Here is a 72,089-nt window from a genome sequence, read left to right on the forward strand (position 1 = left end):
GTGACATATTTTTGTGCAATTTGGGATTACTGTATTGTGTGTAATGATTGATTTGCTTGATATTAATTCCTTGTATGCTTGGTGATCCTTGTGAGATGAGTTCTATACCCGGACTCGAGTGCACTTAGGATAGGAGAATGGCATAGTCTTGTTGACTTGTGTGGAGTTATTCCTTAGCAAGTTGACTTGCAAGTCCATTCACTTGGTGGAGGTCATGTTGGGATCAATAATGTCACACAAGTAAGTTGTGGTTAGACATTACTCTTTCCAATATAGACCTTAGAAGCCAAGGACCTTAGTATACCAAGCCCATCTTGGCCTATTTTTAGGATGTAGTGCGAAAGTCGTTCAAGTGTAAGATTTGATACGATTGTTACGCGATGCTACACTCATAAGAGTCTCTCTTGAGAATATTTTTGGAATACGAGTATTCGTTTCTCCGATAATATCCGAAAGATGGGATGATGACTATGGGAACCTCTTGTAGAACCTGTTTGGCAGGTTTAAAACCCTAGTACACTCCCTTTGGGTGGTTCTTAACCAAAACCCCATGCTCGTGACTTGCAACAAACCCTTGATTCATGGTTGATCCGTTCATATATCCTTAATATCAATGGAACTTGGGTGTTGATAAGGTGTAAACCATAATCCACCAAAATGTTTGATTGATATTAAGGATAACATGATCCATCCCATGACCTTTGTTTGGTGTGCTTTGCTTGATCCTTGAGTGTGATTGTTGCATCCATGCATTCATGCACCCATTTGCATCCATATCATCAAACAATAAGAAAATTTTCAAGGAACTTAAGGAGTTTATTTGCAAAACTTTCAGATATGGAAAGACAAAGAAGGAATACAAAGAAGTACAGTTTCAGGCAACCAGATTTGAAAGAGTTAAGGAATCTGATATCCTATGTACTAGATCCCTTAGGTTTTAAAGCTCGTTTTGGAAAGCTTCTTCCTCTTCTGACTACTCAGGTGGATGAAGGATTGATGAGCGTGTTGGTGCAGTTTTATGATCCTTTGTATCGTTGCTTCACTTTTCCGGACTTTCAGCTTTTGCCTACCCATGAGGAGTATGCCTATCTTGAGGGGATACCTATCCTGGATCAGTTTCCGTTCAGTGGCTTGGAGAGTATTCCTACTTCTCAAGAGATAGCAGACGTGTTGCACATAGATGAATCTCTGATTGGTGCTCATATGACTACTAAAGGTGGAATTCAAGGTCTCCCTTCTGAGTTCCTCATTGCTCAAGCTACTACGTATGGGAAGGCCATGAGTAACGATGATTTTGAAGCCATATTTGTACTTCTCATCTATGGGTTGGTTTTATTCCCCAACATCGACAAGTTTGTGGATGTGAACGCTATTAGGATTTTCTCTGCTCTTAATCCCGTTCCGACTCTGTTGGGTGATGCTTATTTCTCTTTGCATATGAGGAATGCAAAGGGTGGTGGCGCTATTGTGTGCTGTTTGCCTCTGTTGTGTAAGTGGTTTATTTCTCACTTACCTTAGACGGTCGCTTTCAAGGAGAATAAGGGATGTCTACGGTGGTCCACGAGGCTTATATCTCTCACTAATGATGATATCTCTTGGTACAACCGCGTGTATGACGGTGTGCAGATTATTGACTCTTGTGGTGAATTCTCCAATGTGCCTCTTCTTGGTACATGTGGTGGGAATAACTACAACCCCGTTTTGGCACGTCCTCAGCTTGGGTTCCCCCTAAAGGATAAACCCAATAACGTTCTGTTAGAGGGTGTGTTCTTTCAGGAGGGTAAAGATCCCCAAAACCTGAAAGCTAGGATGGTCCGCACTTGGCGCAAGATCCATAGGAAAGGAAGGAAGGAGTTGGGTCCTAAGAATTGCATTGCTATGGAGCCTTACACTGCTTGGGTAAGGAAGAGAGCGTTTGAGTATCTCATGCCTTACGAGTATCCGAAACCCACACCTATGATTATGGCTGGGCCTTCAACCCTCTCTAATCAAGGAGTAGAGGAGTCGAGAGACGAAGACCGTTCACGTGCCTGGATCCGTGAACGTGAAGAGTTGCTCCAGCAGATTAAGGAGAAGGATGCTCTGATAGAGTTTCTTGAGCATCAGGTTATTGATGATCCTGATGATGCATGGACTTCTCTACTTCCTCAGTCTTCCCGGTTCTGGAAGAGGAAGTACGATCGACTCACCAAAGAGAAGGCAAATATGGAGGCAGCTTATGAAGAAGAGGTGAAGAGGCTTCGTGCATCTTATCTTCCTGTGTCCCGAGCATTAGATGATTGTTTCTAGGGATCCATAGGATGATTATTTTCCTCTTCTCTTGTACATGATTGACAGTGTTGTACTTCTTTTCCCTGATATTATTTGACGAGATATTTCCATATGTGATAAAATGCTTAATATTTCCAAAATTTGTAAATAAAACGCTAAAGTTCCTTCGAAATATAAAAACAAATCATATGCACAAGCATTGCATGCATCATGTGCATAAGCAGGTTTTGTTTACGGTCTCTTGTCCTGTGGACTAACTCTGTGCTCTTCATTTATTTTGAAGACAAGCTGACTCACCGGTACTGCACTAGAGCCAACTCTGCAAGACTAATGGATCAACTAGAGCAAGAGAACCGTGAACTCAAAGAGGAAGTCGCCAGATTAAGCGCTTTGATGGAATCGTTCCTGGCTGCCCAGAGCCAGTCTTCTCCAACGCCTTCAACTCCTTCTTAGAGGATCAGTTTTCGTTCAGTGGCTTGGAGAGTATTCCTACTTCTCAAGAGATAGCAGACGTATTGCACATAGATGAATCTCTTATTGGTGCTCATATGACTACTAAAGGTGGAATTCAAGGTCTCCCTTCTGAGTTCCTCATTGCTCAAGCTACTACGTATGGGAAGGCCATGAGTAAGGATGCTTTTGAAGCCATATTTGTACTTCTCATTTATGGGTTGGTTTTATTCCCCAACATCGACAAGTTTGTGGATGTGAACGCTATTAGGATTTTCTCTGCTCTTAATCCCGTTCCGACCCTGTTGGGTGATGCTTATTTCTCTTTACATATGAGGAATGTAAAGGGTGGTGGCGCTATTGTGTGTTGTTTGCCTCTGTTGTATAAGTGGTTTATTTCTCACTTACCTCAGACGGTCGCTTTCAAAAAGAATAAGGGATGTCTATGGTGGTCCACGAGGCTTATGTCTCTCACTAATGATGATATCTCTTGGTACAACCGCGTGTATGATGGTGTGCAGATTATCAACTCTTGTGGTGAATTCTCCAATGTGCCTCTTCTTGGTACATGTGGTGGGAATAACTACAACCCCGTTTTGGCACGTCGTCAGCTTGGGTTCCCCCTAAAGGATAAACCCAATAACGTTCTGTTAGAGGGTGTGTTCTTTCAGGAGGGTAAAGATCCCCAAAACCTGAAAGCTAGGATGGTCCGCACTTGGCGCAAGATCCATAGGAAAGGAAGGAAGGAGTTGGGTCCTAAGAATTGCATTGCTATGGAGCCTTACACTGCTTCGGTAAGGAAGAGAGTGTTTGAGTATCTCATGCCTTACGAGTATCCGAAACCCACACCTATGATTATGGCTGGGCCTTCAACCCTCCCTAATCAAGGAGTAGAGGAGTCGAGAGACGAAGACCGTTCACGTGCCTGGATCCGTGAACGTGAAGAGTTGCTCCAGCAGATTAAGGAGAAGGATGCTCTGATAGAGTTTCTTAAGCATCAGGTTATTGATGATCCTGATGATGCATGGACTTCTCTACTTCCTCAGTCTTCCCGGTTCTGGAAGAGGAAGTACGATCGACTCACCAAAGAGAAGGCAGATATGGAGGCAGCTTATGAAGAAGAGGTGAAGAGGCTTCGTGCATCTTATCTTCCTGTGTCCCGAGCATTAGATGATTGTTTCTAGGGATCCATAGGATGATTATTTTCCTCTTCTCTTGTACATGATTGAGAGTGCTGTACTTCTTTTCCCTGATATTATTTGACGAGATATTTCCACATGTGATAAAATGCTTAATATTCCCAAAATTTGTAAATAAAACCTTAAAGTTCCTTTGAAATATAAAAACAAATCATATGCACAAGCATTGCATGCATCATGTGCATAAGCAGGTTTTGTTTCCGGTCTCTTGTCCTGTGGTCTAACTCTGTGCTCTTCATTTATTTTGAAGACAAGCTGACTCACCGGTACTACACTAGAGCCAACTCTGCAAGACTAATGGATCAACTAGAGCAAGAGAACCGTGAACTCAAAGAGGATGTCGCCAGATTGAGCGCTTTGATGGAGTCGTTCCTGGCTGCCCAGAGCCAGTCTTCTCCAACGCCTTCAACTCCTCCTCAGAGGACAGTTATCTCAGAGATTGTCTCCTCAACTGTGCCTGCTGCCAGTGCACACTTTGATCCAACAACCACGCCAACCGGGTTTCCGTGGGGAATGCCTCCTAACTTCATGCCCGAGGGTCCTGCTCCCACTTTTGCTTCTATGTTGGCATCTAGCCCGGTTCTTGCTGTTCCTCCTCCTGTCGTGCATACCATGCCCAGGGTAGACGACACCATCTATCATTCTGAGCCGTCTGAAGGCCTAGATGTCTATGAGAAGATGGACGCTATGAATGATCAATTTCTTGAGTTGCGCAAGGAATTGAAAACTCTTAGAGGAAAGGATCTTTTTGGCAATTCTGCTGCTGATCTCTGCCTAGTTCCGAACATGAAGATTCCTGTGAAATTCAAGGTCCCTGACTTCGAAAAGCACAAAGGAAATACTTGTCCTCTCAGCCACCTGGTCATGTATGCAAGGAAGATGTCTACTCAGACTGATAATGACCAGTTGCTCATCCACTACTTTCAGGACAGTCTGTCCGGTGCCGCTCTGCATTGGTATATGGGTTTAGACAACGCGAACATCCGATCCTTCAACGACCTTGGCGAGGCCTTCGTTAAGCAATACAAGTACAATGTGGATATGGCTCCTGATAGGGATCAGTTAAGGGCCATGTCCCAGAAGGACAAAGAAACATTTAAAGAATATGCCCAGAGGTGGCGAGAGGTGGCAGCACAGATCGTGCCTCCGCTAGAAGAGAAGGAAATGACCAAGATCTTTCTAAAGACCTTGAGTTCATTCTATTATGAGCAGATGATTGCTAGCGCTCCTTCTGACTTCACCGAGATGGTGAATATGGGGATGCGTCTAGAAGAAGGAGTTAGAGAAGGACGTCTAACCAAGGAAGAAGGCTCTTCTGCCAAGCGCTATGGGGTGTTTGCGAAGAAGAAAGATGGAGAGGCACATGCTGTGACCTCCCATGTGAAACCAAGAAGACCCTCTATGAGGAGGAAGACTGTGCGTCTAGCCAGTAACCAGCACCAGGTGGCTCATATAGCACTTGTTTCAGAGACAATCAACAGTATCAGCATCATAGCAACAATCAACAACCACCTCAGCAATATCAGCAACAACAACATCGTTCGCAGACACAGGCCTACTAGCCTCGCAACAGTAATCAAACCAGCACGAGTTACGAGAGGAAAATGGTCACCTTTGATCCTATTCCGATGAGGTACGCAGAATTATATCCTTCTTTGATAGAGAGGAAGCTGATTACTCGGAGAGACCCACTGGCTATACCTGCTAACCCCCAATGGTGGTATAAGCCCGAATTGCATTGTGTTTACCATTCTAGTGCTCCCGGCCACGACGTGGAGAATTGCTACCCTTTGAAGACCAAGGTTCAAGACCTTGTGAGGTGTGGCATTCTGTGTTTTAAGGATGTAGGTCCTAATGTAAAGAAGAACCCATTGCCCGAGCATGGGAAATCTGTTAACATGGTCCAGGGTTGCCTTGGCAAATATAAGGTCAAATATGTCAGTCATATCCGACAGTCTCTGGTTGAGTTGCACCGTTTGCTGTGTGAGTACAGTCACTATGAGCACGATCATGATAGATGCCGAATCTGCCCTGTTAACCGATTGGGTTGTCGCCAGGTGCGTAAAGACCTTTAGGAAATGCTGGATGAAGGAGTTATTGAGATCCTCCAAAATAGGAATGTTGACGAAGATGAGCCTGAGGTAAACGTAATTTCCCCAGTATTTCGGATACCCGAACCTGTTATCATCAAGTACGATGGTAGCAAGCAGAAGGTTTCTCCTTCCCTGATCATTAAGCCTGCCGATCCAGTGCCGTACTCTTCCGACAAAGCAATTCCCTTCCGTTACAATGCTGTTGCTGTAGAAGATGGAAAAGAGGTGTCTTTACCATCCTCCTCTGTTGTTAACATCGCTGATGTAAGTGGTTTGACCTGCAGCGGTCGTGTGTTTTCAACACCACCAAAACCTCAAGCTAATGCTAATTTTGTTGAGCGCCCGATTGGGAATGCGGTGAATTCTCCGAATCCGGCACTTGCTGTTAAACCCTCCTCTACATTGATAACTCCTACTTCTGTTGGCCCTAGTGGCAATGTGAAAGAAGACTGTGATGAGATGCTGAAGCTCATCAAGAAGAGTGAGTACAATGTTGTAGACCAGCTTCTACAAACGCCATCCAAAATATCCGTGTTATCATTACTTCTGAATTCAGAACCACATAGAGAGGCTCTGCAGAAAGTTTTGGATGTGGCGTATGTAGATCATGATGTCACAATAGAACAATTCGATAGTATTGTTGCAAACATTACTGCTTGTAACAATTTGTGTTTCTGTGACTCTGATCTCCCTAAGGAGGGAAGAGACCACAACTTGGCTTTACACATTTCTATGAACTGTAAAGACAACGCCGTGTCCAATATGCTGATGGATACTGGGTCATCCCCGAACGTATTGCCAAAGTCCACTCTTTCTAAACTATCTTATCAAGGGCCTCCCATGAGGCAGAGTGGAGTAGTTGTGAAAGCTTTTGATGGGTCGCGTAAGACTGTGATTGGGGAAGTTGATCTCCCAATCAAGATTGGACCAAGTGATTTCCAAATTACCTTCCAGCTTATGGACATCCACCCATCCTATAGTTGTCTCTTAGGCAGACCATGGATTGACGAGGCTGGCGCCGTGATATCCACCCTACACCAGAAGCTGAAATTTGTGAAGAATAAGAAACTGGTAGTGGTAGGGGGAGAAAAGGCTCTCCTGGTTAGCCACTTGTCTTCCTTCTCCTACATAGATGCTGAGGATGAAGTTGGAACTCCTTTCCAAGACTTATCTATAGCTGAGCCTGTCGAGAAGAGAACTCCTTCATTTGCTTCCTATAAAGATGCAAAGTTGGCCATCGAATGTGGTGCAACTGCTGGTTTAGGAAAAATGATCGAGCTAGAAGACAACAAGTCTCGGGCTGGCATTGGCTTTTCTTCTGGGGTTTTCAACGAGAAAGGGTTGTTCAAGAGTGGAGGTTTTATCCATACTGGTCAGGATGAGGAAGCTGCTGCTGTCTTGGAAGAGGATGCAGAGGATTCGGTCAATTTCATTATCCCTGGAGGGATCTGCAACAATTGGGTCGTTGTGGATATTCCTACAATTATCCACAAGTCAACGTAATGATCACTTTATTTAAAAACCCTTCTCCCATGCCAAAAGGAGAAGTGATGACATTGTTGGCAACATAAATACAATGATATTTTCATTCAATAAATTCATGTTAAACGTTTGTTTTTTCAAATTAATTTCCCTTTTTGCTTTTTGCATGAAATTGGTGATCACATAAAACCCTAAAAATAGAATAAAATCAATCTTTTCATCTGCATAATGATTTTCCTTGTTTAAATTCTAAAGCTTTCATATCCAAAATCATTATGCAGGTTGATCTCTAGACCCATTGAACATAATGACCCAACGTCATCTCCCAATTTTGAATTCCCTGTATTTGAGGCAGAGGAAGATGATGTTGAAGAGGTTCCTGATGAGATCACCCGTCTACTTGAGCATGAAGTAAAGATCATTCAGCCGCACCTTGGGGTCTGAAGATTGTGTGTGAGAGGTCAAGATTGGGGCACTCCTGGAAGAATCTGTTAAGAAGGGGTTGATTGAGTTGCTACGAGAATATGTCAATGTCTTCGCCTGGTCGTATGAAGATATGCCTGGTCTAGATACTGATATTGTGCAACATTTCCTGCCACTAAAGCCTGAGTGCGAGCCAGTAAAGCAGAAGCTCAGAAGAACTCATCCTATTATGGCAGTAAAGATCAAAGAAGAAGTTCAGAAGCAAATTGATGCGGGGTTTCTAGTGACTTCTACGTATCCTCAATGGGTGGCCAATATTGTGCCCGTGGCTAAGAAAGATGGGAAAGTCCGGATGTGTGTGGACTATAAGGACTTGAATAAAGCTAGCCCAAAAGATGATTTTCCCCTACCACATATTGATATGTTGGTAGACAATACAACTAAATTCAATGTCTTCTCATTTATGGACGGATTTTCCGGATATAATCAGATCAAAATGGCACCCGAGGATATGAAGAAGACAACATTCATCACACCTTGGGGAACATTCTGTTATCGAGTGATGCCCTTCGGTTTGAAGAACACCGGAGCCAAATATCAACGAGCTATGACCATTTTGTTTCATGATATGATGCACAAGGAGATTGAGGTATATGTGGATGATATGATTGCTAAGTCAAGAACGGAAGTTGAACATGTAGAGCACTTGTTGAAGCTTTTTCAGCGTTTGAGGAAGTTCAAGCTTCGTCTGAATCCCAACAAGTGTACATTTGGAGTCCGTTCGGGCAAGTTATTGGGCTTTATCGTCAGTGAAAGTGTACATTTGCCTAGTGGGTTTTAGCTACTTTTCATATTTGGTGTATTGTATTGTATATTTGTCTTGTGACATATTTTTGTGCAATTTGGGATTACTGTATTGTGTGTAATGATTGATTTTCTTGATATTAATTCCTTATATGCTTGGTGATCCTTGTGAGATGAGTTCTATACCCGGACTCGAGTGCACTTAGGATAGGAGAATGGCATAGTCTTGTTGACTTGTGTGGAGTTATTCCTTAGCAAGTTGACTTGCAAGTCCATTCACTTGGTGGAGGTCATGTTGGGATCAATAATGTCACACAACTAAGTTGTGGTTAGACATTACTCTTTCCAATATAGACCTTAGAAGCCAAGGACCTTAGTATACCAATCCCATCTTGGCCTATTTTTAGGATGTAGTGCGAAAGTCGTTCAAGTGTAAGATTTGATACGATTGTTACGCGGTGCTACACTCATAAGAGTCTCTCTTGAGAATATTTTTGGAATACGAGTATTCGTTTCTCCGATAATATCTAAAAGATGGGATGATGACTATGGGAACCTCTTGTAGAACATGTTTGGCAGGTTTAAAACCCTAGTACACTCCCTTTGGGTGGTTCTTAACCAAAACCCCATGCTCGTGACTTGCAACAAACCCTTGATTCATGGTTGATCCGTTCATATATCCTTAATATCAATGGAACTTGGGTGTTGATAAGGTGTAAACCATAATCCACCAAAATGTTTGATTGATATTAAGGATAACATGATCCATCCCATGACCTTTGTTTGGTGTGCTTTGCTTGATCCTTGAGTGTGATTGTTGCATCCATGCATTCATGCACCCATTTGCATCCATATCATCAAACAATAAGAAAATTTTCAAGGAACTTAAGGAGTTTATTTGCAAAACTTTCAGATATGGAAAGACAAAGAAGGAATACAAAGAAGTACAGTTTCAGGCAACCAGATTTGAAGGATTGATGAGCGTGTTGGTGCAGTTTTATGATCCTTTGTATCGTTGCTTCACTTTTCCGGACTTTCAGCTTTTGCCTACCCATGAGGAGTATGCCTATCTTGAGGGGATACCTATCCTGGATCAGTTTCCGTTCAGTGGCTTGGAGAGTATTCCTACTTCTCAAGAGATAGCAGACGTGTTGCACATAGATGAATCTCTGATTGGTGCTCATATGACTACTAAAGGTGGAATTCAAGGTCTCCCTTCTGAGTTCCTCATTGCTTAAGCTACTACGTATGGGAAGGCCATGAGTGAGGATGCTTTTGAAGCCATATTTGTACTTCTCATCTATGGGTTGGTTTTATTCCCCAACATCGACAAGTTTGTGGATGTGAACGCTATTAGGATTTTCTCTGCTCTTAATCCCGTTCCAACTCTGTTGGGTGATGCTTATTTCTCTTTGCATATGAGGAATGTAAAGGGTGGTGGCGCTATTGTGTGCTGTTTGCCTCTGTTGTATAAGTGGTTTATTTCTCACTTACCTCAGACGGTCGCTTTCAAGGAGAATAAGGGATGTCTATGGTGGTCCACGAGGCTTATGTCTCTCACTAATGATGATATCTCTTGGTACAACCGCGTGTATGATGGTGTGCAGATTATCGACTCTTGTGGTGAATTCTCCAATGTGCCTCTTCTTGGTACATGTGGTGGGAATAACTACAACCCCGTTTTGGCACGTCGTCAGCTTGGGTTCCCCCTAAAGGATAAACCCAATAACGTTCTGTTAGAGGGTGTGTTCTTTCAGGAGGGTAAAGATCCCCAAAACCTGAAAGCTAGGATGGTCCGCACTTGGCGCAAGATGCATAGGAAAGGAAGGAAGGAGTTGGGTCCTAAGAATTGCATTTCTATGGAGCCTTACACTGCTTCGGTAAGGAAGTGAGCGTTTGAGTATCTCATGCCTTACGAGTATCCGAAACCCACACCTATGATTATGGTTGGGCCTTCAACCCTCCCTAATCAAGGAGTAGAGGAGTCGAGAGACGAAGACCGTTCACGTGCCTGGATCCGTGAACGTGAAGAGTTGCTCCAGCAGATTAAGGAGAAGGATGCTCTGATAGAGTTTCTTGAGCATCTGGTTATTGATGATCCTGATGATGCATGGACTTCTCTACTTCCTCAGTCTTCCCGGTTCTGGAAGAGGAAGTACGATCGACTCACCAAAGAGAAGGCAGATATGGAGGCAGCTTATGAAGAAGAGGTGAAGAGGCTTCGTGCATCTTATCTTCCTGTGTCCCGAGCATTAGATGATTGTTTCTAGGGATCCATAGGATGATTATTTTCCTCTTCTCTTGTACATGATTGACAGTGATGTACTTCTTTTCCCTGATATTATTTGACGAGATATTTCTATATGTGATAAAATGCTTAATATTCCCAAAATTTGTAAATAAAACCCTAAAGTTCCTTTGAAATATAAAAACAAATCATATGCACAAGCATTGCATGCATCATGTGCATAAGCAGGTTTTGTTTCCGGTCTCTTGTCCTGTGGTCTAACTCTGTGCTCTTCATTAAGTGTAAAGAGCTCATGCGTGGCAATTTGAATGGAATTTCACAAAATGCACTTAATCTTCATGCCTTCGAAAATGGTGCTTCCAAACTCCAAATGCTACCTCATGAGTAATGGTTAGAGAGCTTGTTGCATAAGGAGCAAATGATATGTTGATCAAAATTTCAATTGGGCCTTGGAAATGAGTGAATTTTGAGTTTAAAGTGTAGGGTGCAAAACATGCATGAGTGAAGTTTCCAAATTTGTCCAATGTTCAAGCCCTTCTGTCTCAATGATGCAAGCTCCAAATGATAAAACCTTCAACATAAAAGTCATAGATCTTTTCAAGACAATAAATTTTGACTTACATTTTGCATCATTTGGGTTGTTAATGAAGAAGTTATGGGCACTTGAGGTTGGCCTTTTTTCCATTTCAATGACTTTCATCCAAACTGACCTATAATGTCTTGCATTATCACATGTATTTGTTTTAAGATTTTGAAATTTTACTCAACATAAGATTTTAAGTAGACACAATAAGCTTTCCAATGCACTTGGTTCCACCTCAAAATCATAAACAATGAATGAGTTATGTTTTTGGGAAGTTGACCCAAAATTAGGGTTTCAATCAAAATGACCTGTAATGTCTTGGAATGAAAGATGACATTCCATGCTTCAAATCATATTTTGATGAACATGAAAGCTGTTCATATTTTCCTTTAGAACATATTTTATCTTGGGATCATCTCCATTTGACCAACGCATAAAAAGTTAGGTCTCAATGCATTTCAAAATAGTCAAATGAATTGACTGACCAACTCCTCAAGTCCATGCCTCAAATCTTGACGAATTGATGATTGAGGGCACTCACATAAGTTCAAATATGCATGAAATAATGAATTTAAGAACTTCCCTTGATTGTATTTGACCATGGGTTGAGGTTGCTTCCTGAGCAAGGCATTGTTGATGATCAGATGAGTTAGGGTTTCCTTGGGAGACAAACCTCAAACCCCTTGACTTGCTTTGATCAAAATGATGAATTGAGATACTAGGGAGGCATATTTGATGGATGAGAGCTTTGGGAACCATTTCCATGCTTGCTTTCATCTTCTCTTGACTTTATCATTGCACAAAGGATCTCCTAGAAGCTTCTAGACCTTGTGATTGCTCAAGCTACAAACAAAAGATGTTAGTGACATTTTTTGTGTTTTTGGTTAATAAATAAAATGAGAAAAGCAATGATATACAATTCAAGCATGCTTGGTGATCTCAAACCACTCACAAGAGGTCCCACCCAAAGGCAAAAAAGGGAACCAAGATGCTCATGATCCTTGAGGCTTTGCAAATGCAATGTTATGATGCCATGAGGGATCTTAGGGCCAAAATTGGGGTCTTACACGGTGTACTTAAGTAGAATACGAAATATGGTAAGGTATCACGCGCTTAAGTGATTTTGGCATATTATAAGATATGGGCCATATACACTTGAGTGGGCTTTTTAGCTTGCAGCCCACACAAGTGGTTCTATAAATAGAACCCTTGTGTAGAAGCATTGTTACACTTGCAATTTCGTTTCTCTCTCTCTCTCTCTCTCTCTCTCTCTCTCTCACTCACTCAAAGCCTTCATTCGTAGCAGCTAGCACTTAGATTGAAGGAATCCGTTCGTGTGGACTGAGTAGAGGCGTTGTCATCGTTCAACGTTCGTGATCGCCACAAGAGGTAACGATTCTATCACTGATCATGTCATTCGTAAGGATCATTAATGGAGAAATTTTAAATTCTTCTGCGTTTTGGGTCGCCCTTCTCCTTCACTACTTGCATAGTATGTTACATGAAGTTTCTTGTCCCTTCTTTGTCCTAAGACTGCGCCTACAGCATAGTCACTAGCGTCAGACATGATTTCAAACGGTAATCTCCGATCGAGTGGTTGCATGATAGGTGCGGTGATAAGACTTGTTTTCAGTTGTTCAAATGCCGCTAGGAATTTTTCATCGAAGATGAATTCGACGTCTTTCATCAATAGACCAGTCAATGGTTTTCTGATTTTTGAGAAATCTTTAATGAATCTCCAGTAGAAACCGGCGTGTCCTAAGAAGCTTCGTATTTCTCTTATGGTTTTCGGAGGCTGGAGGTTTTCTATAACTTCTATTTTGGCCTTGTCGACTTCAATCCCCTTGTTAGATACTATGTGTCCGAGCACGATTCCTTGTCGGACCATGAAATGGCATTTTCCCAATTTAGCACTAGGTTCGCTTTTACGGATCTCTTTAGTACCATTTCAAGATCCGATAAGCAGCCTTCAAAGCTATGTCCGCATACGGAGAAATCATCCATGAGGACTTCCATGATGTCATATATGAAATCTGCACAAATTGCCATCATGCATCTTTGGAATGTTGCAGGAGCGTTACACAGTCCGAATGGCATTCGTCAGTAGGCAAATGTACCATAAGGGCATGTGAAGGTCGTTTTCTCTTGGTCGTCGGGATGAATAGGGATTTGGAAAAATCCCGAGTAACCGTCTAGGTAGCAGAAGTGAGAATGCTTAGCCAATCTTTCAAACATTTGATCGATAAAAGGTAAAGGCAAATGATCCTTCCGAGTGGCTTTATTTAATTTTCTGTAATCAATACACATTCTACTTCCAGTAACCACTCTTTGTACTATAGATTCTCCTTTTTCATTGTTAACAACTATGACGCCTCCCTTCTTCGGTACGACATGTACTGGGCTGACCCATTGACTATCGGATATCGGGTAGATAATACCTGCTTCTAACAACTTTTACACTTCTTTCTTTACCACATCACTCAGAATGGGATTTATCCTTCTTTTATGTTCTCTAGAGGTCTTACTGTCTTCCTCTAGCATTATGCGATGCATGCATATGGAAGGGCTTATTCCTTTTAGATCTGAGATATTGTATCCTAAAGCAGTTGGGTATTTCATCAAAACGTGTAGAAGCTTTTCGGTTTCTATCTGCCCTAAGTCTGCATTTACTATTACAGGTCGCTCAAGTACAGTGTCTAGGAATTCGTACCTTAGATTTTTGGGTAACGTCTTAAGTTCTAGGGTCGGTTTCTTTGGGCAAGGCATATGATCGGGCGTTAGTGCTAGGCATTCACTTAGGTTGTCATCTTGGTATTCCTTGCTTAAATTTTCATCTTCATAAGTAGGAGGCCTTGTAATTTTTAGTAATTCGGAGTATGATGCTTGTTCATTCTCCATTTCTCTTATGCATTCATCAATGACATCTAGTAGACAGCAGGTGTCATCTATAGCTGGTGTGTTTAGGAATTGTGTCAAAATGAATTCGACCTTTTCCTCCCCAACTTCGAAGGTTAGCTTGCCTCTTTTTACATCTATGATAGCTCCGACTGTGGCTAGGAATGGTCTTCCTAATATGATAGGGATGTTGGAATCCTCTTTTATATCCATGATTATAAAATCTGTAGGAATAGAGGATTGTCCTATGCGCACCGGAACGTTTTCCAGCATACCTACGGGAAATTTAACGAAATAATCTGCAAGTTGTACAGACATCCTCGTAGGTCTTAGTTCTCCCATTTTTAGTCTTTCGCATATGGATAAGGGCATTAAACTAATACTAGCTCCTAAGTCGCATAGTGCTTTGTCGATGACAAACTTTCCGATTATGCAGGGTATAGAGAAACTACCTGGGTCTTTCAACTTAGGAGGCATATTATTTTGTATTATGGCGCTACACTCAGCAGTAAGTGTAACGGTTTCGTTATCCTCTATCTTCTTCTTGTTAGATAAGATTTTTTTGAGAAACTTAGCATATGAGGGCATCTGAGTTATGGCTTCTGTAAAGGGTATTGTGATATTCAATTGTTTTAGAAGCTCTATGAATTTTTTATATTGCCCTACACTTTTAGATTTAACAAGTCTTTGAGGATAAGGGATAGGGGGTTTATATGGTTGTGGAGGAACATAAGGTTCTTCTTTCTCTACGGCCTCTTCGTTTTTATCTTCCTCTTGTTCGTCTTCCTTCTCAGTTACCTTACCTGGGTCTTGATGCATGGATGGGTTTTGAGTTCTAGGGTCGGTCGATCTGTCTAGTTCTGTCCCAATTTGTAGTATAATAGCATTTGCATGACCTTTCGGGTTTGGTTACGGCTGTCCAGGAAATGTGTCTGCAGGAGCAGCGGTAGGTGCTTATTGTTGAGCCACTTGTGAGATTTGTGTTTCCAACATTTTGTTATGGGTGGCTAATGCGTCTACCTTGTTTGCTAACTGCTTGATTTGCTCACTAGTGTGTATATTTTGGTTTAAGAAATCCTTATTTGTTTGAGCTTGGGTAGCTATAAAGTTTTCCATCATTATTTCTAAGTTTGATTTCCTAGGAGCATTTTGAGTATTTGTGGCAGCTTTTTGATATCATGGTGGTATGGCAGGTGCTTGATTAGCTGCATACAATGCATTATTATTTTTGTATGAGAAGTTAGGATGGTTCTTCCAACCCGGGTTATAGGTATTTGAGTAGGGGTTTCCTTGAGCATAGTTCACCTGGTCTGTGGAAGTTCCTGTCAAGAGTTGACATTCTAGGGAAGTATGCCCTTGAACTTCGCATATCTCGCAGTTTGTGTAGAAGCAAGCTTCAATCCAAAAAGAATTTTGATGAAGACAACATGTATCAATGCAAAAAGAGAAGAGCTTCAAGAGAATTCAAGCATCAAAGTGATCAAGCCACATATGCATAAGCAACATTTGGCTTAAGCTTCTTTTTCAAGCCAACTTTTTGGAAGTTTGTTGATTCACTTCTGTAATACCCCAAAATTTACCCTTCATTTTTCCTGGAAGCATACGCTTTACACCTCATGCATTCATTCATTTTTAGGTCATTTAACATTAGATACATTAGATACTTCTTTTTCGATATTCAGACTGACTCTCACCGTACCAGACAGATTCTTCTTTCAAGACCACCTCTTTGCCGATTCTGACAGGCATTGTTACTTCACTTCACTTCAGTGCAAATTTTTGGGTTTTTATGATATTCAATCCCTTGATACCTCGAAAGCACGATAGCCGCTGCTATCTTCTTTCCAGGTCTCCAGTTGATTGAATAGGGGCAGCTGTAATACCCCAAAATTTACCCTTCATTTTTCCTGGAAGCATACGCTTTACACCTCATGCATGCATTCATTTTTAGGTCATTTAACATTAGATACATTGCATTTCATCATGTCAATCAGAATTAGATCCAAGAAACTAAAAAAAAAAAAAAAAAAAACGAAAACGAAAAAAAAAAGAAAAAAAAAACGAAAACGAAAAAAAAAAGGAAAAAAAAAGTTAAAAATAAATAAATAAATAAAATTAATTAAATAAATAAATAAAATATAACAAATTTTTTTGGACTTGGGTCTCCCTCATTTGAGCCCACTACCCACGAAAATCAGTCTATAAATACTGAAGTTTCAGTAGAGCAAAACACACTTGGAGTTACACTGGGAGATTCACTTGAGAAAAGGGGGGAAGCAAAATACTCTGAGGTTTCCTTGGAACAAAACCCTGAGGAAAAAGATAGTGAGAGAAGAACTAACAGAGTTCAGAGCAGCCTCCAAACCCTGAAGGGAACTCAACTGCACAGAATCACCTCTGCCTCACATAAACCCTAAAGATTGTTTTGTAAACCTCACGGGTGCAACTCAATTTCAATCAAGCTCTCCAATCAGGTTTTCCATATATCCATCATCTTTATGCCTTTAATTTGAATGCTCTAAATGTATGAGGAATTATGGATGAATTTGATACCCTTTTGATGCATGTGTTTGACAAGAGGTTTAGGCCTTCTACCCTTGATTGCTTTTTGTGAGCTTTTTGTGAATTTTGATGGAATTATTCATGTGGTTACATTTTGATTTAGGGGAAACTCTTGGTTACCCTATTTTGTTTCTCTAACCTGTTTATTGAGTTTTTTTTGTGAGGGCTCACATGACGTTTGCAGGGATAACTTGCGTGGTTTCCCACTTTATTTGTGGGATATCCCCTGGAGGTTCATTCCGATTATCTGTACTGACCCACTTTCTTTGATGATGTTAGCTTGGAAGGATCCCTGGGTTTCCCATTCCTTTAATTGCTGTAACTTCGGATCTTTATCCGTGTGGTAATTTTTTCCTTTTCTCGTACTTTATCGCTTTCTTAGCTGGAAGGCCTCGATAGGAGGCAATGTTTGAGCCCCTTGGTGGCATTTTACTTTGAGATACATGTTTTGTGTTTTGTATTCATATCCCCACATGTAGCGCGGTTCCTTCGTCAAGGACTGCCTGTTTTCCCTCGAGCATCCCAAACCCTAAAACCCTTAACACACGTTTACTCCTTCTACTACAGGCGAGTAAGTCTCCAAAGGTCGAGCATCCGGTAGATTGCGTAGTAACGTTGTTCGTCCAAAACCCAATCCACAACCCCGTAGTTAGCCGAACTACGACTTGCTCTGATTCTCATTCCAGATGAGATACGTAGGCATAAGACGCGATGTCTTAGCGAGCACACATCCCCCAACCCATAGGTCAGCCGAGCTACGAAGACTCTGATTCTCATATTCAGATGAGATACGTATGCAGTGGATGCGACATCCGCGCGAGTCATTTCTCTTAACCTTTTTAGTAAATAAACACATTAGGTAAACCCACACCCTTTAGACAAAAACCACAAAAGTGGATCCCGTAGAGTACTATGGATGCGTAGGGGTGCTAATACCTTCCCTTCGCATAACCGACTCCCGAACCCAAGATTTGGTTGCGAGACCCCGTCTTGTCCTTTCCTTTTTCAGGTTTACTTTGAGCGTTTCCTTTCCCTCCTTTGGGATGAATAACGCACGATGGCGACTCTTCTGTCTTTTTCTTTCGCCGGTTGTTTTTTTCGCGCACTGTATTTTTCAGGTTGCGACAACTTCTAAGGTATATCTAATTCACTCTTAGATTAGTATACAAGTGTTCAACAATCATGATTTGCATTTCCATATTTAACCTAACCAATTTTTAACATGTTGAAATGAAAGACACATTTTTCTTAAAGTATTTTTCTGCATTTCAACAGTGATAACCGGTTAACCATATGGGTTAACCGGTAAACAACCCTGTTTCTGAACTTCCTTGTTAACGTTATACGCGTTAACCGGTTAACCCATTTCGTTAACCGGTTAACACTGTTCGTTTCAGTAAAAAATGATTTTCAAAAACTTATACCTTTTCATCAATTTTTATAAAGAAAATTATACCTCTTTGAAAAGGTGTTTTGTCAATATAAATTCTTGAATCTTTTAAATGAAAATTCACCTCCAAGAACTTTCATAAAAACTTAAGATACTCACTCTTTCATATTTTTTCAATATTTCATAAAAGTGTTCATAACCAAATTTTCATCTCATTCCATTTTTGTTGAACACTTATATATTATTCATTGAGTGAATTATTTATCTAAGGAGAAGATCAATCAAGAGAAGATTGATAGTACTACACTTTATTCAAATCATCAAAAAGATTTATTTCTATTTGACTTGTGATCCAGGATTGTTGGACACAAGGGTTGGTGTGGCAAGAGGATTGTTCTTGCACACTTGATTACCTATAGGTTAGATAGTAAGCATCACCTTTGGTGTGAGTAGGCTGTACAATAATTCGAACTATAGTGAAATCTCTTTCGAGTCGAAAGGGGAGTGGATGTACCTTCGGATTGTAAAGGGAACCACTATAAATTCCGGTGTCTTTTTACGTTCCGCAACTTATTTTTCCGCACCTAAACGAAAAATAACCAAAAACCGGAAACAAGTTCGAAGAATTTTTAACCACCTAATTCACCCCCCCCCCCTCTTAGGCGCATTTACAACTTACAATTGGCATCATAGTAAGTTATAGGTGACTTGTTCCTAGAGATCAACATGGCTTCCGCAAGCATAAACCCGGTTTTCAAAGATGGTGGAAGTAGCAACAAGCCCCCACTCTTCTCCGGAGAATATTTCGATTTCTGGAAAATCAGAAAGAAGGCACATCTTGAGACCCAAGGGGAAGGTATATGGGAAGCAGTTGAAGAGGGTCCACACAAACCGGTGAATGTGGTGAATGGAGTTGGTACCCCAAAGTTGAAAAACACTTATGACGAAGATGATAGGAAAAAGATTTTGAATGAGAAGAAGGCAATCAACATACTCCAAAGCGCTCTTAGTATGGACGAGTTCTTTCGTATATCTCAATGTAAATCGGCAAAGGAGATTTGGGACACCTTGGTAGAAACACATGAAGGAACCACCGAAGTGAAGAGATCGAGGCTAAACACTCTAAGTCAAGAATATGATATGTTTCGCATGCAGCCCGGTGAATCTATAGTTGCCTTACAAAAGAGATTTGTCCATCTAACAAATCACTTGATTGCTCTTGGTAAAACCTTCACCAATGATGATCTCAACCTGAAAGTTTTAAGATCTTTGACAAGAGAATGGCAACCGAAAGTGACCGCTATTTCGGAAAAGAAGAGTCTCTCAACAATGACATACACGTCTCTATTTGGAAAACTTCAAGAACATGAATTGGAACTTGGAAGGCTCGAGAAGCACGAAAGGCAAGAAAAGAAGTCCAAGGGGATTGCCTTGAAGGTTGATTTAAAAAATGACAAAGATGATGAGACGTCCGAAGATGAGAACTTTATGCTTCTTGTGAAGAAGCTTGGTAAGTTTTTTAATAAAAATAAAAATTCCTCTTATCCTATAAAGAATAAACATTTCAGGAAAAAGGAAGCATCCACATCAATGCAAGACGTCACTTGTTATGAATGTGGACAACAAGGTCACATAAAGCCGGATTGCCCGAAACTTGCAAAGAAAGGAGGATTCAAAGGCAAGAAGGAATTCAAAAACAAAAAGGCTTATGTTGCTTGGGACGATAATGAGATCAGTTCATCTTCGGAATCGGAAAGCGATGAATGTGCGAACATGGCTCTTATGGCTTCACATCAATCCGATGAAGAAATCGATGAGGTTAGTAGCAATTTTTCAGTTTATGACAATGACGCACAAGATGTTATAGATGAACTCTTAAAAGAATGCAAGACCTTGTATAAAAATATTTCATCCCAAAAGAAACAAATTTCATCCTTAGAAGAAAAAAATATTGCTTTGGAAAAATATATTGAAAGTGAAAAACAAAAGTTCATGGATGAAAAACAAAGTCTTGTATGTAAGAATTGTGAGTCTTTATCTTTTCAAATTGTTCAACTTAAAAGAGTTTTAGAAAGATATGAAAAAGGTCAAATTGGCTTGGAGGAAATTCTTAATCACCAAAGGTATTCTAATGATAAAAGTGGATTAGGATATTCTAAGTTTTCCAAACCAAGCACAAATGAGACCATTTTTGTTAAAGCAAGTGAACAAGTTGTTAAAGAGAAAGTAAACAATTCTAAAAGTGTGCATCAAAGTCATAAAAAGAAAATGATTGCTAAGAAGAAGAATTATGTTCCTAGATATAGAAGTCATTTTCAACCTACTTGCTTTTATTGTGGAATCAAATGCCACACACCTAATGCTTGTTATGTGCGAAACTTTAGCGTTCCAAAAGGGCATTATGTGTGGGTTAAAAAGGGTACTAACTACCAATGGTATGCTTGAAGACATAATTTAGTTTTGTAGGTATGCTTGAAGACAACCTCGAATCAATGGTATCTTGATAGCGGTTGTTCAAAGCATATGACGGGCGATGTCGACAATTTTTCACATCTATCGTTAAAGGCCAAAGGATATGTTACATACGGTGATGACACTAAAGGAAAGATCCTTGGAGTAGGAACCATTGGAGCACCTCCTTTTACCATCATCGAAGATGTCCTTTATGTTGAAGGCCTAAAGCACAACCTACTTAGCATAAGTCAATTGTGTGGCAAAGGGTTCCGGATCAACTTCACAAAGGATGAATGTGTGATAGAACATGAAGTCACCCATGAAATTTCGCTAAAAGGTAAAAGGGTTAATAATATTTTTATGACTTCTTTTGATGACTCTTCCTTGAAGGTAAAATGCTTAATGACAAACAACAACGAGGCTTGGCTATGGCATAAAAGATTTGCTCACATTCACATGGAGCACATGAACAAGTTGATAAAGCATGATCTAGTTGTTGGTCTTCCAAAGATTAAGTTCATCAAGGATAAGTTATGTGACGCATGTCAAAAGGGAAAGCAAACCAAGACAACTTTCAAATCCAAGAATGTCGTATCTTCGTCAAGGCCACTTCAACTATTGCACATGGATCTCTTCGGTCCATCAAGAACGAAAAGCTTCGGAGGTAATGTTTACGCTTTAGTGATTGTTGATGATTTATCTAGATATACGTGGACATTGTTTCTTGTGCAGAAAAGCGATGCTTTCAAGGCGTTCAAAAAGTATGCGAAACAAATTCAAAACGAGAAGTCCCTCACAATAACCTCCATAAGAAGTGACCACGGTGGAGAATTTCAAAACACATTCTTTGAAGAATTTTGCGAAGAGCACGGAATTTCTCACAACTTCTCCGCACCACGAACACCACAACAAAACGGTGTCGTAGAAAGAAAGAATAGATCTTTGGTGGAGCTCGCAAGAACAATGCTCAGTGACTCCAACCTTCCTAAATATTTTTGGGCGGACGCAGTTAGCACAGCATGCTTTGTTAGCAACCGTGTCAACATTCGGCCGATTCTCAAAAAGACTCCGTATGAGCTTTTCAAAGGAAGGAAGCCTAATATATCTTTCTTTCACATCTTTGGGTGCAAATGTTTTGTCCTCAACAATGGAAAGGACAACCTTGGTAAGTTCGATGAGAAATCCGACGAAGGTATCTTCCTTGGCTACTCTCTATCTAGTAAGGCATTTAGAATTTTTAATAAAAGAACTCTTACTATTGAAGAATCAATGCATGTATCTTTTGATGAAACTAACCCCTCGAAAGAGGATAACATTATTGTTGATGATGATGATGATATAATAGATATGTCACAACAAAAGGAACCTTCAAATGTTCAACAAATACCACAAGGAGATGGCTCACCAATCATTGAAGAACATCATGAACTACCGAAAGAATGGAAAACTCATAGAGATCACCCGATCGATAAAGTTATTGGTGATATTAGCCAAGGCGTTGCAACACGACTAAATCTCAAGGATGCTTGTCTCAACATGGCTTTTGTATCTCAAATAAAACCAACCAAAGTCGATGAAGCCTTAAGCGACGATCAATGGATAGTAGCAATGCAAGAAGAACTCAACCAATTCGAAAGAAATCAAGTTTAGAGTCTTGTACCAAGACCGGACAACAAGCACATCATAGGAACAAGATGGGTCTTCAAGAACAAACTTGATGAGAATGGTATCATAGTTCGTAACAAAGCAAGATTGGTCGCACAAGGATACAACCAACAGGAAGGAATTTATTTTGATGAAACGTTCGCTCCGGTAGCAAGGTTAGAAGCAATTCGATTATTACTTGCTTATGCTTGTTCTATGAATTTTCAGTTGTTTCAGATGGATGTCAAAAGCGCTTTCCTAAATGGCTATATCAATGAAGAAGTCTACGTCAAACAACCTTCGGGTTTTGAAGACTTCAAGAATCCTTCATATGTGTACAAGTTGAAGAAAGCACTATATGGCCTAAAGCAAGCACTAAGAGCTTGGTATGATCGCCTCAGCAACTTTCTATGTGAAAAGGGATTTGTAAAAGGAAAGGTTGACAAGACTTTGTTCATAAAGAAGATCAAGGGTAATACCTTATTGGCTCAAGTCTATGTCGACGACATCATCTTCGGTTCAACAAACAAAGATCTTTGCGAAGAATTTTCAATCATGATGCAAGGAGAATTTGAGATGTCCATGATGGGAAAATTGAACTATTTTCTTGGATTACAAATCAAGCAAACAAAGGATGGCATCTTCATCAACCAATCCAAGTATTCGAGATGTACATTTATTTAGTTACCTGCTTGCATTCATCTGCTGTATCTGTTGGAGCTGTTGTTTGTTTGTTGGGATGGGATGTTCTACGAGAGATAAGCCCATTACCCAGGCTTGAGTGTACACACAGGTTTTAGAGTGGATAATCATGAGGCTTACGTGGCATGTTGCTACGTTAAGTCGTTCGTGAAGAACCACACCCAGATGAGGTTTCTTTTGGATATATTATGTCCTACGGATGTTCCGTAACGACATGATGTTCCTTTAGAAATCGTCGACTCTGGTGAGCATTTCCCGAGAACTCAGTCGAGGCCTCTCCTCCGAGACGTGATTATGTTAGCTTTGGTGGGCGCATTCTCGTTGATCAATCCGAGGACCCCGAGACTGGGAACTTGCTTTAGGATGTCCTGTTGAGGGGAGTCAGTGGAGGTCTTTTATCCCGTAATAATGCCAAACCTTCAGTGGTAAACGTATTATTCGCGACTGAAGGGCTGAAGTTGACGAACTTCTGTTCTTAGAACCTACTAGTGAGGGGGGGGGGGGGCTAAATTCAGGAAACCTTAACCTCCAACCAACTCGGTTTTCTGGAGCAGAGCTTTGATCTTGTATTATATTCCTCAGTGGTTTTCTCTTCAGACAGTGTAACCCGACAGATGTTCAAGCAGATACAGCAATCCTGATTGACATACCACTGCACTGCATTCACATCATCACATCATTTGCATTCATATCATTTAACACATGTTTATCCATTTCAAGGGGGTTTACATCTTCTTCTTGATTCCAATCGGAGTTTTTCTGGTTCTCTTAAGATGGATATTGGCAGAAAGAGACTTGTCGCCTACAAGTTTCCGGTGGTCTGTCTGGAGCCCATCCAACAGTTGATGCAGTTAATGGATCCTGGTTCTCTAGAAGGATTCCGAGAGGATTATGGTCTGATTCTAAGTTTCGTCACGGTTCTTTCCAAAGATCAACATGACGCCCTATTCACACTGCTACAGTTCTATGACCCTCCACTGAGATGTTTCACTTTCCCGGATTATATTTTGGTCCCTACTCTGGAGGAGATCGCCAGTTTTCTCAGAGTTCCTATCAGGTCACAGTTATTGTTCTACAGTTCTGAGTTTCTGCCCGATCTCAGCATGGTTGCTTCAGCCACATATTTGGAGGAATCAGTCTAGAAGGCTAATATGTGTCAGAAGGGAGAAGTTAGTGGTTTTCATCTGAGTTTCTTACTGGGAGAAGCAAAGAAGAAGCTGGAAGACGGTAACCAGAGGGGTTTCAATGTTGTGTTGGCTCTTTGTATGTACGGGATTGTCTTGTTCCCTAATGTTGCCAAATTTGTGGACATGGACGCAATACGCCTCTTCGTGTTGAGAAATCCAGTACCGACCTTGCTAGGAGATTTCTTTCATTCAGTGCACCATAGAAATAAGAATAGAAAAGGGGGATTGTTGAATTATTGTATGCCTTTGTTTTATAGGTGGTTCAGTTCTCACCTACCCAAATCAGGAGTGTTCGTTAATGTCAAGGACTCGTTGATTTGGTCGAAGAGATTGATGGGGTTGAGAGCTGAAGATATTCCTTGGTGGTCTGACCGAAGCTTGCTTCAGGCAGATATTATTCATAGTTGTGGGAACTTCCCAAATGTTCCGTTGGTAGGAAGAAGAGGAGGAATCAACTATAATCCTTCTCTAGCAGTTAGACAGTTTGGATATGCTTTAAGAACTCCGCCTTTGGAAAAGGATGTGGAAGAATCTCTGTTTTTCCATTCTTCGCCTGATTTGACGGTATCCCGTAAGGCAGCTGAGGCCTGGCTCAAGGTGATCAAAAGAGGAAGAACCGTCCTTGGAAAAGGAGATTGTAGAACTTACCCTCGGTATGAAGAGTGGCTTCAAGGAAGAGTCGAAGAGTTTGGTCTGCCGTTCCCTATTGAAGAACCTTTGTATCCACCTACTCCTGAGTAGTCAACAATGGTGAGCCGAGAGGAGTACGACAAGTTGAAGAGTGCCATGGAGGGACTTCAAACCAAGAACTCAGAGTTAAGTGAGAAGTTGCAAGACTGTATGCATCAATTCCAGGAGGCAGAATATCAGAAGGGGGAAGCCGTCAGAGTGCAAAAGGAAGCAGAGAGGAGATTTGCTGTGGAGGCAGACTTTTTCAGGAAGACAGACGAAGCCTTGAGATCATCCAGTTCTGAGTTGAGGCGAGTCAAGCAGCAGTTAGTAGATGCTCATGGTAAATTAGCTGGGTGGCAGGAGCAATGGGATGCATTTTCAACTTCTCGGAAGGCAAAGGAGAAGGAGACAGTAGCCGAACTGACTGGTCAGATAGAGAAATTGACGACTTTGCTGAAGGGGAAAAACAATGAGCTTCTGTGCGCCCGTTCTACTAATGGCTACATCACAGATCAACTCCATGAGGCTCGAGGACAGATTGAAGAACTCAAGGTGTTGGCAGGTTTGAAGAAATCCAGACTTGAAGAGGTATTCGGAGAAGATGATGGGAATTACTACAGAGAGCACATCAACGAACCGGATGGGATCATTCACAAGAGGAATCTGCTTATCCGGCATTTGACAGAATCTTCAGATCATCCCGACACGGTGGCATTACTGGATGAAGTGAGGAGCAGTCCTTATGGGTTGTATACAGGAGGCTGATCCCTGGTTTATGTTCCTCCCTTTACTTTTTGTTTTGTTGCTGTGTAGTGATAATCCACAGGCTTGTTGTGGGGATCCTCTTTTGATGTACTTTTGGCTAAGGCCCCTATCCTGGAACTCGTTTGTATGTTGGTTTCCCTTTGTTGCATCTTTATCTCAGAGGTTTATCCATTACTCAGTCTTCTTGCACTATTCGCCTGATGTGAGACTGGAATCAAGGGGGTAGAATACCTTTTGGATTTGATAAACATGGCATTGCATTTACATATTCATCGTCATATCTTGCATAACAGGTACCGCTGCAGTGTTCTCATATTGTTTGGTGTCCCACTAGCAGGATAGCTGACTCAGGCATTCACCGATACAGTACCCGAAGGAATCAACAGAGAGCGATGGAGAGCCTACAAGCAGAGCTCGCCGAGATGAACATTCGCATGAATCAATTCATGGATTTGGTTCAAGGGGTGGCTCAAGGACAGCAGGAGCTTAGATTGTTGGTACAGAGGGATCCCCCTATTACTCAACCGGAGACGTTGGTTGATCCTCCAGCTAAAGAGGCTAATGGTCCCAATGGACCGGGGCCTATCCCGATCCCGCATGTCAACCTAGATCAACAACCCATTCAGGATGGTCAGGATGATCAGTTCCCCTTGCTTCAGGAAGACTTTGGCATGGACCCCATGTTTAGAAGATTGGAAGAGAGGTTGAAAGCAGTGGAAGGACAGAATCTTCTGGGAGTAGATGTTGCTGACTTGGGGCTGGTCCCAGGTGTGAGAGTGCCACCGAAATTCAAGGTCCCGATATTTGACAAATACCATGGCAGCTCTTGCCCCAAAACTCACGTGCAAGCCTATTTCCGTAAAATGGTTGCATACTCTGATGACGAGAAGCTACTTATGTACTTCTTCCAGGATAGCCTAGCTGGGGCATCCTTGGAATGGTATATGAGGCTGGACAGAGCCCACATCCGTTGCTGGAGGGATTTGGCAGAGGCTTTCGTGAAGCAGTATCAGTATAATGCAGACATGGCTCCGGACAGAACTCAACTTCAGAATCTATCTCTTAAAAGCAATGAGTGCTTCAGGGAATACGCTCAACGCTGGAGGGATACAGCTTCCCGTGTTCAGCCTCCTATGTTGGAAAAGGAAATGGCCAACATGTTCATGAATACGCTGCCTGGACCTTATCTGGAGCGTCTGGTGGGGTGCAATGCTTCCAACTTTGCTGATGTGGTCTCTACTGGAGAAAGGGTGGAGAATTACCTAAAGACCTATAAGAGCCAGAGTGGAGGTGGATCCTCATCAGGGGTGAAGAAGTCGTTCATTCAGGGACAAAAGAGGAGAGAAGGGGATGCAAATGCCATATCTTCTTATCAGAATAGGGATAACCGGAGGAATAATTTTCAGAATTATCATCAGCAACCGTATGTTGCGGCTGTGACCATTCCAGCTGCAGCACCACTACAACAACAACAACCACAACTTCAACCAGCTCAGTACCAACAGCAGCAACAACCGGGTAACAGACCCGCTTATCAACAGAGGCAAAGGATGATGGACCGGCGTTTCGACACCCTTCCAATGTCGTACGCTCAGTTGCTTTCTAGTTTTCAACAACTATAACTTGTGCAACTGCGCACTCTGACTTCCGGTGGGTTACGACGCCAACGCTAGGTGTAGCTTCCACTCTGGGGCACCTGGCCACAATATTGAGAACTGCAAAGCTTTTAAGCACGTAGTTCAGGACCTCATAGATTCAAAGGCCATCGACCTTGCACCGGCTCCGAATGTCGTTAACAATCCCATGCCCCAGCATGGTGGTGCGAACGTTAACATGATAGAGGGAAAAGCCAAGTCCGTTAAGGATGTGTTGAAGTTGAAGACTCCATTGTTGGATATCAAAGGATGCTTACTGAAGGCCGATGTTTTCCCCGGTTGTGGGAAGGGTTGTTTGGATTGTGCCACTCAGAGTGGAGGTTGTTTGAAGCTACAGCAGGGTATCCAGGCCTTGCTCGACAAGGGTATCCTCCAGGTTGAAGATCTGTCTGTCCAAGAGTTTGTGGAAGGGGTTGAGGAAGAAGGGTTTGAAGATGCTACTGATGAATTCGCAGATGTTGTTCCTACTGATTCTGTAATCCATGATGATGTATTTATTTTTTCCAATGTGGATGATCCTGATGTAATTGAACTTGATCCCGATGTTTCGGATGCTTGCATTTCAATGAATGAGATTTCCGAGTACGACTGTGATATTGCTACTATCACTATTTTCTACCCAACTAATCAGATCAGTGTGCCAGAAGCGCAACCCGTGCCACCAGTGCGACGATCTACTATGACCATCACAACCCCTGGTCCTTTACCTTTCACCAGTGAAAGGGCCATTCCGTGGCATTATGGGGGGAGTGTGTGTATATGCACGATCATAAGGTGGAACGGCCACTGAAAGTAGAAAAGGGTCAGAATCCTGAACTTGACGGTCCCGCAGTGGACAATGTTGGTGGAATCGGGCGATTCACCAGGAGTGGTAGATTGTTCTCACCACCGGTTACCCAAGCTGATAATGCTGACGCTGTGGCGAAAACCAAAGGCAAGCAAGTCGTGAATGAGGGTACCTCTGCACCCCAGGATGGTTCTGAGCCCACTTTTGCAAAGGATGTGGACGAGCTTCTGAGAATCATAAAGAAAAGCGACTACAAGGTAGTCGATCAGTTGATTCAGACTCCGTCCAAGATATCCATTCTCTCACTCCTGTTGTGTTCGGAGGCACACAGGGAGGAACTTCTGAAGGTTCTTAATGCTGCATATGTACCTCAAGAAATCTCGGTAAACCAACTAGAAGGGATCGTCGCCAATGTGCATGCAAGCAATGGGTTGGGTTTCACCGATTCTGACTTGACACCAGCCGGACGCAATCATAACAAGGCTCTGCACATCTCGATGGAATGCAGAGACGCCGTGCTATCGCATGTTCTGGTGGATACAGGCTCCTCTCTCAATATGCTACCCAAGAGAGCCCTGTCGAAGTTAGAAGTAGAGGGTTTGGTCTTGAAACCTTCAGATCTTATTGTGAGAGCCTTCGATGGTTCTAAGAGATCGGTGTTGGGAGAGGTAGAATTGCCAATTCTGATTGGATCACAAACCTTCAACACTGTCTTCTACGTGATGGATATCAGTCCTTCCTACAGTTGCCTGCTGGGTCGTCCTTGGATCCATAATGCTAGGGCAGTCTATTCAACTCTACATCAGAAGATTAAGTTTCCGGTCAACGGACGAATTATCACCGTCTGTGGTGAGGAGGACATCCTGGTTAATAACCTGTCTACATTCAAGTATGTAGAAGTAGAAGGTGAAATTCATGAGACTCTGTGTCAGGCTTTTGAGTCAGTTCAAATCAAGGATGCAGCTCCGGTGGAAGAGGTTAAAGCGGGTGCCTCTATCTCATCCTTTAAGCAGGCACGAGCCGTGGTGGATTCAGGTGTTGCTCCCGGTTGGGGGCCTCTGTTGGAATTACCAATGAAAGAAGATAAGTTCGGGGTTGGGTATCAGCCAGTTTTGACTTCTACAACACTTCAGGGGCCGATCACTTTCTCCAGTGCTGGCATCATTCAGTATGGTCAAGTCTCTGCAGTCAACGAAGAAGATGGGGATAGTGATTGTGACATTGACAACTGGGTGCGTCCGAGGATCCTGGGTGAAGTCATCAACAATTGGTCTTCTGAAGAGATTATCCAAGTCACTCTTCTTGAAGAGTAATTTTCTTTGTTTATTCATGCATATCCAAGTCTTACGTTCCGCCCAGGGCGTAATGACTCATTGTAGGGCCCGTCTATGTGACACTTGCATTTTTATCATAAATAAAGGACGTATTTTTGCATTCAAATATTTCGTTCCCTGTCTTTCTATTTTTGCAGTTTTTCAAAATAAAAAAAATGGCAATGTTTTGTTTAGTTTTCACTTCTTGTTCACACTCATAAGCACATACCATCACTCATGCAGATGCACATCACCGGATCCTATTGATAACGTTTCTGCTACGGCTCGTTTCGACTTTGAAAATCCAATCTTTCAAGCTGAAGAAGAGGGTGATGAAGACTGTGAACTCCCTGAAGAGCTTACCAGGTTATTAAAACAAGAGGAAAGGGTTATTCAACCGCATCAAGAGTCTGTTGAAGTGATTAATCTCGGCACCGAGGACGCCAAGAGAGAAATCAAGATAGGGGCTGTTTTGAGAGATGATGTGAAGAAAGGGCTGATTGGATTGCTGCAAGAGTATGTTGACATCTTCGCCTGGTCTTATCAGGACATGCCCGGGATGGACACAGACATCGTGGTACACCGCTTGCCTCTCAAAGAAGGTTGTCCTCCGGTCAAGCAGAAGCTCAGAAGAACAAGACTAGAGATGGCCGTCAAGATAAAGGAAGAAGTGCAAAAGCAGTTGGATGCAGGGTTTCTAGCAGTCACCAATTATCCGCCATGGGTTGCAAACATCGTCCCAGTACCTAAGAAGGATGGAAAGATACGGATGTGTGTCGACTACCGGGATCTGAACAGAGCTAGCCCTAAAGATGATTTCCCATTACCTCACATCGACGTTTTGGTGGATAATACAGCTCAGTTCTCGGTATTCTCCTTCATGGATGGTTTTTCTGGCTATAACCAAATCAAGATGGCACCAGAGGACATGGAAAAGACAACTTTCATAACCCCATGGGGCACCTTCTGCTACAAGGTGATGCCGTTTGGTCTGAAAAATGCTGGAGCAACATATCAACGAGCTATGGTAACTCTGTTCCATGATATGATTCACCATGAAATCGAGGTTTATGTGGATGATATGATTGCCAAATCTCAGATAGAAGAAGAACATTTGGTGAATTTGAAGAAACTGTTTAAGCGTTTAAGGAAATTCAAACTGAGACTTAACCCGAACAAGTGCACTTTCGGGGTGAGATCGGGAAAATTGTTGGGTTTTATTGTTAGCGGAAAAGGGATTGAGGTGGATCCCGACAAAGTAAAAGCGATACAGGAAATGCCAGAGCCAAGACCAGAGAAGCAAGTCCGTAGTTTCTTAGGGAGGTTGAACTACATTGCAAGGTTCATCTCTCACCTAACAACCACGTGTGAGCCAATTTTCAAATTGCGGAAGAAAGATCAGGCTATCAGGTGGAATGAAGATTGTCAAAGGGCTTTCGAGAAGATAAAAGAGTATCTACAGAAACCTCCAATCCTTATACCTCCAGTTCCTGGGAGACCTCTGATAATGTACCTGTCAGTGACTAAGAACTCGATGGGGTGTGTATTGGGACAGCATGACGAGTCTGGTCGAAAAGAGCATGCCATATACTACCTTAGCAAAAAGTTTACCGACTGTGAAGTCAAATATTCGCAGCTTGAGAAAACTTGTTGTGCTTTGGCCTGGGCTGCTCGCCGACTGAGGCAGTATATGTTGAACCATACTACCTTGTTGATTTCTAAGATGGATCCAATGAAATACATATTCGAGAAGCCAGCTCTCACCGGAAGGGTCGCTCGTTGGCAAATGATTTTAACAGAGTATGATATTCAGTACACGTCACAGAAGGCCATCAAAGGTAGTATTCTGTCAGACTACCTTGCCGAGCAGCCGATTGATGATTATGAGCCGATGAAGTTTGAATTCCCTGATGAAGACATCATGTTCCTCAAGATGAAAGACTGTGAAGAGCCAGTTGTTGAGGAGGGACCTGATCCAAACGAAAAGTGGACTTTGTTGTTTGATGGGGCTGTCAATGCTAGAGGAAGTGGAATTGGTGCTGTCATTACAACTCCGAAAGGTGCCCACATGCCTTTCACCGCTCGTCTGACTTTCGAGTGCACCAATAATGAAGCTGAGTATGAAGCTTGTATCTTGGGTATTGAGCAAGCCATTGATTTAAGAATCAAGACTTTGGACATCTTCGGAGATTCAGCTCTGGTAATCAATCAAGTGAATGGTGATTGGAATACTCTCCAGCCCACTCTGGTCCCCTACAGAGACTACACGAGAAGACTGTTGACTTTCTTCACAACAGTAAAATTGTATCATATACCTCGTGATGAGAACCAGATGGCAGACGCACTTGCTACTCTATCCTCCATGATCAAGGTAATTCGTTGGAACCATGCTCCCAGAATCGATGTGATGCGCCTTGACAGGGCCGCATATGTATTTGCTGCTGAACTGGTAGTCGATGACAAGCCTTGGTATCAAGATATCAAGTGCTTTCTGAAGAATTGAGAGTACCCTGCAGGGGTATCCAACAACGACAGAAAGACTTTGAGAAGATTGGCAGGAAGTTTCTTCTTGAACAAAGACAATGTGCTGTATAAGAGGAACTTCGACATGGTTTTGCTCAGATGCATGGACAGACACGAGGCGGACATGTTAATGCAGGAAGTTCATGAAGGTTCCTTCGGTACTCATGCCGGCGGACATGCAATGGCTAAGAAATTGTTGAGAGCGGGTTGTTATTGGATGACCATGGAGTCAGATTGCTTCAAATATGCTCGAAAGTGTCATAAATGCCAGATTTATGCTGATAAGGTGCATGTGCCGCCAAATCCTCTGAATGTGATGACTTCGCCGTGGCCGTTTGCTATGTGGGGCATTGACATGATTGGAAAGATTGAGCCGAATGCTTCCAATGGGCATCGCTTCATCCTTGTTGCCATCGACTATTTCACCAAGTGGGTCGAGGCAGCGTCGTTCGCGAATGTCACCAGACATGTGGTTGCCCGTTTCATCAAGAAAGAAATCATTTGTCGCTATGGGATTCCCGAAAGAATCATTACTGATAATGGTTCTAATCTCAACAACAAAATGATGAAGGAGTTGTGTCAGAACTTCAACATTCAACATCACAATTCTTCCCCTTACCGCCCTAAGATGAACGACGCTGTTGAGGCGGCAAATAAGAACATAAAGAAGATTGTGCAGAAGATGGTCGTCACGTACAGAGATTGGCATGAGATGCTACCCTTCGCCTTGCATGGGTACCGTACTTCAGTACGTACGTCGATTGGGGCAACCCCTTACTCCCTGGTGTATGGTATGGAAGCAGTCCTACCTGTTGAAGTGGAGATTCCTTCTCTAAGAGTCTTGTTGGATGTCAAGTTAGACGAAGCCGAATGGATTCGGACAAGGTTCAATGAGTTGAGTCTTATCGAAGAGAAGCGAATGGCAGCCATTTGTCATGGGCAGTTGTATCAGAGTCGGATGAAGAGAGCCTTTGATCAGAAAGTGCGTCCTCGTTGTTTCCAAGTCGGAGATTTAGTGTTGAAAAGGATCCTTCCTCCTCAGACAGATCACAGGGGCAAATGGACTCCTAACTATGATGGACCGTATATTTGTCACCAAGGTTTTTGATGGTGGGGCCTTAATGCTTGCAACTATGGATGGTGAAAACTTTACTTTCCCTGTGAACTCAGACGCAGTTAAAAAATACTTCGCATAAAATAGACCCGCTGGACAGTAAAAAGAATAGTCCAGGCAAAAATGGGCCTCCCGACGAACCAAGAAAATGAAAAGGTTCAGGCAAAAATTAGAGATTAAAAATGAAAAGATCGTACACCCGGTAAGTTGAAAACCTGAAAAGGCAACTTAGGCAAAAATGGGTATCCCGGTGGATTGAAAACCCGAAAAGGGCGATCCAAGCAAAAGTTAGGGATTAAGCGAATGACTGCGTTCTGAGTTAGTTCTGAATCTCATCTCATGTCGATGACTGGAAATTTTCGAAAGGTAGGAAACAGTCCAATCACCTTTTCAGAAGGCTGATCATCTAGAGGATCTTGAAGACGGGCAAGTCATAGCAGAATTGGAACCCAATAGAAATCCATTTCACATTGCCATTAGATTAATTTCTGTTTTTTTATCTTTTGTGCGATTACCTCTTTCCAGGGATTGCTTCCTGATGTAAATGCTTATTCAGAGGCCATTCAATCAATAAAATCATGTTATTCAGTATATCTCTGTTTTCATTTTCATTTTACTGTTTTGTTTGCAAAAATGACGTCCGAATTTTTGATAAACATTGCATCATGACACATAAGGGCTTTACAGGTACATGCTTAATAAACATTTAAAATTGCTATAAATTTTAAGTGCTTTGGATCGTGTATTCAGAACAGATACCCTCAGGGCATTTCCTTAAAATCCCCTGCAGATGACCGTGAATATCTTCCCCAGTGAAGTCGCCAACAGACGAATCTGGTGTCTTATCCCTGCAGAGCTGATCAGAGTGTTGGATTCTTCAATCCCCAGCAGGTTCTCACCACTGTACTTCCCCAAGCGTTTGTTTCAGGACATACACTCCCCAGTAGAGTTGACAGTGCCAGATTGTATACCCCCAACGGAGTTGACAGTGCCAGACTGTATCTTCCCAGCAGAAGTGGCTGCTCCTTAGAGTTCGAGGCCAGATCGATAATCCCAATGCCAGATCCATGGTTTCTTTCCTTGAAGCAGAACCTCGGTACCGTATCAGTGTTTGCTTCCCTTGTTGAGTCATCTCTCGCTGATCGTGGTTTCCAGAACCACTATCGCTTTTCCCAACAGCATGTTTTCAGTGTCGTTCTCTCTCCAGTCTGAATCTCGGCATTTCATCATTGCTAGAACACCGTGTGGCGGGTCATTTCCCCACAGAATTCTTTGCGCTGTGCATCTCCAGCAGCCTTGCCAGGGTCCAGAAGATGGTGATCATTTCCCCAGCAGATCCCCTTGCCTTAACTTGGCATTCTACCAGCATTTCGCATCCCTGCATATAGAATCATATTGCATTGCATCCTTCCAAATCGCGTAGCATTTCCATTTTCATGGAGCATTACGCCTTTGAAAGATTCAAACATACGTATGTAAGCATAAAACATTCTCGGTATCCCAAGTGATAAGCTAGAAGTTGTTTCTAGTACTCAGACTGAAGATTGTTCATGACCCACCTTGGTTATCCCCAGCAAGTGTCATTGGCCCATGCGTTGCCTTTATTATCATTCCCTATTTCTGCCAATGCTGACAGGCATAAAGTTTTCCGATGTTCAGATCGAAGAAGTTTCCGACGTTCAGGTCGATGCAACTTGTGGCATTCAGGCCAGTTTTCCGGTATCCAGACCGAAGTGGCATTCAGGCCAGTTTTCCGGTATCCAGATCGAAGTGGCATTCAGGCCAGTTTTCCGGTATCCAGACCGAAGTGGCATTCAGGCCAGTGTTCCGATGTTCAGATCGAAGAAGTTTCCGACGGTCAGGTCGATGCGACTTGTGGCATTCAGGCCAGTGTTCCGATATTCATATCGAAGTGGCATTCAGGCCAGTGTTCCGATATTCAGATCAAAGTGGCATTTAGGCCAGTTTTCCCGATATTCAGATCGAAGTGACATTCAGGCCAAGTCTTTCCGATGTTCAGATCGAAGAAGTTTCCGACGTTCAGGTCGATGCGACTTGTGGCATTCAGGCCAATTTTCCGATGCTCAGATCGAAGTCCTTTCCAGTATTCAGACTGATGAGCGACATTCAGGCCATGGTTATTTCTGTGTTACCATTTATTTTGGTATCCATTTTAACATTCTTTTTCGATATTCAGACTGACTCTCACCGTACCAGACGGATTCTTCTTTCAAGACCACCTCTTTGCCGATTCTGACAGGCATTGTTACTTCACTTCACTTCAGTGCAAATTTTTGGGTTTTTATTATATTCAATCCCTTGATACCTCGAAAGCACGAAAGTCGCTGCTATCTTCTTTCCAGGTCTCCAGTTGATTGAATAGGGGCAGCTGTAATACCCCAAAATTTACCCTTCATTTTTCCTGGAAGCATACGCTTTACACCTCATGCATGCATTCATTTTTAGGTCATTTAATATTAGATACATTGCATTTCATCATGTCAATCAGAATTAGATCCAAGAAACTTAAAAAAAAAAAAAAAAAAAAAAAAAAAAAAACGAAAACGAAAAAAAAAAAAAAAAAAAAAGAAAAAAAAAAAGTTAAAAATAAATAAATAAATAAAATTAATTAAATAAATAAATAAAATATAACAAATTTTTTTGGACTTGGGTCTCCCTCATTTGAGCCCACTACCCACGAAAATCAGTCTATAAATACTGAAGTTTCAGTAGAGGAAAACACACTTGGAGTTACACTAGGAGATTCACTTGAGAAAATGGGGGAAGCAAAATACTCTGAGGTTTCCTTGGAACAAAACCCTGAGGAAAAAGATAGTGAGAGAAGAACTAACAGAGTTTAGAGCAGCCTCCAAACCCTGAAGGGAACTCAACTGCACAGAATCACCTCTGCCTCACATAAACCCTAAAGATTGTTTTGTAAACCTCACGGGTGCAACTCAATTTCAATCAAGCTCTCCAATCAGGTTTGCCATATATCCATCATCTTTATGCCTTTAATTTGAATGCTCTAAATGTATGAGGTATTATGGGTGAATTTGATACCCTTTTGATGCATGTGTTTGACAAGAGGTTTAGGCCTTCTACCCTTGATTGCTTTTTGTGAGCTTTTTGTGAATTTTGATGGAATTATTCATGTGGTTACATTTTGATTTAGGGGCAACTCTTGGTTACCCTATTTTGTTTCTCTAACCTGTTTGTTGAGTTTTTTTTGTGAGGGCTCACATGACGTTTGCAGGGATAACTTGCGTGGTTTCCCACTTTATTTGTGGGATACCCCCTGGAGATTCATTCCGATTATCTGTACTGACCCACTTTCTTTGATGATGTTAGCTTGGAAGGATCCCTTGGTTTCCCATTCCTTTAATTGCTGTAACTTCGGATCTTTATCCGTGTGGTAATTTTTTCCTTTTCTCGTACTTTATCGCTTTCTTAGCTGGAAGACCTCGATAGGAGGCAATGTTTGAGCCCCTTGGTGGCATTTTACTTTGAGATACATGTTTTGTGTTTTGTATTCATATCCCCACATGTAGCGCGGTTCCTTCGTCAAGGACTGCCTGTTTGCCCTCAAGCATCCCAAACCCTAAAACCCATAACACACGTTTACTCCTTCTACTACAGGCGAGTAAGTCTCCAAAGGTCGAGCATCCGGTAGATTGCATAGTAACGTTGTTCGTCCAAAACCCAATCCACAACCCCGTAGTTAGCCGAACTTCGGCTTGCTCTGATTCTCATTCCAGATGAGATACGTAGGCATAAGACGCGATGTCTTAGCGAGCACACATCCCCCAACCCATAGGTCAGCCGAGCTACGAAGACTCTGATTCTCATATTCATATGAGATACGTATTCAGTGGATGCGACATACGCGCGAGTCATTTCTCTTAACCTTTTTAGTAAATAAACACATTAGGTAAACCCACACCCTTTAGACAAAAACCATAAAAGTGGATCCCGTAGAGTACTATGGATGCGTAGGGGTGCTAATACATTCCCTTCGCATAACCGACTCCCGAACCCAAGATTTGGTTGCGAGACCCCGTCTTGTCCTTTCCTTTTTCAGGTTTACTTCGAGCGTTTCCTTTCCCTCCTTTGGGATGAATAACGCACGGTGGCGACTCTTCTGTCTTTTTCTTTCGCCGGTTGTTTTTTTCGTGCACTGTATTTTTCAGGTTGCGACAACTTCTAAGGTATATCTAATTCACTCTTAGATTAGTATACAAGTGTTCAACAATCATGATTTGCATTTCCATATTTAACCTAACCAATTTTTAACATGTTGAAATGAAAGACACATTTTTCTTAAAGTATTTTTCTGCATTTCAACAGTGTTAACCGGTTAACCATATGGGTTAACCGGTTAACAACCCTGTTTCTGAACTTCCTTGTTAACGTTATACGCGTTAACCGGTTAACCCATTTGGTTAACCGGTTAACACTGTTCGTTTCAGTAAAAAATGATTTTCAAAAACTTATACCTTTTCATCAATTTTTATAAAGAAAATTATACCTCTTTGAAAAGGTGTTTTGTCAATATAAATTCTTGAATCTTTTAAATGAAAATTCACCTCCAAGAACTTTCATAAAAACTTAAGATACTCACTCTTTCATATTTTTTCAATATTTCATAAAAGTGTTCATAACCAAATTTTCATCTCATTCCATTTTTGTTGAACACTTATATATTATTCATTGAGTGAATTATTTATCTAAGGAGAAGATCAATCAAGAGAAGATTGATAGTACTATACTTTATTCAAATCATCAAAAAGATTTATTTCTATTTGACTTGTGATCCAGGATTGTTGGACACAAGGGTTGGTGTGGCAAGAGGATTGTTCTTGCACACTTGATTACCTATAGGTTAGATAGTAAGCATCACCTTTGGTGTGAGTAGGCTGTACAATAATTCGAACTATAGTGAAATCTCTTTCGAGTCGAAAGGGGAGTGGATGTACCTTCAGATTGTAAAGGGAACCACTAAAAATTCCGGTGTCTTTTTACTTTCCGCAATTTATTTTTCCGCACCTAAACGAAAAATAACCAAAAACCGGAAACAAGTTCGAAGAATTTTTAACCACCTAATTCACCCCCCCCCCCCTCTTAGGCGCATTTACAACTTACAATTGGCATCAAAGTAAGTTATAGGTGACTTGTTCCTAGAGATCAACATGGCTTCCGCAAGCATAAACCTGGTTTTCAAAGATGGTGGAAGTAGCAACAAGCCCCCACTCTTCTCCGGAGAATATTTCGATTTCTGGAAAATCAGAATGAAGGCTCATCTTGAGTCCCAAGGGGAAGGTATATGGGAAGCAGTTAAAGAGGGTCCACACAAACCGGTGAATGTGGTGAATGGAGTTGGTACCCCAAAGTTGAAAAACACTTATGACGAAGATGATAGGAAAAAGATTTTGAATGAGAAGAAGGCAATCAACATACTCCAAAGCGCTCTTAGTATGGACGAGTTCTTTCGTATATCTCAATGTAAATCGGCAAAGGAGATTTGGGACACCTTGGTAGAAACACATGAAGGAACCACCGAAGTGAAGAGATCGAGGCTAAACACTCTAAGTCAAGAATATGATATGTTTCGCATGCAGCCCGGTGAATCTATAGTTGCCTTACAAAAGAGATTTGTCCATCTAACAAATCACTTGATTGCTCTTGGTAAAACCTTCACCAATGATGATCTCAACCTGAAAGTTTTAAGATCTTTGACAAGAGAATGGCAACCGAAAGTGACCGCTATTTCGGAAAAGAAGAGTCTCTCAACAATGACATACGCGTCTCTATTTGGCAAACTTCAAGAACACGAATTGGAACTTGGAAGGCTCGAGAAGCACGGAAGTCAAGAAAAGAAGTCCAAGGGGATTGCCTTGAAGGTTGATTTAAAAAATGACAAAGATGATGAGACGTCCGAAGATGAGAACTTTATGCTTCTTGTGAAGAAGCTTGGTAAGTTTTTTAATAAAAATAAAAATTCCTCTTATCCTAAAAAGAATAAACATTTCAGGAAAAAGGAAGCATCCACATCAATGCAAGACGTCACTTGTTATGAATGTGGACAACAAGGTTACATAAAGCCGGATTGCCCGAAACTTGCAAAGAAAGGAGGATTCAAAGGCAAGAAGGAATTCAAAAACAAAAAGGCTTATGTTGCTTGGGACGATAATGAGATCAGTTCATCTTCGGAATCGGAAAGCGATGAATGTGCGAACATGGCTCTTATGGCTTCACATCAATCCGATGAAGAAATCGATGAGGTTAGTAGCAATTTTTCAGTTTATGACAATGACGCACAAGATGTTATAGATGAACTCTTAAAAGAATGCAAGACCTTGTATAAAAATATTTCATCCCAAAAGAAACAAATTTCATCCTTAGAAGAAAAAAATATTGCTTTGGAAAAATATATTGAAAGTGAAAAACAAAAGTTCATGGATGAAAAACAAAGTCTTGTATGTAAGAATTGTGAGTCTTTATATTTTCAAATTGTTCAACTTAAAAGAGTTTTAGAAAGATATGAAAAATGTCAAATTGGCTTGGAGGAAATTCTTAAGCACCAAAGGTATTCTAATGATAAAAGTGGATTAGGATATTCTAAGTTTTCCAAACCAAGCACAAATGAGACCATTTTTGTTAAAGCAAGTGAACAAGTTGTTAAAGAGAAAGTAAACAATTCTAAAAGTGTGCATCAAAGTCATAAAAAGAAAATGATTGCTAAGAAGAAGAATTATGTTCCTAGATATAGAAGTCATTTTCAACCTACTTGCTTTTATTGTGGAATCAAATGTCACACACCTAATGCTTGTTATGTGCGAAACTTTAGCGTTCCAAAAGGGCATTATGTGTGGGTTAAAAAGGGTACTAACTACCAAGGACCCAAAGCAATTTGGGTACCTAACAAAATTTAATTTTGTTTTGTAGGTATGCTTGAAGACAACCTCGAATCAATGGTATCTTGATAGCGGTTGTTCAAAGCATATGAAGGGCGATGTCGACAATTTTTCACATCTATCGTTAAAGGCCAAAGGATATGTTACATACAGTGATGACACTAAAGGAAAGATCCTTGGAGTAGGAACCATTGGAGCACCTCCTTTTACCATCATCGAAGATGTCCTTTATGTTGAAGGCCTAAAGCACAACCTACTTAGCATAAGTCAATTGTGTGACAAAGGGTTCCGGATCAACTTCACAAAGGATGAATGTGTGATAGAACATGAAGTCACCCATGACATTTTGCTAAAAGGTAAAAGGGTTAATAATATTTTTATGACTTCTTTTGATGACTCTTCCTTGAAGGTAAAATGCTTAATGACAAACAACAACGAGGCTTGGCTATGGCATAAAAGATTTGCTCACATTCACATGGAGCACATGAACAAGTTGATATAGCATGATCTAGTTGTTGGTCTTCCAAAGATTAAGTTCATCAAGGATAAGTTATGTGACGCATGTCAAAAGGGAAAGCAAACCAAGACAACTTTCAAATCCAAGAATGTCGTATCTTCGTCAAGGCCACTTCAACTCTTGCACATGGATCTCTTCGGTCCATCAAGAACGAAAAGCTTCGGAGGTAATGTTTACGCTTTAGTGATTGTTGATGATTTTTCTAGATATACGTGGACATTGTTTCTTGTGCAGAAAAGCGATGCTTTCAAGGCGTTCAAAAAGTATGCGAAACAAATTCAAAACGAGAAGTCCCTCACAATAACCTCCATAAGAAGTGACTACGGTGGAGAATTTCAAAACACATTCTTTGAAGAATTTTGCGAAGAGCACGGAATTTCTCACAACTTCTCCGCACCACGAACACCACAACAAAATGGTGTCGTAGAAAGAAAGAATAGATCTTTGGTGGAGCTCGCAAGAACAATGCTCAGTGACTCCAACCTTCCTAAATATTTTTGGGCGAACGCAGTTAGCACAACATGCTTTGTTAGCAACCGTGTCAACATTCGGCCGATTCTCAAAAAGACTCCGTATGAGCTTTTCAAAGGAAGGAAGCCTAATATATCTTTCTTTCACATCTTTGGGTGCAAATGTTTTGTCCTCAACAATGGAAAGGACAACCTTGGTAAGTTCGATGAGAAATCCGACGAAGGTATCTTCCTTGGCTACTCTCTATCTAGTAAGGCATTTAGAATTTTTAATAAAAGAACTCTTACTATTGAAGAATCAATGCATGTATCTTTTGATGAAACTAACCCCTCGAAAGAGGATAACATTATTGTTGATGATGATGATGATATAATAGATATGTCACAACAAAAGGAACCTTCAAATGTTCAACAAATACCACAAGGAGATGGCTCACCAATCATTGAAGAACATCATGATCTACCGAAAGAATGGAAAACTCATAGAGATCACCCGATCGATAAAGTTATTGGTGATATTAGCCAAGGCGTTGCAACACGACTAAATCTCAAGGATGCTTGTCTCAACATGACTTTTGTATCTCAAATAAAACCAACCAAATTCGATGAAGCCTTAAGAGACAATCAATGGATAGTAGCAATGCAAGAAGAACTCAACCAATTCGAAAGAAATCAAGTTTAGAGTCTTGTACCAAGACCGGACAATAAGCACATCATAGGAACAAGATGGGTCTTCAAGAACAAACTTGATGAGAATGGTATCATAGTTCGTAACAAAGCAAGATTGGTCGCACAAGGATACAACCAACAGGAAGGAATTGATTTTGATGAAACATTCGCTCTGGTAGCAAGGTTAGAAGCAATTCGATTATTACTTGCTTAAGCTTGTTCTATGAATTTTCAATTGTTTCAGATGGATGTCAAAAGCGCTTTCCTAAATGGCTATATCAATGAAGAAGTCTACGTCAAACAACCTCCGGGTTTTGAAGACTTCAAGAATCCTTCACATGTGTACCAGTTGAAGAAAGCACTATATGGCCTAAAGCAAGCACCAAGAGCTTGGTATGATCGCCTCAGCAACTTTCTATGTGAAAAGGGATTTGTAAAAGAAAAGGTTGACAAGACTTTGTTCATAAAGAAGATCAAGGGTAATACCTTATTGGCTCAAGTCTATGTCGACGACATCATTTTCGGTTCAACAAACAAAGATCTTTGCGAAGAATTTTCAATCATGATGCAAGGAGAATTCGAGATGTCCATGAAGGGAAAATTGAACTATTTTCTTGGATTACAAATCAAGCAAACAAAGGATGGCATCTTCATCAACCAATCCAAGTATTGCAAGGAATTGTTGAAAAGATTCGATATGGATAGTTGCAAAGTGATGTCCATTCCTATGGGATCCGGAACGTACGTTGATCAAGATGAATCCGGAGTTTCAATAGATATTACAAAATATCGAGGTATGATTGGTTCATTACTATATTTGACGGTAAGTCGTCCTGACATTATGTTTAGTGTATGTTTGTGTGCACGCTTTCAAGCAAACCCGAAGGAATCGCATCTCACCGCCGTGAAGAGGATTATGAAATTCCTCAAAGGAACAACGAACGTCGGACTATGGTATCCAAAAGATAGTATATGCTCCTTGATTGGTTATTCTGACGCTGACTATGTAGGATGTAAGACCGATAGAAAAAGCACAAGTGGTACTTGTCACATTCTCGGGAATGCACTAGTGTCGTGGGCATGCAAGAAGCAATCATGTGTCGCACTTAGCACGGCCGAAGCGGAGTACATTGCAGCAAGCAGTTGTTGTGCACAAATTTTATGGCTTAAGCAACAACTTCTGGATTTTGGTGTAGACCTCGGCTGCATTCCTCTTCGATGCGATAACACAAGTGCCATCAACATCACAAAGAACCCGATCATGCATTCAAGGACAAAGCACATAGATATCCAGCATCATTTCCTTCGAGATCACGTGCTGAACAGAGATGTAGATGTTACGTTTATGGATACACATAACCAACTTGCCGACATATTCACAAAACCATTGGCTAAAGAGCAATTTTTCAAGATTCGGCGAGAACTTGGTATTCTCAATGAAGGTGACATCTAAACTTTTCTTAAAATTGCTTGTTATGTGGTATAGTAACTTCAAATATGCTTATTTTCACTTTTTATGTTATGCAATGCTAGCACTCCTTTTTCTCCGTTTTTAGTTTTTCTTACTTTCGCATGTCCGAAAACTATCGGTTTTAAAATATTTTTTGATCAAAAGTTGCCTATTGATATGTGCTAATACTTTGTGAAAATTTTTTGTGAAAATCTTTTCCCAATTTTTCAAAACAGAGCTGCTGTTTTTTATTATTTTTTTGAAATTTTCAGTCCGTTAACCGGTTAACGGAATAGGTTAACCGGTTAATGCCTCCCAGAAAGCAGTTCTCCGCTAATTTTAAAAGACAGAATGTTTAATACCTTTTAATTTTAATTTTATTTTGGTATGTGTGTTTATGTTTGGTGCATGTGCTTTACTCTTCACCTACACCTCATAACTCCTACTCCTTCTACATTTACTCACCATAAAGCACTCATCTCACTTCTTCAACTTTCAATCTTCTTGAGTGTCATTAAAGCCCCATTAAACCCCACTCAACCATACCCTCTTATTAACTCTCAAAATCCTATTCCGAAAATCCTTCTTAACACCCTAGAATCTCCATCTTCTTCCATGGCTCCTCCAAGAATGGGAAAGGCTCCTGTGTCAGCATCTAGCAGTGAAGAGGAAGAGATGAAAATGGAAATAGCAAAGAAGAGAAGAATGGATTTCAAAGTCAGGGTTAGACATCTTCTCAAGGGTAAGTATGTGAACCTCAAATCCTTCACACCTATTACTTTCACCTTCCCTGAACTGTTGAAATATCAAGGGTTGCATGAGTTTATCACTGATAATGGCAAAATTTATACTGATTTGGTAAAATCTTTTCTGAACCATTTCACCTTGAATCTGAATGATGATGATCAACATATGTTGTTTGCCACTGTGAGAGATTGTGAAATTGAGACAGACCTAAGTTCGCTGGCTGCGTCTCTTAGGATTCCCTATTCGAGATTTTTTCTTCGGAAAGGTGTTAACCATGTTGATGGAAAATGGGCTCAATATGATAAAATGGAATATTATTACTCTATCTGTAGATTTCCAAGGGCTGCTGTTGTGTCGGGACAGCGTACTTCTCGCATACTTTGTTATGCAAAGAACTTGTCTGTTGATGATTGATTGCTACATTATGTTATCTGCCATGTTTTGCTGCCAAAGGATTCAAATCTTGCACAAATCAATGACTTGGAGATGCAGGTTCTATGTTCTATAAAGAACAAGATCAGAACTAATTGGCTTCCTACTATGATGTATCATCTCAAACAACAACTCTCCCTCAAGACTACGTTGTCGTATGGTCGTCTTATTTCAACGATTTTGGAATTAACAGATATGGAAATCGGAAGAGAACCGTTCATTGCTATGACCACAACCGCCAATGAGATCAACGACGTTACTATTATGAAGAATACCGGTATTGTTCAAAGCAACGACGGATCTTGCAAGTATGATGACGGGTCTTCTTCTTCAAACTTCCCTATTCCGGAGGGTGGCATTACAAACGAGTTCCTATATACCACCATGATGAGCCAACACCTTGAAACCACCCGTGCTATCAAAAGCCTTTGAAACCTTGTGTTGAGTTCTCGCAACCTTCCCGTGGAAGATGATGAAGGTGAAGCCGGTAGTGAAGCGGAAGGCGAGGAGAATGAGGACAGTTTGGAGGAAGATTAAAGCACTATGTTTTATCTGTGTTATTGTTATGTGTTATTCTGTTTTTAGTTCTAGATTATGATTATGCTGATTATGTTTATCGTACACTTTTCAACTAATCCAATTATATTTCTGTCATCATATGTGCTTGAATGTTTATTAAATGATCACATCATGCGTGTATGCTTGTATGCTTTTCTTTTTCATCAGTTTCTTCCTTTTTGCTAATGCCAAAGGGGGAGAATACTTGTTTCTCTAATGGTTTCTCTATGCAGAATGTTTTGGGTTATGCCTCTCATTTAGGGGGAGTTCTTGAACTTAGGGGGAAAATCAAATTAGAGAAACTTCACTCTCAAGCATCTATCTCAAAGTTGGTTGTCATCATCAAAAAGGGGGAGATTGTAGAAGCAAGCTTCAATCCAAAATTTTTTTTGATGAAGACAACATGTATCAATGCAAAAAGAGAAGAGCTTCAAGAGAATTCAAGCATCAAAGTGATCAAGCCATATATGCATAAGCAACATTTGGCTCAAGCTTCTTTTTCAAGCCAACTTTTTGGAAGTTTGTTGATTCACTTCTAAGGTATATCTAATTCACTCTTAGATTAGTATACAAGTGTTCAACAATCATGATTTGCATTTCCATATTTAACCTATCCAATTTTTAACATGTTGAAATGACAGACACATTTTTCTTAAAGTATTTTTCTGCATTTCAACAGTGTTAACCGGTTAACCATATGGGTTAACCGGTTAACGGCCCTGTTTTTGAACTTCCTTGTTAACGTTATATGCGTTAACCGGTTAACCCATTTGGTTAACCGGTTAACACTGTTCGTTTCAGTAAAAAATGATTTTCAAAAACTTATACCTTTTCATCAATTTTTATAAAGAAAATTATACCTCTTTGAAAAGGTATTTTGTCAATATAAATTCTTGAATTTTTTAAATGAAAATTCACCTCCAAGAACTTTCATAAAAACTTAAGATAATCACTCTTTCATATTTTTTCAATATTTCATAAAAGTGTTCATAACCAAAATTTTATCTCATTCCATTTTTGTTGAACACTTATATATTATTCATTGAGTGAATTATTTATCTAAGGAGAAGATCAATCAAGAAAAGATTGATAGTACTACACTTTATTCAAATCATCAAAAAGATTTATTTCTATTTGACTTGTGATCCAGGATTGTTGGACACAAGGGTTGGTGTGGCAAGAGGATTGTTCTTGCACACTTGATTACCTATAGGTTAGATAGTAAGTATCACCTTTGGTGTGAGTAGGCTGTACAATAATTCGAACTATAGTGACATGGTCAAGACTGCTCAATTCGTACATGCCGCCCTTCGATTGAGGTTTTTCTACAGAGGTTCTTTCGCTTCCCTATTGGTAATGATTTTGGGCCATACTTTCAATGAGTTGATAGGCCTCGATGTATGGTTTATCCATCAATGCGCCACCTGCGGAGGCGTCTATTTTCAATCTTGTATTGTACAAGAGACCGTTATAAAAGGTGTGAATTATCATCCATTCTTCTAGACCTTGATGTGGGCATAGCCTCATCATGTCTTTGTATCTCTCCTAGGCTTCAAAAAGTGATTCATTATGCTTTTGTTTAAATCCGTTTATTTGGGCTCTTAGCATAGCCGTCTTGCTAGGTGGGAAATATCGAGCTAAGAAGACTTTCTTCAACTCGTTCCACGTAGTGACAGATTTGGATGGTAGAGACTGGAGCCAAGCTCTAGCTCTATCTCTTAATGAAAATGGGAAAAGACGAAGTCTTATAGCTTCTGAGCTGACACCATTCGCTTTCACCGTGTCAGCTTATTGCAAAATTACTGGCAAGTGTAGGTTCGGGTCCTCCGTGGGACTACCTGAAATCTGGTTTTGCTGTACGGCTGACAACAGTGAGGGTTTTAGTTTGAAATTGTTGGCTTCGATCACAGGGGCAGCGATGCTGTTATAAGGTTCATCCTGTGAAGGGATTGCATAATACTTAAGAGGACGGTTTTGCACTTGTTCGACCATCTCTGGTTGAACAACTGATGCAGAAGTAGGAATGTTAAGGTCAGGAAGATTTAGCTTGATACGATGTTCCCGTATCAAGTCTCATATCCGGCATTCTAACCTAAGATAACGCTCGGGTTCGTCGAGTTGTAGCTTTAATTTCTCACCTTGAGAGCGAGTACTTGTCATACACTCGAAAGATGTAGAAAGGGAAAAAGAATTATTGCCTTAGTCTATACTGGGTAACGTTAGAGTTACGATATCGACTAAATTAGTCCCCGACAACGGCGCCAAAAACTTGATTGCGACTTTGGTAAGTCTATGTGAATCGTGACTGCAAGTGCAAAGTCCTATCGTGTAGTTTTAAAGATTATCGAACCCACAAGGATAAATAATCGAACGTATCGGTGTCTGACGTTACTATGTAAATCTAAGGCGAATGATTGTTCTAAGATTGGGGGGATGAAGAGAAATAATTGTAGAATAGAATAAAGATACAGATATAAGATATATGGGATATCGGTATATAATACATCAAACCTCGGGGATTCGATAAATATTTGATGTAATCTTATTGGTTAAAATATTCTTCAGTAGAAATTATTTATAGAAAGGACTTAGCCTCACATTCTCGTTTTATTGACTCCGACCATACTCCTAAACCAGAATGCTTGGCTCTCGCGGTCTCATTTTGAATTTAAAAGTACTTTTTGAATATAGACAAATTCTAATTAATCCTAAAGCGCTCTCGCTGTATTTAGGATCAATGCCTAGTTTCAGCTATCTGGTTAAAATCTCAAACTCTCGTTTTTATTTATCGTAACCTTAGTTTGTTTTGGAGTCTCATACGAAAAACAGTTTGATTAAAATAAGAAACTAAACCGGAAAAATAAGTTTTATGAAAACTAACACCAATTATTTATTGAATCTCGTCGTTTCGACGATCTTTACATACTGATCCCTAAGGGTTTAGCCATACATAAATCCGGTGACAGACATGGAAATTAAGGAATTAAACATACAGTAAGGCATAAATAAATAAAACAGTAAACAATAATAAATCTGGATGGCAATTTAAGAACTGGGATTGAATCTTGAATCTTCGATTAAATAATTCCGGCAGGCTTTGGCAATGAATATCTCTTACAATTGAATCCCAAATGCATAAAAAATAATGATCCGCAATAGTCCCCGATGTGGAGAAACTATCACTTTTACAATGGTAAGAAATTTCCTAGAAAACTAGAAGAAAAATAGTGTTGAAAATAATTAAGCGTAAACTAAAAACTGGAAGAAGAGACAGAGCCTGAATGGTCCCCTTTTTATATCCTTTTCACATTCCTCAATTGTAGTAAGAGTAGTGGAAACCGTGGCTAAAAGGGTTGTGAAAAAGTAGGAAAAATGGGGAGACTCGGTTGTGGCGGTTGCCACAACCCTAAATCTATGATGAGTGGCGAGTGCCATATTTCAAGGGTTGGTGGCGGGCGCCGCCTTCCTTTTGGCCCAATGTGGCGGGCGCCACATCCTTTAGGTAATGGGCGCCACAAGCCCATTTGCTTTGGTGGCCCATTATTCCATTGGAAACCTCATTTCCTTATCTTTTCTTACCTTTTTTCTTTCCTTTTTGCTATTTCCCATTTTTCTTGCAGTAAACCTTTTAATCGATAAATACCTGCAGATAAACATAAAGTACTGTGTAATAAATAGTGTTAATCGAGTAAAAAGCAGTGCATATAGAGCCAAAAATACAATACATTTTCGCATTATCAATAATATCATTAATGATTCCCTCTATAAGTTTTCTTCAAGGATCAAAGTTAAATTATGCTTGGGAGGCCATGGAATCCATTGAGAGATTACATGTCATTTTCAGGCATTTTGGACTTAGAATTTTCTAAGTTACATGACCAGTTTTTCATGCCAACTTCAACATGCCATAACTTTGCCCTAAAGCATAAAAGTGAAACCTTTCTTGGCACATTGTAATCTTTCTTATGATTTCAACACATTGAAAAAAGAATGGGATCAAAAAGCCTCATGAGCAGGATGCCCCATTGGGTTGAACATGATGACTTGAAACTGAAGAAATCACCATGGTCAGAATTTGAACTTCACTAATTCTCAATTACAATCTAAATTAGCATGCATTTTGGATCTAAGCATGTTAAACCAATTCTCCCGAAGTTAATTGACCCTTGAAACACATCATATGGATGAGTTTTGATGGATTGCAAGTCACATTTTTCTTACTTCATGATCAAATTTGTTTTGCACGAATTAAGCTTGATTCCACCCGTATTTAGATCCAAACAGATTCCCTATAAATAGAGGAAGCTACTGCATTCATTTCCAAGCTTTTGAGAGCCAAGAAATCCCTGCTTCAATCTGAAAAATTTCCAGAAAATTGAGCTATCGTGTTTTGAATTTCAGCTTGTATCAATCCAATTTCTTGATTCCATTAGCATCTTTGCCTCCTCCGAAGTTTTTGCAACAATTCCCAAGCTCTGAGACCTTCTGAAGTGACCAGACCAGTTCGAGCTTCATTAACTTCTGATCACCATTTGGACAAGGTAGTTCTGAGCATTACTTGAACTCAAACAAGCTACCACCATATATTCTTTCACTCTCTAATGCTTTCCCTTAACTTATCTGGCATTGATTAATCGTGTCCATCATTTATTTTTATTTTTTGCGGCTTGCTTGCTTATGAAACTTCTCTGAAATTCCCCATGCTCAATTTAGATAAATGAATTTGGAACATTAGGTTAAATTCATAATGAGGAGGCGATCACATTGGTGGTGGTCTCGTGTTCTGAATTTACCAAACGATGGAGCTTCGGTGAAAGATCATCGAGGAAGATGTACGGAGTGTTTCAGGTCGTCTGAGTTTGGCCAGACACGTTGGACAAATGAAATATTCTGATTGGTTCAATTTGAATTAGATCTCATGTATCATTTTTGTTAAATTCCATCGTGCGCCCCAACCTAAGGATTGTTGGATTTGTCACGTCAATTAATGAGTCCAGATCCAACGCTCCATGTTTTTTCTGATTTTATTTCTTTTTCTATTTTCATTTTTAATGGCATTTTCTTTTAAAATTCATAGAAACTTCATTTTCCATCCAAAAAAATCCGAAAATAATTTCTAAAATTCTCTTTTATTTTTCTTCATCTGATTTTTATTTTTCCATATTTTTTTATTGATTTTCTATTTTTCATGGAATTTCTCTTTTCTCCTTTGTTTTAATTGGTTTAAAAATACTTGATCCTCCATTTCACTTTGTTGGTATGTAGGCATGAGACTCCAAAGGCCTTGGCAAATACAAAAAAAAATTATGAAAAATATTTCTGTTCTCATCTCCACAATCATTTGCAAACAACTCCATTTTAAAGCCAAAATGCACAAATTTCCAAAGAGATTCCTATATAGTACTATAGATGTTTAGGGTGTTAATACCTTCCCTTTTCATAACTAACTTCCGGACCCTTATCGTTTTTTATTAGTTTTATTTTAAAACTTCTTTGGGTTTTGTTTGTATTATTTCCCCTTTTCCTTTGGAAATAATAAAAGCGCGATGGTGACTCTTGCTTTGCGAGTTAAGTTAATTCATAACTTAAACTCAAAATTTTTACCGCTACAAAAAAGTGGTGACTCTACTAGGGAGTAGTCCCTAGTGGGTTTAGCCCATATTTGTTTATCTATGTATATTTTGCTTGCTGTTGTTTGTTATTATTTGTTTTATCTGGTGTCTGGTGATCTCTGTGTGGTGAGATAAGTCCTATTCCCGAACTTGAGTGCTCTTATGATAGGAGGGTGGTATAGTCTTGTTCGGAATACATGGAGTTAATCCTTAATAAGCTGACTTGAGATCCCCCGCTCAGTGGAGGACCCTTTGGGATTACTGATGTCTTACGAGTAGTCATGATTGGCATTACTTTTTCCGACCTGGGAGCCTGAGAAGATGAGGACCTCAGTACCCTTAACCCAGCTTAGTCTTTTAGGACGTAGTTCGGTTACTATTCAAGTGTAGACTTGTATTAATTTTTATGTGATACTACACTCAGACGAGTTTCTCTTGAGAATATTATTGGTTGGCGAGTAGTCATTTCAGTCGGTAATATCCAAAAGGTGGAACTATGACTCTGGGAAATTTTTAGAACCTTGTTCTACAGGTGATTATACCCTTAGTACATACCTTGTGGGTTAGTTCTTACCCTTGGCTCCATAATCGTGACTCCAAACCTTTGGACCTTGATTGTGTGCCTTGTGTGATCTTGTTTGTGGTTGTTGTATCATGCATTCATTACATTCATGAGAATTGTTCTTAATTTTCAAGGAACTTAGAGATTCTCTTTGCAAACATCACAAATATTTTGACCATGGATGTTGGAAGAAGGAATACTCGAAAATACAGTTTCAGATGTCCTGATCTTAAGGAATTAAGAAAGCTAGCATCTTTTGTGGATAATCCTAAGGATTTCAAAGAATGTTTTGGAAGGCTTTTGTCTGTTCTATCTATTGATGCTAAAGATGGTCTTGTTTGTACTCTAGTTCAGTTCTACGATCTCGTTTACCGATGTTTCACTTTCCCTTATTATCATTTGTTGCCTACCATGGAAGAGTATGCTTATCTTTTAGGTATACCAGTTTTTGATAGGATTCCATTTTGTGGTTTGGAAGGGATTATGGAATCTCAAGTTATTGCTGGAACTATTCACCTTAAGAAATATGACGAAGATACTAATCTCACTGTCAAAGGAGGTATCCGAGGGTTGACTTTAAAATTTCTGATTGAGAAAGCCTTTTATTTTTCTAATGCTGGTAGCATGGTGGACTTTGAATCTATTTTTGCCTTACTTATATATGGGTTGGTCTTGTTTCCTAACATTGACAATTTCGTTGATGTTAATGCTATTAGGATCTTTTTGGTTGGGAATCCTTTTCCAACTTTGCTCGGTGAAACTTATTTCTCCATTCATCATAAGACATCTAAGGGAAACATAACTATTATCTATTATGTACCTTTGTTGTACAAGTGGTTTATTTTGCACTTGCCAAAGTCTTCTATCTTCAAAGAAAACAAGGGTTGTTTAAGGTAGTCCCAAAGATTCATCTCTCTCACCAATGATGACATTACTTGGTAATTTTCTAGTTATGACGACGTTGAGGTTATTGATAGTTGTGGGGAGTTCTCTAAGGTGCATCTTCTTGGTACACAAGGAGGAATCAACTACAATATGACTTTGGGAAGATGTCAACTTGGGTTTTCCATTAAGGACAAACCTAATAAGACTTTGTTAGAGGGTTTATTTTTCCAAGAAGGGAAAGACAATCGAAGATTGAAGGCCAGGATGGTGGATGCTTGGCACAACATTCATAGGAACGGAAAAAGAGAGCTTGGATTAAAGAATTGTGTAGCTTTGGAGCCTTATACTAGTTGGGTGAAGAAGAGAGCAAAATATTTCAAGATACCCTACACTGTAGCGGTAAATTCATGATCATCAAGCTATGGATAAGCTGGACATCAATAAAACCAAAGTCGCCATCGCACTTTTATTGTTTCCAAGGGAAAAGGGAAAAGTACGAACAAAACCGAAAATTAAGAAGTTTTCAAATTAAAACTAATAAAATGCTAGAGATTACATGTAAGGGGGTTGGTTACACAGAGGGAAGGTGTTAGCACCCAAATTGTCCTAGGTACTACTAGGGAGCCCATTCTTGTGTGCATATGTATTTTGTACAAAATGATGTTTACAAACAAATATAATGGGGGAATGAGAAAACAATTCATTAATTATATTTTTGTGTTTGACAAGAACTTCGGACTTGTGCCTATGTACCAACATAAAAGTGAGGGATCAAAACCTCGTAGTTTGTGATACAAATTTCAAAATGGATGCATTATTTTTAACAAAAATTAGTTGGAAAGCCACAAAGGCCTAAGATGGTTTGAATGAGTCAATTATTTTTGGTTTTTTAGAAAATTTTAAGTCAAGTATAATTAAGTCTATTTACAAGTTTGATATTAAGAAAAGAAGTTTGAAAATGCAATGGCATAAGGCCAAAGTTTCTAATTTGCAAAATGGTCTAAGTTTAGAACAAAACACTAGTACAAGCAAAGAAGATTTTTAAAAGAGGGGGGGGGAGATTTTGAAATTAAATAAATGGGGAGAAGATGAAGAGGCTAATCCTAAGCACAAAATTAAAAGTTAAGAGTTGAAATGATCTGACAAATGGGTAGCAATCCAATAGGCAAGAATGTCATATAGAAACCCCAAATTCCCCTGGACATTAGAATCAAGCCACAAACAATGCATACAATATTATCTTGAAGAGCAAGAAATCAAATAAAGATAGCCCCATCCAAGCCTTAGCCACTCCATGATCTCCTTCAAATTTGCCCATGTAGTAGATGAATTCCACAAGTCACAGGTTCAAAATAACAGCTTCATAATGATCATGTTGCAGATGAACTCAAAGGGATCTTCAATGATGTATTGGATGAAATTTCAAATTGCAAGCACTTAGTTATATGAAAGTTGGCATTGGCTAAGTCCTTTAGCATATGGGAGTTACCTAGATTCTAAGTCCAATTGTCCAAGATCAAGCCAACAGTCCACACAAAAGTTTTTTAAGGTTTTTGTTCTTATTATGTACATTAATGGTCAAAGACCACTCAAACAAACAAAATATACACAAAATAAGATATATCACACAATATGGTCCAAATGGACAAAGTGAAAATGGAATTAACATAAACAATTAGAATGGTATGAATAATGGCAAATGAATAAAGACTTGAAATTAAATTGCATTAATGTAAATGGGCTAGAAATTAAATGTTAGTTTTTAATGAGTTAGAAGTTAGTATTGTTTTGCTTTTGCTTTTCATTTTAAGTCATCCTTTGGAGAACACTTAACCCACTTATCACAATCATGAATCCTTGAACCAAGACATCTTCCAAAGAAAGGAAAAAATGCCAAGTTTCCACATAATACCATGAAAGGGGGGAGACTTACAATCTCACTAACTAGAATGCTATGCCTTTTGTGTCCAAAATTTAACGCTATGTTAAGCAATCGTAATTGAATTTATGTAGAAGTCACAACTATTTAAGGTCGGGCAATAGAATTTTGGTGTTAATGCATGTTAGAAACATAGTATAATGGACTATGCTCATGAAACATACCACACACAAAAAGAATATGCAAAAGAGGTGGCCTAATATCATCCATACTTATGTTGATTTTGCAATAAACTAGCCTTAGGATTTAGAGATATCATAGGCCAATGAAATGGATGCATAAAGAAGGGGAATTAGATGAAGAGGGCGGGGAATGGATCAAAACTCAAATTGGTCAAAAGGAGGACTTTTACCAAATTAAGATCATTCATTCATTTTAGGAGATGGAATATACATTCCATCAATCCCCTAAATCCAATTATCTTAACCTAACAAAGTCAAATCAACCTTGACCAAGGCTCAACAACACAAGTCAAACTTATACAAATCATCACAATAGCTCAACACAATTATTTGGCATTTATTAATATTAAAAAATACTAAAAATAATGCATTAAATTAAATATGGTTTGTCAAATTCCTAAAACCTCATCAAAACACCAAAGAAATGGCCATGAGATTTATCATAGGTCAAACAAGGTCAAAGGACCTTGGAGAAAAAACTTCAGAATTTTTGGAAACTTAAAAGTATTTTTAAACAATTAAAAATATCACAAATTCAATTAAATCATGAAAACTATTAATAATGATCCAAAAACTAATTTTAATTCAAAATATGAAAGAGGAATTTATTTTAATTTTTTTGGTGAAACTCTCATATTTTTTGGATCAATATTAAAATTAATATGAATTAATAAAAATCAAATGAATTAAAATGAAAATCAAAAAATCAAAAAAACGTGGACCACTTGATCTCCCTCATTAATTGAGGTGGCAGATCAAGTGGATGGAAACGCGCGTTCCATGGTGGAATTCAGTCAGCGCGCCACACACGTGGTAATCAAAACCAACGCCTAAGATTAAAACATTTAAGATGGATGCTATGGTCTGGAGACATGCCAACACACCGCCAGAGCCAGAGCTCTAGTCTTCTTCTCCGGTGGATCTCACCGGACTGGTCCACCCTCAACCATCACCAAAATAAAAAAGGAGGACATGATCTGAAAGAAAAAATGGCGTAGAGCACGAATCTGACCTCAATTTCAACTAACTCCAAATATATAGAAAATATGAGGAGTTGAATTTTGAAGTGTGTCAAATGAGTTGATTCGATTTAACCTCAAAGCAACTCAATCTTGTTGCCTACATTGGTAGGACTTTAGACAAACAAAGATCCAAGAGAATTGATGAGAATTGAGTGAGAATCGAAGAGAAGAAGTTTTCTGAAATTTACCTTCAATGCTGTGTAGAAATGGATCTTGCTTGCTTCAAACTTGATTTGATCACACTTGAGAAGCTTGCAGAAGAGGTTTGACAATGGTACAAAGCTTTGGATCCTGGAGTTCTTGAATCTCCAAACAGTGAGATTCAAACTCAATTTTCAAGTTGAAAATTATCAAGTTTTCCTTTAAATTGTGAAGGTTTCAATTGGGGGGCAAAGCTGGCGCACAAGGGGTGTTTGAATTGAGCTCCAAGGGTCTGTATTTATAGCATTTGAGAGTGATATTTGCACACTTGAAAAATTGCAAAATTTGGACATGGTGATGCACAAGCTTGCATGGGCGTGTACATGCCCATGAAGCAATCCAATTTGATCCATGTACAACTGTTCTGAAGTTCAAGTGAGGCTTGGATGTCAAGGCAAGCTGAAATGGGATTTTGAACATTTGATTTCTTCCAATGGTGCAGACCTGTTAAAGTCATGTGCAACCCTAACAAACCTTATCAAAAATGCATGAACTTGGGTTCTTTGGAAAGCTTAGATCAAGGGGAACAACTTTGATGTTGGACACGTTTTCATTTGGAACTTGGATCATGATGGATTTTGAGGTGGAAGTTTGGAAATTTCAACATGTTGAAATTTTTTCTAAGTGTCAAGCCATATATTTCAATATTCTGCCTTGCTTAACTTTTGATGTGAGCTTCAAATGAGAACGTGTCTTCATTAAAGTTGTAGCTCTTTCAAATACCTTCAAAATGGTCACCAATGTCATGTCATTTGGATTTAGAATGATAGAGTTATACATTTTTGAAGTTGAGGAAAATCACTTGTTCAATGGTGTAGGGCAAAAATGACCTATAACGTATCCTCATATCACATGCTCATAAAAGTTGAATTAGCTCTCACTCCAAACATAAAAGTTGAAGTAGACATATTTAATTTGATTGTGCAACTTGGAAATATTTCATATCATAAAACTTGAGCAAGTTATGGCCTTGGGAGTTTCACTTTCAAATTAGGGTTTAGACAAAATGACCTATAATGTTTCAACATAGAAAATGATCTTCCAAGAGAAAATAGCTCTAGGTCTCAACATGAAAGTTGTTTGGAATGTCATTTAGAGTAACTTCTCTTTTGGAATCATTTTCATATGGTGAAAAGTTAGGAGATAGGGTCTAGGGAGACCCAGTTTTGATCAGATGAATTCATCTGGCTAACCACCATCAACCAACTTGTTAACCTTAAATTATCTTGACTTTCTAGGCTCATGGTAGATCATATATGCATAAGATGATGAATTTTGAAGTTTCCATTGTTAAATTTGATCAATCGGTGAGATAGCTTGTTTGAGAAGTTACTCAAGATACCTAGTCAAACTAGGGTTTCCAAGGCAAACCACCTCCAAACTCTTGAAGAATGCTTGATCAATATAATATGTAGAGATCATTGGGACTCATATATGATGCTTAGAGACATTGTGTATCAATCCTTGGTTGTGCTCTTAGTCATGAGGGTCTCAAACCCTAGATATGAACTTGATAGATCAATGATGATCATGCCCTTCCTACAAAGAAATAGGAAAATGCAAAGACATATTTTTGGTATTTTGGTTAGTAAAATGATAATATACAAGTATGATATAGTCACATAGTGCTTGGTGATCTCTCCCAAAACAAACCCAATGAAAGAGGGGTAAGGAGGATGCCAAGGTATGATCCCAAAGCTAATGCTTCTGATGAAATTGCATGAGGGATCTTAGGGTCAAAATTAGGGTCTTACAGCTGCCCCTATTTAAGGACATTCTAGCTGAGGAGGTGAAGGTTAAAATCTTGGTATCGGCTCAGTAGAATGGGCTTAAATAACAACATAGAAACAAATTTTGGTCCCTAAGAGACCTCATGATGCATATGATATGAATGTAAAAAGAAATTCTCCGTGGGGAAATGTTGCCACGAAGGAAGAGAAATCAGAGAGACCGAAAATACATAGGAGTATAACACATTCCATAAGAAAAATTCGCTGGGGAGACAGAGACTCTGAGGGTATAAAGAGTTATGCGTAGGCCAGGTTACGACTTAAAACTGATGAGAGACTAGAGGAATTCCATAAACATGGAAATACTCAGCCGGGGAAACAAAACATCTGCAGGAGAAACGAGTAGGTCAGAATAAAACTGAAGTACTTGAACCAATGCAGGAAAAGCGATTTCACTAAGGAAATATGCACTCAACTTAACTGGGTAAGAAATACACTTCAACACAGGAGGAGAAGAAATCTATTATCTACTACCAGCTACTGGGTAAGGAGATAATAAAGATCTGATAGAGAGGACACCTGTCATCGGTTATGATGAACATATCAAGGATGACTCGCTGGGAACCGCCAGGAGGGAGTATTCATTACCAGTTACTGGGTAAGAATAACCTTGCTAGATAAAACTACAGAAAATAGGATTTACAACTACCAGTTATTGGGAAGAAGACCAAGGGTGAGAATATCCGTCACCGGTTAGGGCGAACATATCAAGGATAAACTCAGAGGAAAGAAAATCCGTCATCGGTTAGGATGAACATATCAAGGATAGACTTGCCTGGGATGTCAAGGAGGATATCCGTCATCGATTAAGATGAACATATCAAGGATAAACCAACTGAGCAAAAAGTAGGGATTACATCTATTGAATGCTGGATAAAAGACCATGAAAGAGAAAATCCGTCATGGTTAGGATTGAAATTCTGGTATCAGATATGAGATGTCGAAGGTAATGTCACGACACTAATATCTGAACAATACAAACATGATAAAAGATAAAGAATAGTAATGCAAGAGACACAAGCAATTGTTAACCCAGTTCGGTGCAAACTCACCTACATTTGGGGGCTACCAAGCCAGGAAGGAAATCCACTAAACAGAATTAGTTCAAAGAATCTCAGTAAACAACTTCAAGTTACAGTCTTTTCACCTAATCTCTACCCATGTGACTTCTATCTAAGAACTCTTAGATATGAGATCCTACTCATTCCCCATCAATCATAGCAGTGATATAAAACAAGAATTACAATGAAAATAAGACACTCTTCAAAGACACATACTTGATCTTGCTTAAAAGCTTCAATAAAGTAAACACACACTTATGCTTCAAAGCTTTGAGTGGACAAATTACAAGTCAAAAATCAGTCCAATTCAATCATCTATGGATGAATGAATGGCTTACAATTCACACAATCACACAAGTCTAAAATCCTTATTCTCTCTCAATATTTCTTTCGTTATTTCTTGTGTATAAAACCAGGTTTTCCATGCCCTATTTATATAATCGTTTGGCTGGGCTTGGACATCATAAAACCCTAAAACTATTTTACATTCACATCTTCTCATGACAGCTGATTATATCTCGTTGGAAAATAAGTCAATCTGGTTGTAATTACTGATTGAATGCGCGTTTAATCATCTCTTCAATCATACATAGATTAGCATAAAAAACGCAATCACACAATACATAACATTCAGACTGAATGTTTTGTATACAAATGTCATGACATCGGGTCTGACATCTCAGTAAAATCCTGCATATTCACATTTTAAACATCCTGCAGGTACAAGTTATCTTATGTCAAGACAACACTTGTGACACCTTGTGAACACTCTAGGTTTTACCATAATTGCTGCCAACACATAGAACCAACAAACTCCCCCTTTGGAAAATTTTGGCTAAAACATATATCAAACCATTTGTTCACAAGAAAAACATATCAGCAGTTTAGTAGCAGAAGTAATAAACCACACATTTACTAGCTATAATAGCAACTAGTAGACACACATTAAACACATATATGTTCTTCTTCTCCGCCTCAGTCTGTTCAACACAGACATATCCTCCAACAACACCTGTAACATACATCACCCCATCTGACATCACCTGTACTACACAAAACATCTTGTTTAACATCATCTGTCATCTGTTTATAGCATATCTACTTCATAGCACACATTAATTGTAGCTCTCCTTTAGCTACTTCTCCCCCTTTTTAGTCAAAATAGACCAAAGAGACCAATGAGACAAAATAAATGTCTATTAGTCCAACAGAGAATGTCACTTAGAATGTTAAAACATATTGTCAGATGTTACAGAACCACAAATATACACAGATATATAAGCTGAGATAAAATCCAGAGACATCAAAGAGAACCTAAAAATTACATAAAGGCATCAAAATAAGACTGCCATCAAAACATCAAACATCAAGGCATCCAGAACAACACATCATCATAACAAGGGGAACAATCTTCACCAACACTCAATTAAAAGAGCTAGCATCTTCATCAGCTTTAGACCCAGAACTGCCACTTGATTTATCTTGAGATTCAGACCTCTCACTAGAGGTGTGGGCTTCTATTTCCTTGGCTTGTCCAACATTTTCTCTATCACCTTGCTCCAAGCTATTAATCAGAACCTCTAAAGCTTCTTTCCTGGCTTTAGCTACCCTTATCCCAGTCTCAAATTCCTTACAAGTCTCTTTCAGTTCAAAAATCAGACCACCTTGAGAGGCTGGCTTCTTTACAGCAGATGTCATTGATATGACTGCCTTCAAATAATTTGTAATGAACTGACAAGGGAGGTTTTCTTCTACTAGGGATATCACTTATGCTCAGAATTCCAGGTTGTTGGCTCAAGATTATACCATAAATTATTGAGGGAAAAGCTATGGGCAGCTTCACTGCATTTGTAGAAGCATGTTTGACAATTTGTTCAAACATGAATCTACCATAATCAAAATTAAGCTTGGTTCCAATAGAAAATATGAGCCTTCCAAGAGCATTTGAGATAATAGAGATGTGATTTGTTGGTATCCAGTTTGCTGACCTTATCTTGTGCAAGATAGCATATTTCACAGTTAATTTTCCAGCAGAGAGATGCTTCTTACTTGGCCACTCCTTGGCCCGTCCAACTGTTATTTCCCTACAGACCTCATTGTCTGTGGCCTCTAGTTTACCAGCACCTTTTGTTCCTCTTTCTAGGAACTTATTAATCACAGTTGGAGAAAACTTCACACACTTTCCTCTAATAAACACCTTACAAAACTCTTTGATGTTCTTGTCAGCAATGTCCTCAGGGATGTTCACCACAAATTATTTAACAAGACCTTCAAAACACTGAGATAACCCACTAGCAGTGTTCATTAATCCAGCAGACTTAATCAAGTCCATGACCTCTTTAACCTCCACAACATCCTTTCCCAGTTCTCTTTCCACAACCACTCTCCTTTGGATTACAAATTTCCACTTTGCTACACCATCTTCAAGATGGAAGGAAATGTTATCCAGGTGTACAGCAACAACCTTTGTAGGGGATTTTCTAACAGTTGACTTTTTGACAGGAGAGATGTCAGGGACATCGTCTTCAACATCTTCCTCTGAATCAGAACTTTCTCTTACTTTTCTCTTTACCTCCACTTTACTCCAAGACTTTGAAGGGCCTACAGAAGTAGCCTTCTTACCAGTTTTGGCTGTCATCATCTCAGCCACAGACCTACCCTTTCTGGTCTTCATCCTCTTAGCAACACTTGGCTTCAAGTGATGAAGCAAGCTATCATCTTCATCATCTAAGCTCTCATCTTCCAAGTCAATCACCTTCTTAGCAGAGTCATGCTTCTTAGACTGAGAAGCATCTACATATTTCTTACAAGGCAAGGTTTGCCCTAAAGAGCATAATCCTTCAGCAACTATATCTTTTTCAAACCTAGATGACTCATCATCTTTCTCATTGTGAGGTTCAACATCAGGAGAGGGGTCCCTTCTCGATAGAGGAGTCGAAACTCCCTTTACTGAGTGTCCTTCATTAAGGATCCTCGTGACAAGATTTCTAATGACACGATCAGTATGATGCATGTCATCCTTAGAGCTAGGGTTATCAGAACTATTACCTTGAGTATGTCCTGCAGTGGAGGATGGACCAGGAGCGTCGCCTGGGATGAATGATAGGGGAATCACTTCTAAAATGTCTTTATTAATAAAGTCCATAGAGGGTGTTCTAGCTTTGTGCGCAGGTTTGGTGTTTTTAGAACTAGAAGATGAAGGATGTTGTGACATCTTGTTGAGCTTGTGGAAGGATTTCTGTTTCCCTAGCAGAGAAGGTTGATGAAGTTTGAGGAAGGTGGAAATGTTTGAGCTGAGGTTGCGTGTGAAAATGCTATAGATGGAAGTTCCAATACTAGGTAATGATTTACCATAAATGAGGCACTTTCTTTTTAAATGGGCAGACAATATTTTTATTACCTTTTCCACTCCAAATTAATTGCTATAAATTCTCATAGATACAAATCCCTAATTTCCCTCTTAGAAATTAAAATTGATTAGCATCCAAAGCCTTTGTAAATATATCAGCTAATTGCATTTCAGTAGTAACATGCTCCAGGGCTATGATTTTCTCTTCCACTAGTTCTCTAATAATGTGATGACGAATATTAATGTGTTTTGTCCTGCTGGGCTGAATAGGATTCTTAGAAATATTTATAGCACCCAGGTTGTCACAGTACAATGTCATGACATCTTGCGTGACATTGTATTCAGTCAGCATCTGTTTCATCCAAACCAGTTGAGAACAACTACTTCCAGCTGCTATGTATTCAGCTTCAGCAATGGACAGGGACACACAATTTTGTTTCTTACTAAACCATGATATTAAGTTGTTCCCCAAGAAGAAACATCCTCCTGATGTTCTTTTCCTATCATCAGCACTTCCAGCCCAGTCAGCATCACAGTATCTAGTCAGCATAGAACCAGATCCATGAGGATACAACATCCCATAGTCACTGGTGCCATTGACATATTTCAGTATCCTTTTCACTTGGTTTATGTGACTGACTTTTGGTTCAGCTTGATATCTAGCACAAACACCTATAGCAAAAGCAATGTCAAGTCTTCTTGCTGTGAGATATAATAGACTTCCTATCATGCTTATGTAGAGACTTTGATCTACACTAACACCATTTTCATCTTTGGAGACTTTCATATGTGTAGGAGCAGGTGTCCTTTTATGACTTGCATTCTCCATGCCAAACTTATTAACAATGTTTCTGGAATATTTGCTTTGAGATAGAAAGATAGAATCTTCCATCTGCTTGACTTGTAGCCCAAGAAAATAGGTCAGCTCTCCAACAAGGTGTCGCATTACGCGAAAAACCGGCGGGAAAACAAGAACAACAGAGCCGCCACCGTGCGTTATTTATCCCAAAAGAGGGAAAGGAAACGCTCAGAGTAAACCTGGAAAAGACGTGGTCTCGTGACCAAAGAGAATGGGATCGGAAGTCGGTTATGCGAAGGGAAGGTATTAGCACCCCTACGCATCCGTCGTACTCGACGGGATCCACGCACAATAGGAAGGAAAATGGTTGCTAAAAAACTCTGCTCACACACACACACACACTGGCTGAAAGAGACACAAGAAAACAAACAAGACTGAAACTGACTCGGCAGGATGCCGCATCCTGGGCCTACTTAGTCTATCAGGCATAGACATCAGAGTCGAAGTAGTTCGGACTGGGGAAACGACACATGCTCGCTAGGATATCGCATCCTATGCATACGTATCTCCTTGGACGAAGGAGAATCAGAGCATTCGTAGCTCGGCTGACACGCACACAAACAAATACAGGCAAAGGCAAACATGGAGCCTGAATGCCAATCACTGGACTTACATCAGCATCCGAACCAAAACACACAAAAGGAGGCAAACGTGGAGCCCGAATGCCAATCACTGGACTTACATCAGCATCCGAACCAAAACACACCCACACTGGAACCCGAATGCCACTCGATGGACTTACGTCAGCTTCCAAGCACACAACAACACACACAGAGGGGTTGAAGACACAAAGGTGGAAAAAGAAAAAGGGCGGAAAGAGAAAAAAAGGCGCCCGGAGAGATCAACTCATCTCCTGCCTACGTACCTCATCTGGTATGAGGATCAGGGCGACGTAGTTCCCCTACGCAGGGAAAAGGTACTAGCCTAACCAGATAACAGGGGGAGACACAACACTAGGGAGACTACGACTCGAGCCTAGATGTTGTCATGCAAAATCGTCCCTAAGTTAAGGTTTCTAGCTAACTTGCACAGGAAGCAAGCCTATCCTAAACATGACTTGCACAGGAAGCAAGCCACACCTAACCTAACTTGCACAGGAAGCAAGGGTCTCGATTGCAACTAGGGCAAGAGAAAGGGGAGGTCTCAATCGCAACGAGGGCGAGAGAAAAGAATTAGTGTTAGTTGTTAGTCAAACTCGACAAGACATCGCATCTCGTGCCTACGTATCTCATCTGAACATGAGAATCAGAGTTGCCGTAGTTCGGCCAAACTATTCTTGTTGGTTTGTGTTTTTTAAGTGGACAACGTCACTGCACAATCTACCTGATGCTCGACCTTTGGAGACTTACTCACCTGTAGTAGAAGGAGTTAACGTATCCTTAAGAGGGGATAATGTTTGTTTGTATTTTAGGAAAGCTCAAGCAAGAAAGGAAGTCCTATACGAAGGAACCAGGCTACCTTAATTGACATGCAAACGAGACTACGCGGAGTCTAGCAAACCTAGGGGATACAATCACACCATACAAGCACATACAGCATGAAATAAACACACCAACAAGGGGCTCAAACATCAAGGCTAGGTTTTAGTCGAGGGGTCATATCAACCTCAACAAACAAACCACTGGAACTGGGTAGTGTTAGCTCTTAACCTTGCCATTGAGGGGCTAAGGTGAAGCAGATGAAAGGTGAGTGAAGATAAGACTTCACAGCTCTTATCCCTGGCCTGGGAGAGCTTAAGACAAGAATGTGTGGGTTCAGAAAGTGGGAACCCTTCTACACATTTTAAAACCGACTCAACTGTACAATTGTACAAGAGCTTGGGTTTGTATCTGCAATGCATCAACACAGTGGTGTGAGCAGAGCAGATGACTCACAGAATAGCAGGGGATAGGTTGCATATCCCTTGGGTTCTGCCAATTGCCTCTTCACTTAGGAGGTCTTTGAGTATGTACAAGGACAAATGTAAACAGTCACAAACATTGCCTCTTAAGGAGGACTTCAGACAGTTGCCTGGCCAAGTAACAGGCCAGGTCTTCCAGACTACATGAAGTTAGGAAGTTATACCTCAATGAAAATTGCTTAATAAGCAAAGCAAAGCAAAAGTTCACAAGGAACTGAGCAACTAAAAGCACCTGAAATAGTCAAACAGACATTAGTATACAACTTCAAAATTAAAGCAAAAGGAAACAGAAGTCAACAGTCAACACAAGCAAGTGAATGTGCAAGGCACAAGGCTCAAGGCATGTGAGCCAAGCCACCTACAAAACAAACAAGTTAGTCAATGATATTCAAGCAAGTTCAATCAAAAAGAATTGGTCTCATTGGTCATTTGTTGGTCAACCTGAAAACATGAGCTCAAAGGTGAGTAACAGGACCACTAGGGCAAGCCTAGGGTCAAAAAGGAATGAAAAAGTTCAAACAGCAAGTGGTAAGCATCCAAAATCATGTTCAAACAATTAAGAAACAAAACCAATTGGGTTCATATTCATATCAAACATCATCATCATTTCATAAGCAAAAGAAGTCAAGGTATGACATTTAGAAGCTCATAGAAGTCAACAGCAAGACTTGAATCAAAAGCAATCTCAAACATTTCCAAAAATCACCAAATAAATCATGGTCAATCACAACCCACAGCATGGTAAGCATGTCAAATTTCATCTCATTTGGACAAGTGGAAGGCAGTCAATGAAAATCAGAAAGGCAAGGCAATTTTGAACATGCTCAAAGAAGTCAAACAAACATGCATCAACTTGAAAAATTCATAAAGCAGTGATAACATGTGATAAATGAATGGGATCAACACCATGGCAAAGCTTAAGATGTCTACTAATCACATGTCAAATTTCAAATTCATCCAATAAAGTATGAGAATTTCACAAATGAAATGGAAACATATATCACACAAGTCAACATTTTGGTCAAACAGGGGAGAAAATCTCAAACAATTAGGAAATGCCACAAATAATTCCAAGAAAAATCACATGTAAACTAGACATACAGGAGTAGGTTCATGCAAAAATTCAAATCAAATTGAGGTCAGGAAGCATGGTATCAAAAATCATGAAGTTGCACATCAATGGTGTGACACAAATTGTCACACCCTAATTCAAAAATTCATAACTCACAATCCAGATAAGATAAATTCACAAACTCTACATCAAAATCACCATGAATGAGTCTAGTTTAAGCACAAAAAATTTCAGGGCCATAGAATAAAGCATGACTATTTCACAAATGATTTGGTAAAATGTGCAAAATATTGATACATGTCACAAACCATAATTCCAAATAAAATCCATTCATCAAAAAAATCTGGAAAAAGTATGACAAAATACTAGAGGTCATGATGAAGATAATGCAAAAAATCCCATTCAAATTGGATCAAGCATGGTGGAGTTATGATTTTTACAAGTTGGTGTATCAAATTGAAATTAAAATGAAAAAACAACATATTTTAATATGTCACATGCCACGCCAGTGGCAATTTTGTAAATAGGTGGTCACTTAATCAAAACGGACGCGTTTTGGCACGGCAGATGAAATGTTTCTATTGGTCAGTATGGTAGCACAGTGCCATGCACGTGAAGGCTTCAAAAATCTGGGAAAGGGATGAACAACCTAGGGTTTACTATGAACAGGGAACAACATCTTCATCCCAAAATCGATTCCAACGAATTTTTTTCCAGAAATTACAATTGGATACACCAAACGACTCAGCAAGCAACAAGCAACACGAATCCATCATTTATTTCAACAAAATCAAACCACACAGCATGAATCGAGCAAGAAATCATTTCAACATTAAACTTGTTCAAGAACAATTTTCCCAGAAATGAGTAATGAGCATATCATTAGAATCAGCAAACATCACACATTCATAATCCAACATCAGTTTCAACAAAATCAACTCAAACAACATAAATCGAGCAAGAACTTAATCCAACATCAAACTTTAAAACAGCATAACTATCCAAATACACAACCATTTCATGTGATTCGAAGCTCATAATACTCATGGCAAGGAGATCTTTAAGAAGCATATCATGGTTTTGAGAAAGGAGAGAATCGAGTTCTTACCAAAAGTGAAGTGCAGCTGTGATTCTGATGTTGTTTGGCTTCAAATACTCAAAACAGTTGCTCTTTAAGTTCCCAAATGATGAATGGTTGAAGAACTTTGGCTCAAGCTTGCTCTATTCAGACTTGACTCAAAACTGCCATGGGAGGGGGTCGAAGAAAACAGAGCTGGGTTTTGTGCTTACAGTTGAGGTATCCTCCTTGTAAATGCTTCCAAAGGATTGATATATCATAAAACCAACCAAACCAGCTCGGGTTCCCTTTTATTTTTCAGTAAAAGTTCAAAATGAGGAAGAATGAGAAAATGAGAGAAAGAGTTTTTCTGCTTGTCAAATATGGCTGCTAGGGTTTTTGGTTGACAGAAAAAAAGCTTATATACTTCTGTTTAACTTCTCTAATTAAGGTTAATGGAAAATGAAATTGGAATTGCTAATTTGACATGTTTTTGCTAATTGGTGGTTTCTCACTCAAATGGTGCATGTGCATGAGCTGGCTGCGAAATTTGGGCCTAAACAAATCCAAAACAACATTTCTGAACTATCTCAATTGGCAAAATGTGTTAGAATTGGTTATTTCACAAAATCACTTTTGCACCACACTTGAAATCAATTCATGTAAGTCCAAAAAGGCCATTTTGAATGGTGATGTTTGGATGCATGATGATGACATTTTTGGAAAGAGGGGATCAAATGTGAATTGTTGGAAAAAACCCCACCAAATTTGGCCAAATGGTTTGAGAGATATGGCCTTTTGAAGTTCAAGAATTTTTGAAAATGAATTGATTATATCTTGCCAACCATACATGGGAATTGAGTGTTATTGGACTTTTTGGAAATGGGAGAACAAGATCTTCAACTTTCATGTTGGGCAAAAATTCATTTGAAGCTTGTATCATGATGTAAGTTTGGGATCAAGAAGTTTCCATTTTTGGCAAGTTTCAATTACAGGTCCAGTTTCTATTTTTGGAAATTTCTGATTTGGCTTCAAATTCTTCAATGATGATGTTTGCCATGATATATGAGGCCTATTTGGACATGAATAAGCTCTCTCAAACCAAATCCAACCATCAAAACCATAAAATCAATCACAGTTGACCAAGTTTGACTTTTTAGGGTTTCTGACTGACTGTGCATTGAATGATGACCTCTGAACATCCAATCTTTGACCTAAACACTTCAAATGGATCCCCAAGTCATGTGAACATGTTGGACCAACCCTAGGGCCTTGGCTCAATGAGAAACACACTTGCTTGCTTGGTTGACTGATCTCCTGATCAGTTTGACCTAATTCTTCTGACTGGCTTGCACTTGAGGCAAAGGGACAATGCAATGCTATGCAGTGGACCATGTTATGTTATGACCTAATATGAGAATGTATGTACAATGATAGGTGCAAATTTGAGGTGCTACACAAGGCTCATTTCAAATTCAGACTACATTTGTTTAACAAAATGTTCGACCATCTGATCTGACATCCCACCAAACACAATATCATCCACATATATTTGAGCCACCATGAGTTTTCCTCCTTCATTCTTAACAAATAGGGTCTTGCCAATGCCTCCCTTCCTGTATCCATTGTTAGTGAGAAACACTATGAGTCTATCATATTAAGCCCTAGGAGCTTGTTTCAAACCATAAAGGGCTTTCCTCAACTTGTACACATGCTTTGGAAGATTTGGATCTGTAAATCCTTTAGGTTGTTCAACATATACTTCCTCATTTAAGTAGCCATTCAAGAAGGCACTTTTTACATCCATTTGGAACAGTTTAAACTTCAGAATACATGCCACTCCAAGCAATAGTCTAATGGATTCAAGGCGAGCTATAGGGGCAAAGGTTTCATCAAAGTTAACTCCTTCAACTTGAGTGTATCTTTGTGCTACTAATCTTGCTTTATTTTTAGTAACCACCCCTTGTTCATCAGATTTAATCTTGTACATCCACTTTGTTCCAATGACATTTATTCCTTCAGGTCTTGGAACCAGTTGCCATACTTCATTTCTCTTGAATTGGCCTAACTCTTCCTGCATGGCAATGATCCAGAATTCATCAGTCAAGGCTTCCCTGACATTCCTAGGCTCAATCTTGGATACAAAACAGCCATGTGAGATCACTTCCCTTGATCTAGTTGTGACCCCTTTATTTGGGTCTCCTATAATGAGATCTTTAAGATGATCCTTCTGAATTCTGATAGAGGGTCCCTTATTAATTATGTCAGCTTCAGGTTCAACTTGAGTGAGTTCATTCTCATTACTTTTGTCTGGGAAATCAGTTGGGGGATCATTTAGGGATGTCTCAACATCGTATGTGACATCAGTCTGCTGATCATCAACCACAACATTGATAGATTACATCATTACTTTTGTTCTGGAATTAAAGACTCTATAAGCTCTGTTGTTTGTTGAGTAGCCCAAAAATATTCCTTCATCACTCTTGGGATCCATCTTCCTTCTTTGTTCACGATCAGTCAAGATATAACATTTACTATCAAACACATGGAAGTATTTGACCGTAGGTCTTCTCCCTTTCCAGACTTCATCTAAGGTAGTAGGAGTCCCTTTCTTCAAGGTTACTCTGTTGTGAACATAGCAGGCCGTGTTCATAGCTTCATCCCAGAAGTGGTAGGGAAATTTCCTAGCATGAATCATAGCTCTGGCTGATTCTTGGAGAGTTCTATTTTTCCTTTCTACCACACCATTTTGCTGAGGAGTAATGGGAGATGAGAATTCATGACTAATTCCTTCTGATGCACAGAATTAAGCAAATTTGTTGTTCTCAAATTCCTTCCCATGATCACTTCTGATTTTGATAACCTGACTTTCTTTTTCTCTTTGAAGTCGATAACCTAACTTTCTTTTTCTCTTTGAAGTCTTAGACAAAGATCTTTGAAGACTTCAAATACATCAGATTTTTCTCTTATAAAATTGACCCAGGTGTATCTGGAGAAGTCATCCACCACTACATAAGCATACGTCTTCCCACCAGGACTTTCCTCCTGCATGGGTCCCATCAAGTCCATATGGAGAAGTTCCAGCACTCTGGAAGTGGTGTCATGGTTGTGCTTCTGATGTGACATCTTTGTCTGTTTTCCAATATGACACTCCCCACAAACTCTTCCTTCATCAATCTTTAAGTTTGGAATTCCTCTAAGAGCTTCAACTGATATAATCCTCTTCATTCCTTTAAGATGCAGATGGCCCAATATTTGATGCCATATCTTCACTTTTTCTTCTTTGGCTAGAGTACACATTGATGAATAACTAGTTTCTTGAGAACTCAACATATAACAGTTGTCCTTATACCTGACTCCTTTCATGATCACTTCATTTTCTTTATTGGTAATCAGACATTCAGTTTTTGTGAAGTTTACAGTTAGACCTTGGTCACATAGTTAACTGATGCTTATTAGGTTTGAAGTCAGTCCCTTAACAAGAAGGACATTGTCAAGGTTAGGGACTCTAGGGCAGTTTAGCTTACCAATCCCCTTGATTTCACCCTTTGCTCCATCACCAAAGGTTACATAGCTGGTGGCATGAGGATGAAGGTTAGTTAGCAGGTTTTTGTTTCCAATCATGTGTCTGGAACACCCACTGTCAAAATACCAGTCTTCTTTGGCTGAAACTCTGAGGGAAGTGTGAGCTATCTGGTTTGTAAAACCAGTCCTAGGAACCCATTGTTTCCTGTTGACAGGTATGTGGTGTTTGGGTCTAGGTTGATGATGAGAAGGACTAGGATAGCCATACAACTTATAGCAGAATGGTTTTGTGTGGCCAAATTTTCCACAGTAATGACATCTCCATCTTTGATGTTTCCCTTTCTACTGTCTTCCTTTATGATATTATGACATATGATGTGACATTTTTGGTTTGCTACCAGTGTGACTGCACTCAGGTTGGGATTCATTGAACCCAATGCCAGACTTGTCTCCTGCCATTTGTCCAGTCTGGAGAATTTTGTCTAAGGTGTCAGATCCATTGTTTAGCATTCTGACATACTTTGTCATCTCATCTAGTTTGGAATTCAAGAACACTACTTCAGTCTTCAACTTAGAGATGGTTTCCAAATGTTCTTCCTTCTCATTCTCTAGTTGTGCTATCACTTTCTTCTGACTTTAAACTTGTTGACACACTTCTTCCCTTTTGTGACACAACTTTCTGTAGGTAGTGACTAACTCATCAAAGGTTACTTCATCATCACTTGAGTCTTCATCAGAACCCCATCTTCCAGTCAAGGAAGTCACAAGATTTGCAGACTCTTCTGTTTCATTTTCATCAGACCAAGTAGCAGCAAGACTCTTCTTCTGTTTCTGGAGGTAGGTTCCACATTCAGCTCTTATGTGTCCATACCCATCACATTCATGGCACTGAACTCCTTTTCCTTCTTTGGACTTTTCATCAGATCTTGTTCTTCTTCCAACACTATTGGATTTACTGATGTCAGATGAGATGTTCTTGACATTAGCCTTAGACCTTACATCCATCTTTTTTCAGAAGTCTGTTGAACTGTCTTCCTAGTAATGCTACATCATTTGCAAGATCTTCATAAGTATCTTGACCACTTTCTTCCTCTTTCTCTTCAGTGTTTAACATGAAGGCTATGCTTTTGACTTTCTTTTCAGATCCATCACACATTCCCATCTCAAATGTTTTGAGGTGTCCAATTAGCTCATCAACTCTCATATTGGAAATGTCTTGAGACTCTTCTATGGCTGTCACTTTCATGACAAATCTCTTAGGAAGTGACTTGAGTATTTTCCTCACTAGTTTTTCATCTGACATCTTCTCACCCAGAGCTCCTGAAGCATTAGAAATTTCAAGGTATTCATATGAAATTCATGAATATTTTCATCTTCTTTCATCCTCAAATTTTCAAACTTGGTAGTGAGCAGCTGCAGTCTAGACATCTTCACTCTAGAGGTGCCTTCATAAGTGGTTTTGAGAATGTTCCAAGCATCATTAGCCACCTCACAGTTGTTTACCAATCTGAAGATGTTCTTATCTACTCCATTGAATATAGAATTCAATGCTTTAGAGTTTCCAAGGGCTAGATCATCCTCCCCATTGGTCCATTGTTCCTCAGCCTTCTTATCAGTTGTAGCTTCTCCTTCCTTAGTAATAACTAGATGTTCCCAGCCTGTTAAAACATCCTTCCAAGCCTTATTATCCAAAGATTTTCGAAAGGCTACCATTCGAGGTTTCCAATAGTCATAGTTGGATCCATCCAGAATAGGTGGTCTGTGAACAAATCCTTTGTCTCTATCCATAGTACCAGAAAGTAACGTCCCTATATCTCACCCAGAACCAGAGTAGGATGCCTGCTCTGATACCAATTAAAATTATGGTATCAGATATGAGATGTTGAAGGTAATGTCACAACACTAATATCTGAACAATACAAACATGATAAAAGATAAAGAACAGTAATGCAAGAGACACAAGCAATTGTTAACCCAGTTCGGTGCAAACTCACCTACGTTTGAGGGCTACCAAGCCAGGAAGGAAATCCACTAAACATAATATGTTCAAAGACTCTCAGTAAACAACTTCAAGTTACAGTCTTTTCACCTAATCTCTAC

General features: G+C 39.8%; 1 protein-coding gene and 1 non-coding gene across 2 annotated transcripts; one reads left to right on the forward strand and one right to left on the reverse strand.

Annotated features, from left to right (window-relative positions):
• Nucleotides 1-14,007: 14,007 nt before the first annotated feature.
• On the reverse strand, nucleotides 14,008-14,925 carry LOC127087584 (uncharacterized). Its single transcript, XM_051028493.1, has one exon. The coding sequence runs from the start codon at nucleotides 14,923-14,925 to the stop codon at nucleotides 14,008-14,010; it is 918 nt and encodes a 305-aa protein (XP_050884450.1).
• A 31,549-nt stretch (nucleotides 14,926-46,474) lies between these two features.
• On the forward strand, nucleotides 46,475-46,581 carry LOC127116075 (small nucleolar RNA R71). Its single transcript, XR_007801060.1, has one exon. It is a non-coding gene; the product is annotated as a small nucleolar RNA R71 (small nucleolar RNA).
• Nucleotides 46,582-72,089: the final 25,508 nt, after the last annotated feature.

Source organism: Lathyrus oleraceus, chromosome 1, assembly GCF_024323335.1.
Source record: "Lathyrus oleraceus cultivar Zhongwan6 chromosome 1, CAAS_Psat_ZW6_1.0, whole genome shotgun sequence".
Taxonomy (NCBI): domain Eukaryota; kingdom Viridiplantae; phylum Streptophyta; class Magnoliopsida; order Fabales; family Fabaceae; genus Lathyrus; species Lathyrus oleraceus.

Excerpts from the sequence above, each read along its gene's own strand:
- LOC127087584 (XM_051028493.1), bottom strand. The coding sequence starts at position 14,925 with ATGCCTCCTAAGTTGAAAGACCCAGGTAGTTTCTCTATACCCTGCATA.